General features: G+C 41.4%; 1 protein-coding gene and 1 pseudogene across 1 annotated transcript; one reads left to right on the plus strand and one right to left on the minus strand.

Annotated features, from left to right (window-relative positions):
- Window positions 1-28,554: 28,554 nt before the first annotated feature.
- On the plus strand, window positions 28,555-52,998 carry LOC113835852. The gene is given in 5 exon segments (XM_035445845.1): window positions 28,555-28,751; window positions 45,071-45,218; window positions 51,305-51,411; window positions 51,727-52,586; window positions 52,589-52,998. Coding segments are annotated over 5 exon segments (1,722 nt in total).
- An 8,092-nt stretch (window positions 52,999-61,090) lies between these two features.
- The window catches only part of LOC100765915, a 61,451-nt pseudogene continuing 50,452 nt past the window's right edge, over window positions 61,091-72,089 (minus strand).

Raw genomic sequence — 72,089 nt, forward strand, 5'->3', positions numbered from 1 at the left:
TAAAAAAGGCTATCAACTAGAGTGTGGAGGGGACATGAAATAGGTTCATGGGATCTGAGAGGCACTGCAAAGAAGGTAAGGGGAGATGTGATATAATTCTATTTTAATTAAAAAATTTTTTAAAACTAAAAAAAAAAAATCAACTAAGAAAACGTAAACCCAATAGTGAGGGCCACTATTGAAAATGCAAGGGAGAATTTACAGATTAAAAACAAAACTTGAGCCGGGCATTGGTGGCACACGCCTTTAATCCCAGCACTCGGGAGGCAGAGGCAGGCGGATCTCTGTGAGTTCCAGGCCAGCCTGGTCTCCAGAGAGAGTGTCAGGATAGGCTTCAAAGCTACACAGAGAAACCCTGTCTCAAAAAAACAAAACAAACAAACAAACAAACAAAAAACTTGAGCATCAACAGCTACATTCAAGAAAAGTCATAAGTCAAAATGTCAAAGATGTTTCTATTGTAGGTTAACTATGCAACTGTATTGACATATCAACAAATCCAATACTGGAATTTTGAACATATTTCCAATGCATGGCTTCACAGTCACTCAAAAAAAAGAATTCTCAATAACTGAAATGTATCAGTTTCATATACTGCATTTTGTTCTTAATAGTCTAATATCTAAACCTGTCTTAGTATTTCTATGTAAATCTTCTATGATTATTTTCCTCTGATATTTTCTGAAATGAGCACTGATAAACTAATTTCCTTCACAATCTTGGATATTTAGTAGCAAAAAGCACATGTGCATGTATAGGTTATATAACTTTAAAATACTCACATATTATTTGTATTTTTCTATAATCAGTACTGTAAAGGTGAATAACAAATGAGCTTTTACTGTACCGTTGTGGAAGTGACTTACTTCAGAATCAGTTTTCAGAGGAGTTTACATTTTTATCAGTAGGCTTTGACAACATCAACTCATTCCTAGAAGTTCTCTAGAATGGTATTTATAAGGTACAATGAAGCATATATCTAACACAAGTGTGAACATTTCCATACCTTCTCTCTAATATCAATTTTCTGAAGTATAGCAATTTGGGAAGAATTATTAATGAGATCCACTCATAATTTATGATAGGCCTTTCCTGCAAAGATGTGGAATGTATACACATCTACTCATCAAAATGCAGATTGAAAACTGAACCAAGAATGGATACCACTGAAGACCATCTTGCTAAATCAATAAACTCTATTTGGATTACCTTAAGGAATAAAGAAACAAATTGGTTACAGGAGCAAAACAGACTGAAAAAGTCATCATCAAATTCCAACCATTCATAAGAACTTATGCACACCCAGAATGCACTGCATGTGTGGAGGTAAATCTGTAGGTTGTAGGACATCCATTCTTGGAGACTTAGTTCATCAGTACCTCCTATAAGCAGCATGGCTGGTCTCCATTTCTTCAGGTTTTGAACTTCCTGATATTTCATTTTCTTATTAGTCACCTTCAGTTCAGGATGGAAGGTTTCAGTCTTCAGGGAACTTATCTAACACAGCACTGTGTGGAGGCTTCTTCATTTTTCATTCTTATGCAAATTTGAGGTTGAAAAAGTAAAATGTTTGAATGAAAATTGTCCTACATTGTCACATTTTTAGAATTTTGCCTCAGTACAATTTATAAATTATTAAAGTCTTTCACAAATACCTCATGGTCTAATGTTTATCTTGTATGCAAATACAGTGGTCTCTAAGAACAGAGATCTGAAAAAATCATATGCCACACTATTTATATGGTAACTTTTCTCTCCAGTATGAAGTTTTTCAAGTATTCTTGAAGTGAGAGGCAGATGCAGACTTTTCCACATTCACTGCACTCACAATTTTCTCTGTGGTATGAGTTCTCTGATGTTGTATAAGACTTGAAGCCTGTGTAAAGGATTCCTCACATTGACTACATTTGTGAGGTTTCTGGCGTGTATGAATGATCTGATGTTTTCTAAGAGCGTTCATCCATTTATAGGATTTCTCACAAATGCTACATTTGAAGGGTCGAAGGTCTGAGTGAATTAACTGATGATATTTAAGATATGAGGAAAATGGAAAAGACTTCTCACATACACTACATCTGTAAGGTTTTCCTCCTGTATGAGCTCGCTCATGGTCTCTAAAAGTTTGACGACATGTAAAAGATTCTTCACAGTGACTACATTTGTAAGATTTGCGTCCTGTATGAATGACCTGATGCTTTTTAAGACTGCAAATTTGTTTAAAGGATTTCTCACAATCACTACATTTGAAAGCTCGATGGTCTGTGTGAACTGACTGATGTTTTCTAAGAACTGAGAAAAATGGAAAAGACTTCTCACATACATTACATCTGTAACGTTTTCCAACTGTATGAACACTTTCATGACTTTTAAGTGATGGTAAATATAAAAAAGTTTGCTCACATCGACTACATTTGAAAGGCGTCTGTCCTCTATGAGTCATCTCATGTATTCTAAGCTCCTTAATGAGTTTAAAGGATTGCTCACAGTCGCTACATTTGAAAGGTCGATGGTCTGTGTGAACTAACTTATGAGCACTAAGAGCTGAGCTATATGAAAAAGATTTCTCACATACACTACATCTGTAAGGTCTCTCTCCTGTATGTACGGGGCGATGCTTTACAAGAGATGAAAACTTTGCAAAGGTTTTCTCACATTGACTACATTTGTAAGGCCTCTCTCCTGTATGAACTCTCTCATGGCTTCTAAGATAAAAGGCACGTGTGAAGGATTTCTCACAAACATTACATTTGAATGGTTTCTCTGCTTTATGAATTCTCTGATGGACTCTGAGACCTGAGACACTCATGTAGGATTTCCCACACTCAGTGCATTTGAAAGGCTTCTCTCCTGTATGAACTCTCTGATGTTCTGTAAGTTGACTGGGACATTCAAAGCATTTCTCACAATGATTACATTTGAAAGGTTTTTTTCTTAGATGGATTTTCTGATGTGTTACAAGTTGGTCATTATTGGTAAAGCATTTCTCACATTGACTACATTTGTAAGGTGCCTCTACGCTATGGGTCTTATTACAATTTTTAGCCTTATATATCAGATAAAAGCACTTTCCATTGGCCATTTTGCCAATCTTATTAAATTTGTAAGACTTCTCTTGGATAGTCACAGGGTGGTAGATGCTGTGCTTTGATCCTTGATTCAAGATGTTCATATATTTCCCCGTTATATGATATTTCTCTGGAAAATGAGCAGAAATATGACTTTTAATGATAGATCCATGTTTACAGATTCCAAAACTGATGTCTCCTTAACTTCTATAAGACAAGTTACCTAGGACTTCTTAAAAACAGAACTCTCAGCAAAGGCCATTTGTGTTTCAATATAATTGCATGCATTCCCAAAACTAATTGTCATCTAATTTTAAGGACTGATAGTAGCCTACTCATTCTCATATAAACTGCATCCTGTCTGGATGCCAACATGTTTCCTGCCATGATCATTATGTCTTAAAACTTTGAAATTGTAAGCTATCTTTAATGAAGAGTTGTTTGTTTGTTTGTTTGTTTTTATAACAGTTGTTGGGGTCATGGTGTGTCTTCACAGCACTTGAAACCCTTACCAAGGTAGCAGAGACTTGGGTATTGCTGTGATAAGCCTGACAGTGTTTTTGTGCAGAGGAACTCAAGACTTTTTTCTCTGGGTTCGAAAAGCAATGAAATACATTAAGCATTTGTTAATGGGCCATAAAAGAAGAAGCATGAAAGATAGTGGTGTGGAGGGTGAATTGAACTGTGGGAGCCTGGTTCAAAAGGTTTCAGAGACAAAGACATTTAGTAGGTTGCCTACAAATTATTATTGTGGTATTTTGAAGAATGTGGCTGCTTTTTGCCATTGTCCAAAAGGTCTGCCTGTGAAAAATTTGTCATTAATTAATTGTACTATCTAAGGAAATCTCAAAACAGCCTTGTGTAAACTTGTTACTGTAGGGTAACTAGTGCTATACCTAAAGAAATTTTACTGAAAAGTGGCAATCTGAGGAAGGATAAATACAAAATGTATAATTTAAAGATTAAACGAACACCAGGAAGTGGAATAGTGAAAAATGCTGTGTTCAAGGAGACACATACTCTGAAATGGAATACAGGTGTATTCCATACCTTGGGACAAGATCTCACCAAGCTGTTTCCAACTTGTGAAATTTAGAAAAAGACATGGTGATACATGCCTTTAATCCCAGTACTCTGGAGACAGAGGTAAGCAGATCTGTATTTTTGAGGCCAGTGTGGTCTATAGATGAAGTTCCAGGACAGACAAGCTAAGATAGAGAAGGAAAAGACAGAAAGCTGGGGAAGGTGTGAATGAACAAGGGGGCCATGTTCCAGCCCCAGCGAGCAGCACAAGATGGCAGTTTGGGCCACATGGTTATGGCTTTAGACTCATGGACAAAAAGGGGATATAGAATTTTCCTCCACAATTAAGGAATGTGGGTGTGGTCAAGCATGTGTCAGTAGAATCCCTGCATCAAGACCCAAGGGGCCACTGTTTGAAGCTGTGCAAGTGATGCTTGGAAGGCCTAAAAAAAAAAAAAAAAAAAAACCAAGATGTTGGAGCTGCTGGAATCATGGAAGACCAACCTGCCAAGGAGACCTGGCCAAGGGTTTCCAAGAATGGGACCTGGCCAAGAGAGAAGTGTGTTTCAGTCAACCAAGCTGAAAAGGATTTGAGATCTGAGGAGCTTTGATATCAGATGTAGAGATGCAGAGTTTGGAGTTTGCCCAGCTCTTCTTCAGTTTTTGTTAGTCCAATTTTTCCTCACTATGCTCCCTTCCCTAAATATTTGGATGGCAATGTGTATTCTGTGGCATTCTATGTTAGAAGTATGCGATCAGTATTTTACATGGAATTACATGGGATTAAGGGATTGCTTGGGTCTCAGAAGAGAATCTGAACTTTAGTTTTTTTAAATTTAAGTTTGAGTCTCTTGTAAACCATGGGAACTTTTGAAATTGGACTGAATGCATTTTTTTGCATTATATGACTATAAGCCTTTGAGAGTGAGGAAGTGGAATGTGATTGTTTGAAAGAAAATAGTCCCCAATTGGAATGGCATTATTAGGAGATCTTCCTTCTTCAGGAATATATAAAGACATAAGTCCATCCTCTATAGGATCTGAGCATCAATATATCTCTTGGATAAGCATTTATAATGGAATGTCTTTGAGAATTGTAGCTTTTGCATCCATGAAAATATATCTTGATTATTAGGGAAGAAAAAGAGTAAAATAATAAGAAATAAATACTTTAGATGGTGTTACCAGATGCAGAAATAAAAGCTTGAATGATGTAAATGTAAAAATAATTTTCGAAGTAATGTTGACAGTACACTGACCTGGGGCACATTCACTGAAGATACAGCCATTATCTCTGATAACTCTAAGTTTCTGGTGCAGGAACAAAAATCAGAATTCTTGTTGATATTTCACATCAAGGTGAATAAACCACAAGCCTAAAATTAATAAAGAGTTATGGACAATACCAAACCACATAATAGGACATAACCACCAGAATATCAGAGGACTTACCAAAAAATTGTCCAGAAAAAAAAAGAGCATGGGAGAATATATTTAGATTATTGAAAGAAAATAACAGTCAACCATATCATTATACCCTTATCATTGGCTATTATAATTCATGGAGAGGTACAATTAAGAAATATGAAATAACACAGGTCATTCAGCCAAGCAGCACTGCAGAACATAATTGGTAGCAAAGTATACATAGAAATCTCAGAGTGAAATTATTCACAGAACACAGGAAATAGGACATTTTACATGTGGAATAATTGAATAGAGGGGAGCTAGAGAGTAATCCACCATATCCAAAACACTAAACAAAAAACCCACTATTTCCAAGGAGAGGGAAGAATAATACTATTAATAATTTATCCAACCAGAATATATGTTTTTAAAAATGAAAAGCAAAATGCAGTACTCATGCCATATAGAGCCCAATGATGAGAAAGTATCAGTAGGAAATACAAACATATGAGAAATAGTTTGGTGAAAAACTCCTAAAGGATCTAGGAAGAAATTGAACACAGCTCAATGAGTAAAAAGGGCATGGGTGTTACATCTAGTGCAACAGTACAGAACACAGACAGACAAAAATGCAGTATTCGTAGGAACACATTGAGGAATGAAAGATGTATATTGCTCAGGTTTTATTTATTCTGGAGTAATAAAAAGTGACCTAGAGAAATTTGAATAAGAAATAGAATATAAAGAAGATACCGGTAAAACTGGAAGACATGAAACTCCCCTGTAATTATGTGACCACAGAAAGAATTTGCAACAGTCACCATAGGAATCTCTCAGAATCCAGAAGGGATTGAAGCAATATTGGAAACTACAAAAGACACAAAATCACTAGTTTTCCTGGATATTAATAATGACAATTTCAAAAAATAAATTAGTAAATTAACTCATTCAGGTTGCTTCAAAAATATCTAGGAATAAGCCTAAGTAATGAGGCAAATGTCATCAGCAAAAGCAACCTAATGCCTGAAAAGCATTTCTACAACCACTCAAACATGCTTTTTTTCTAAAACAATCATCCTTAAATTAAATTATAATGTCAAAACCAAAGTTTAGTGATTCTCAGCCTCATAAGAATGGTGAATATTAAGTTGTTGGGAAGCTGGCAATAGTAACAGTAGAAATACCTTCAATCCTACCACCCCAGAGGCAGAGCACACAGATTTCATTGATTCTGTGACAGTCATGACTATCCAGTCAGTTCCTGCACAGCTGGATCTACATCATGAGGTCCTGTGTCAATATTACAACGAACAATAAAATGAATGGTAACACATGCAGGCACGGGAGTGGAAATGCGGTATCCTTACTCACTCATGGCAGGAATGTCAACTGGTGCAAAAGAGTGAATTCATTTGGGAGGCTTCGAACCACAATGTTTGCTACCTACCATAGTAAACAGAGTTTTAACTCATAGCTCCTAAAGTCTCTCACCCACAGACTTGCACACTGCTTATAGCTTAGTCAGTAACTACTTTAAAGAGTTCCCTTTCCAGCTGATCAAAACAAATAACCAAGATACAAAGTTGACTGCAGGTACTATAATAAAGATACAAGAGTGCAAAGCCCACTGTCTCATAGTCATTCTAAAGAGTGTTCTACCTTGCTTTCTCATCCCTCTCATTCTTTTTTTTTTTTTTTTAACATTTATTTACTATGTATACAATGTTCTGTCTGCAAGTATCTCTGCAGGCCAGAAGAGGGCACCAGATGCCATTACAGATGGTTGTGAGCCATCATGTGGTTACTGGGAACTGAACTCAGTACCTCTGGAAGACTAGTTAGTGTTCTTAACCACTGAGCCATCTCTCCAGCATTCCCCTTCATTCTCTTTGCTGTATACACCTTTATATTACTTTTTTTTTTTCTGACCTGAGACTGGGCCTTCTCCAGGGTTCCATACTTTGAGTGCCCACTGGTCCCCTGTGTGTGTGTGTGTGGGGTGTGTGTGTGTGGTGTGTGTGTGTGTGTGTGTGTGTGTGTGTATGTGTGTGTGTGTGTGTGTGTTGGTCTTTTGTCCACAGCCATCCATAAATCACTATGGAACAAATTAATCTCTCCCCAATTTCTGTAGATCTCTATCCTGGCCCTTTCCCTCCCTTCAATTTCTGATGGAGTCCTAGTTAGGGTTAGGGTTACTATTACTGTGAGGAAACACCACAACTAAAAGCAACCCGGGGAGTAAAGTGCTTATTTCTTCTTTTAGTGCTTATACTTCATATCGCTGCTCATCAATGAAGGAAGTCAGGCCAGAAACTCAACTCAAACAGGGCAGGGATCTATCTAGAATCAGAAACTGGTCCTGAGGCCATAGAGTTGTGGTCCACACCCTGTGAGTCACGAACACTTTAGGGTGCTCTTGAGCTACCCTTTCATTGGGCCCACATGTCAGACATCATGCATCAGATATTTACATTATAATCCATATCTGTAGCAAAATTACAGTTATAACATAGTGAAAGAAGTAAATTTTTGGTTGGGGGTCACCACAACATGAGGAACTGTATTATTGGGTCCCAGTATTAGGAAAATTGAAAACCATTTCCATGAAGGAGTGCTGCTGACTGGCGTGGTCCCCATGGCTTGCTCAAACTGCTTTCTTATAGAACCCAGCACCTCCTCCCAGGGATAGTGCCACCCACAATGAACTGGGCCCTCGCACATAAATCGCTAATTTGGAAAATACCCTACAGGCTTGCCTACAACCCAGTCTTATGGAGGCATTTTCTTAACTGAAGTTATGCCTTCTTAGATGACTGTAGCTTGTGTCACATAAAAATATCCAGCATAGAGCTGGAGAGATGGCTCAGAGGTTAAGAGTACAGGCTGCTCTTCCATAGGTTCAATCCTGAGTTCAATTCCCAGCAACCATGTGGTGGCTCACAACCATCTTCAATGAGATCTGGTGCCCTCCTCTGGCCTGCAGGCGTACATGCAGGCAGAATACAGTATACATAATAAATAAATCTTTAAAAATAAAAAATAACTGGATGCGGACATGTAGAAGACTACAGATAGACCTAAGCCTATGGCCATGCACAAAACTTAAGTCAAAATGAATCAAAGACCTCAACATAAACCCAGCCACACTAACCCTATTAGAAGACAATGTGGGAAATACCCTTGAATTAATTGGTACAGGAGACCGATTCCTGAACATTACACCAGTAGCACAGACACTGAGATCAACAATTGATAAATGGGACCTCCTGAAACTAAGAAGCTTCTGTAAGGCAAAGGACACAGTCAGCAAGACAAAACGACAGCCCACAGACTGGGAAAAGATATTCACCAACCCAACATCTGACAGAGGACTGATCTCCAAAATATACAAAGAACTCAAGAATCTAGCCTCCAAAACACCAAACAATCCAATTAGAAAGTGGGGTATAGAACTAAATAGACAATTCTCAATAGAGGAATCTAAAATGGCTGAGACACATAAGAAAGTGCTCAACATCCTTAGCCATCAGGGAAATGCAAATTAAAACATCTCTAAGATACCATCTTACTCCTGTCAGAAAGGCCAAAATCAAAAACACCAATGGCAGTTTATGCTGGAGAGGATGTGGAGAAAGGGGAACACTTCCCCACTGCAGGTGGGAGTGCCAACTTGTACAGCCACTTTGGAAATCAGTATGGCGACTCCTCAAGAAAATGGGAATCAGTCTACCACAAGATCCAGCAATTCCACTCTTAGGCATATACCCAAAAGAAGCACATTCCATACTGTTCAACTATATTCATAGCAGCATTATTTGTAATAGCCAGAAACTGGAAGCAGCCTAGATGCCCCTCAACTGAAGAATGGATAGAGAAAATGTGGTACATTTACACAATGGAGTACTAATCAACAGAAAAAAAAACCAATGTAATCTTGAAATTTGCAGGGAAATGGATGGAACTCGAAGAAACCATTCTGAGTGAGGTAACCCAATCATAAAAGACAAACATGGTATGTACTCACTCATATGTGGATTTTTAGACAGAGTAAAGGATTACCAGCCTACAATCCACACTGCCAGAGAAACTAGTAAACTAGGACTCTTAGACATACTTGGTCCCCTGGAGAAGGGGAAAGGGACAAGATCCCCTGAGCAAATTGAGAGCATGGGAAGAGGAGGGAAGGAACTACGAGAATGAGAAGGGGAGAAGAGGAAGGATGCAGAGGTCATGAGGGAGCAGAAAGTTTGAGTCAGGGGAAGAATAGAAGAAAGGATATGTAATAGGTAGGGTTTTAGTTGGGGGAGGCAGTGGTAGGGGAGGACGGGAGGGAGAAGGGAACCGGGATTGTCACGTAAAACAATCCTGTTTCTAATTCAAATAAAAAAAATCTGAAAAAAATAAAAATTAAACAAAAAAACAAAATATCCAGCATAGTCACTATTACCTTGGTGCCTGCTGTAAAGGTTGAAAATGAATAGGGCATTGCAGGTACCAGTGCCTAGAATAAGGCTGCCACAGCTTCCAAGGATGGGTTCAGACAGACTCTAGAGTGGGAACAAGGGTGGAGTGTGGGGAACATAGGGAACCTTCTGCCCAGCTGGATCTTCATGGAAGTTCTCACCCTGCCTTTAGATGGAAACATATCTTCACAGTGGAGCAGCTAAGACCCAGAGAGAGCCTGCCTGGTGTTAAGGCTAAGTCTCTCTTCTCTCTTGCAGGAAGCTAAGTCATTCCTATGTCTTGGGCTAGGACTGAGCCTCACAGTGGTTTTCATATGGAATAAGTAGAGGATAGAGTACAGACCTGTGGGAACAATGACATCTAAGAGGAACACCAAGAAATGTGGCTGTGGTAGAGGGCTTGTCTAACATGTATGACCTCTGCTATTTATAGCAGGGCAAGAAACAGAACAACAAACAAACAAATGAACTAACACACCAACCAACAAAAAATACCAAAGTACTAAGGAAATTATGCTTTTCAAATGTAGATATACCTTATGTGTAACTTTGCATACAAATTTTTTAGACTTAGAAATTATTATTTTGGGGCTGGAGAGATGGCTCAGAGGTTAAGAGCACTGGCTGCTCCTCTAGAGGTCCTGAGTTCAATTCCTAGCAGCCACACAGTGACTCACATGGGATCTGATTCCCTTTTCTGATGTAAAAGGTGTGAACACAGACGGAGCACTTTTATGCACAAAATAAATAAATCTTTAAAAAATATTGCTTTGTTGCTTTTGTTTTATTGAGACAGGGTCTCTTGATAAAGCTTTGGCTGTATTTTTTAATTCACTGTGTACAACAGGCTGGCTTCGAATACACTCAGATACACCTGTCTCTGCCTAGCAAGTGCTCGAACCACCATGTCCACCTTTTAACGATTATTTTTAAATTGTGTGCATGTGTGGGTGTGTGCATGTGAGTGCAAGTGTCCACAGATGGCACTAATGTCCACAGGACACCAGATCCCCTGGAGCTTGAGCTACAGGAAGTTGTGAGGGACTTTCTGTGGTTGTGGGGAATTAAGTGTGGGTATGCAACTCACTCCAGCTCACTGAGACATCTCTCCAGAACACGTGTACAGTTCTTATTTGTGTAACCAAGCAGGAGTGTGTGTGGGTGTACATGCATGCATACATATCTACACAAAAGAAAAGTGCTTACCCAATATTTAGGAGTTGGAGCGTGGCTCAGTTGCTAAAACTGCTTGCCCAGCATAGCTCATGAAACCCTGAGTTTGATCCCGGGAGACTCATAAGTCAAGTGTGGTAGCACACAGCTATAATCCCAGCACCTGGCAGTTAAAACAGGACGAACACAAGTTTAAAGTCATTCTTGGCTATATAGTGAGTTTGAGATCAGCCTGGGATAAAGGAAATTGGCCTCAAAAAAGAAATTAAAAAAAAAAGTATTATACAGGCACCATCACTGCACTCCTGGCTATCAGTATCCCCAAAGGTAAGTCATCCTAGAAATTCTTTCTAATTTCCAAAGGTCTCTGAGGACCAAGCTGGGCTGAGGGACTTCCTGTTCCTTCCAGCCTGATAAGGACAGCCACTGGCTGCCAAGTTACTTGCCGGCCTCTTTATGCTTCGGACCCAAGTGAGGAATTTCATGACACCAGGTAGCATTTAATTAAGAGAAGCAGGGGTATCCCTCAGTATAATGAGATGACAATATTGGAGCTCTTTAGTCCCCAAGCTGAAAGCTGCTGGCGGGGGCAGAACGCCTAGACTGGGTGTTTGAGCGGCAATGGAAGTAAGGGCTTCCAAGCGGTATCTGTCCACCTGCCTAAAATAATGATGGGATGGAAGGGAGCCTGAATGCTGTATCATGTGATCTGATGATGTTCACTCTGCGTCCTTTCTCCTATGCTTGGTATTCATGTCTCCTTCCTTGTCATTTTAATGCCTTTTTTTATCCCGACATAAACCAGGTGCCTTCAAATGCTCTCTGATTAAATAAACACTTCCCTCTCCACAGTTCCCTGTGTCTTTCCGTGGCCTAAATCATTGGACAGGACACAAGGCTGGCACCCTGGGTCTAGGCATTAAACACAACCCTACTGTGGACCACTAGCTAGTGTGGGCTAGCCACACTAGCCCACAGGACCATGTGGCCCTGGCAGTCTTGCCCTTCTCCCCTCCCCACTCTGCCTAGCTAAACACCATTAGATTATCCTCCTGAAGCTGGATCTATTCCCTTCCTTGTCACTTCGTCCTCCTGAGGCTGACTGCTGAGGTCCCCCAGTCAAAAGCCCCCGTTGGTTCACCTAATTAACACGCCCAGTTCAAATACACTACCACATCCTACCCCATTCTAACACAGACCTCCCAATTTTATTCTTAAAAATTCCACCTGCAACCGGGCAGTGGTGGCACAAGCCTTTAATCCCAGCACTCAGAAGGTAGAGGCCAGCCTGGTCTACAAAGCTACACAGAAACTCTGTCTCAAAAAAAAAAAAAAAAAATCACCTGCAAGGTGATTTGCTGCTGTTTTTCTGCCTCAGTCAGAAAGCAGACACTTTAACTTTTCTTCCCTGCTTAATAAAGGATCTCTTCCTGAAAACAGTGTTTGGGTGTGATTTGTGCCTAATCCAGGGTTAGGCACAAAGGAGGAAGTCCCCACTGTGCTGGGGGGAGGGAGTCTCCTTCAGTGGAATGGAGCCCTTTGTCCTGAGATGGGCTGCAGTACCCCGTACTGGGGCCACAGAAGAGGGACAGGCTGTAAGCCAAGACATCTAAACTGTGCCCCAGATCTATGAAAGGTATTTTTTTTTCCTTGAGCATTTTTTTTTTAATGAGACGAGATGCTTAAGTATTATCTTGAACTTTTCCTCCATCCTTCACCTTTTTTTTTTTTTTTTTTTTTTTTGGTTTTTCGAGACAGGGTTTCTCTGTGTAGCTTTGGAGTCTATCCTGGCACTCGCTCTGGAAGCCAGGCTGGCCTCAAACTCACAGAGATCCACCTGCCTCTGCCTCCCGAGTGCTGGGATTAAAGGCGTGCGCCACCAACGCCCAGCCATCCTTCACCTCTAAGTGCTGGTGTTGCAGGTATGAACCACCGTGTCCAAAATCCAGTGCTCTGTGCATGCTAGGCAATAGGCAAGCTAGGCCGACTGAGCTACATCCCAGCTTGATTTTCTTATTTCAAAAGAATAGAAATGCAAGAGATTTTTGAGTCTTAGAACTCACATCCCCCTTCCAAACGCTGTTTTCAGACCCTAGAATTAACTCTGCAAACCCGGCCAGCATCACCCCTTGCTCCTGGACATACTCCCACATCCCTGGCAGAAAAAGCCTTAGGTCCGGGTTCTCCTTTACCTTAGCACTAGGCACTGTCGTGACACTGTTGGAAGAAATGGCAGTAGTCCTTGTATGTGACTCCTTCCTCAGGTAACCACAGAAAAGTTTCCACCTCACACAGATCTCCGCGGCTCCCTGAATGTCCAGAGGCCACGCAGCTCCAGCTGGTCTGCTAGATGCCACTCCTTTAAGGCAGAGGAATCTGAGGGAGGGGACAGGGCGGTGACACCCAATCAAAATGGAGTTCCAGGGACGTGTGGGTGAGCTAACTAGTCACCCCCTGCCCCCATGCTGCTAGGTTTTTGTGTGAGCATTGATCCCCAACTCCCACTCTGTCCTATGGTCAAGGTAAAGCCTTGGCTGCCCAAACCAGCCCACTCTGGAGGCTCCTCCCCAAGAGTCTCCCCATGATATCATCCCTTGTGGTGAGGAGCCAGGAAGGTCTCCAGCTGCTCAAGGCTGTCTGCACTGCAAGCCTGCATGTGGCAAGGCTCCCTGGGGCAGCTAGATCTGCTGCTCTCAAGGTGGGGGGACTCGGGCTTTCCTGAACAGGTGGCTTCTCCCACTGGTTCGAGCCGCCTATAATCTACACAGCCATTTTTGCTGTCTCTCTGTAGGTGTAGAAAGTGTCTGACGTGTCTTCTCACGGGTGGTCTGCTCTATAGGTGATGCCCCACAGCCCGGATACCTTTCCAAAGATGCTTGGTTTGGGGGAGGGTTCCAGGAATCGGCAGGGACACTTGAACCCACTTAACTCTGCCTTTCTAGAGCTTTCCTGAGCTCCAAGGGCGGAGGAGGAGAAATGGGGGAAAGGCAGGAACAGGTTCCTCCTTTCCTAGGAGCTCAGACTGTTGTGGAAGCTTCTGGATGCCCCAGCATTGACTAGATGCTGGGTGGTGGAAAGATGCACTGTGGTACCTCCTCCCCTTGTGTATCCTTCCTAAGCGTGCTCTGCAGGGACTAGGCTGTCTCGACAGCTTCAGGAACTATTTTCCTTGTGTTGAGGCCTATGCAAGTCTCCACAGTGAGCAGTCATGATGAAGCTTTTGCCTCATTGGCTCTTTGTCCTGATTTAATTGCCCCCCAGAGAACTTCCACTCCTGTGATCTGGGGTTCTTTTTCCCTGCTGGGTGGTACTGAACAGCACAGAGAACCAGCTGCTGTTTCTCTTAGTTTTATCTTTGATCAAGGGATGGATGCAAAGGGTCTAGGTAGCAATCCCCTCACCTGTAAGTGCGTAGGTGTTGTGTGTAGTTCTTAATCTAGTTAAGTATGATTCTGGGTTGTTTTCAAAGATGTAGCAGCAGGTGTCGAGGTTCTCAGCCACTTGGCTGAGTTCTAACATACAGCCTAAAGAGTCTGACTTTCCATTGGTTGAAGAACCATTGTTTGAGTATTTTCCACTCTTGCAGTCCATTATAACACACGATCTCTTCATTCACAGAGGCCAGAGGAAGAGGTGGAGAACTTCGAATTTCAGGCAGAAATCACTCACTTCATGTCTCTATGATCAGCAATACTTTTCGTTCCAAGAAGGAGAGCTTTCTACAGGAGTTGATTTCTAATGCTTTGGATGGGAATATTCTGCTGTGTATTTAAAATGTTATAGACGTTAGAGAATTGATGTATATTAGGACACTCGGTGGGAGGAATTGACAATAATCTATCAACTGATCCCAAAAATCAGCCACAGGTTTGAAAGGGAATGGACACTGTGAACTAGTGGGGTATCGTGCTGCTATAGGCCTTATACAGGATTCGCTATGAGAGTCCAAGAGAACCTTCTAAGTTAGAGGACAGTGCGTGCTTAAACTTGGCATCACGTCCAGTCCACAGGAATAAAGCTGGTCTTGCTAAACACAGGCACTGGAATGACTGAGGTTGACTTGGAAACCGTTGCTAATTCTGCAACAAAAGTGCTATTGGAGGCTGTTCAGGTGTCAGGTGTGTGGCCTTTCATCCATAGCATTCTCAATTCATCACTGCTTTGGGGTTCTTAATTTTCCCAAATGTGTTTGAGGGGTGTATGTGGTGTATTTTTAGAGTGAGAACTTTTGTAGGTCAGGGGAGAACTCAGGAACAATTAGGTTCCTGAGACCTTTTCTTCTGCAGAGCCATCTTGCAGGCTGGCCCTTAACTGTAAATGATGGGCAGTGTGGGGCTGGAGTTTGCTCTCTGTGTCTGTTGTAAGAGACAGTGGTTGCGATCACGAAGCACCTGTATAACAAGCTGTATGACAACGAGTCCTCTGCTGGTGGCTCCTCCACAGTTCACACAGACCACAGTGAGCAGCGGCAGAGGCAGAGGCAGAGGCAGAGGCAGGTGGATCTCTGTGATTTTGAGACCAGCCAAGCCTAAGCAGCTGCTTCCAGGACAGCTAGAGCTACACAGAGAAACCCTGTCTGAAAAAACAAAGAAAAAGAAAGAAAGAAAAAAATCAGACAGAATACTTGGGGGGGCAGGGTCGGAGCGTGCAACCTAGCCAAATGGAATGTTTTTTTGTTTATGAAAAATTTCTTCTTCTTCTTCTTCTTCTTCTTCTTCTTCTTCTTCTTCTTCTTCTTCTTCTTCTTCTTCTTCTTCTTCTTCTTCGAAACTGGGTTTCTCTGTGTAGCTTTGGAGCCTATCTTGGCACTTGCTCTGTAGATCAGGCTGACCTTGAACTCACAGAGATCCGCCTGCCTCTGCCTCCCGAGTGCTGGGATTAAAGGAGTGCACCACCACTGCCTGACAGTTCCCCTTAGTAAAAACAAAACAAAACTTTATCCTCCCCGCCAAAATTGGAAGACCTGGGATTGGGAGGTATACATGTGTAGGTGCAGGCATTTGGTGACGTTTAATGCTTACATGTATGTACTGGGCATGACTGTTTGAGGTCTCATGGCCCTCGCCTCCCATCGTCTTCCATCTGGTAGCTTCAGTAATTCACTCCTGTTGGGAAGTCCTTGCTTGGGCTCCTGGGGTCTGACCTGCTAAATAAACTGGGGCAAATACCAATTCAAGGTGCCTCAGTTGGTAAGGAGCAGTCTGTTCTGTCCCAGCAATTTGAGGGGGGGTAGGGGTGTCAAGGTAGGATCTCAGGTAGCTTAGGCTGGTCTTTACCTTTCTGTATGGATGAAGATCTTCACTTTTTGAAACTTCTGCCTCTGTTTCCCAAGTTCTGGAATAATAGCTATATGCCATGATATGTGGTACTGGAGGAGTGATAAGCAAAGAGGCCAAGACCATGCTGGGGAAACCCACAGAAACAGTTGGCCTGAACAAAGTGTTTCATTTTCTCTCAGTTGTTGTTATGCATGTACATTAACTGCCAACTGAATTGATCTCCCATTACCGTTTCTTTTAGATGATAATTGTCCTCCACAAATATCCTTGTCGGTTTAGACTCTTTTAAAGTCTTCCATGTAGATCAAGGCACAGCTAGAGAGAAGGCTGGACAGCTTTCCTTTTAGAAACAAGTTCATAAAGTTGTGACCTAGAGTATAAAAAGCCTCAACAAAGGTTAACAGTTGTGGGAGTGGAGGTTTCCATGGGTAAATAGTTGTAAAAACAAGAAAAGTCTTTTTTATCTGTAACACCATTGCACTTACAAGATGATAGTAGGTAGAAACAGGGGAAACCATGAACTCTGGCCCAATTGTCTGAAGCAGCAAATGAGATCATTTCAAGTTTAATGGAGATGACTGACACCTGAAGTCATGGCCTCCACATGCACACAGGAGCAAGTACACATTTACATACATACAAGTTCTGTCAATTTTCTTTCAAACTTGTATTCTCATGCAATGTGCTAGTAAAGAACTATCATTGTTCCACTACTAAAATGTGGGCATACAAGATTATGGGCAAAGGTCTCAGTAGCAATGAGGTAGAAACATAGAGCATCTCAGAATTTTGTAAATTTGCATCTTGCCTTTTTAAACAAAATTCTATTACAGTGGTTGATAGTTGATACATGCCATGAGATGACACTGGTTATGAGCAGAGTGTTGGTGGCTCTGTTCTCACCATAAATGTCTTAATGCCTAAAACTGCAATTTAGCACTTTTTGCCAATCCAAGGACTTTAAGTTGAATGTCACTAGACAACATTTATGCTTGGTTCTAGAATTCTCTCCTTCAAAAGAAAAGCTGTACAAAAATTTTTGTTACAAAATCTAACACAATCCAAAATTTGCATAACAATAATCCCTCTACTTAAAACACATTGCCCAGAAACATTAAAATTCAGCAGTCTTCAGTAAATATCTGATTGTTCACTGCAGCTCCTGAGATACACCTGATTCTCTGTATAGAAATAAGAGGTACTACCAACTGCATTAGACTTAATATCTACTAGAGAATGTTCTACAAATACATACAGTTTATGAAAACATTTCAAAAATCATACTGATTTTGTTTTCTTTATTGTGAGCAAACTTAAGTTTCTCTTATTTGGTACTCCAATAAAACTATTTAAAGTCAAGACTTAATTTTCAGAAGGTTTTTAAATTACTTACATAAGGAGAAAACTAGATTAGAGAATTTCTATTTTAGGGCTGGAGAGATGGCTCGGAGGTTAAGAGCACTGGCTGCTCTTCCAAAGGTCCTGAGTTCAAATCCCAGCACTCACATTGTGGTTCATAGCCATCTGTAATGAGATCTGGTGCCCTCTTCTGTCCTGCAGGGATACATGCAGGAGGAACCATGTATGCATAATAAATAAATAAATCTTTAAAAAAGAGAGAGAATTTCAATTTCATGAGACAAATGAAATAATTTATATAAAGTAGCTTGATTAAACAGGTGCTTTAGAATTACTGCAAACAACTCTTTATTTACACTAAGAGAAAAGTGTAAGAGACTAAAACACTCTATGCTGAAGTGAACTTTAAAAGGCCATTATTTCTTTTTTTATTTTATGTATTTAAAAGTTGCTTTTTTTCATTTTTCATACCAACCTCAGTTCCCTCTACCTTCCCTCCTCCAGTTCCTCCCCCATCTCCCCACCCCCATCCACTCCTCAGTAAGGATAAGTCCTCCCTCAGGGAGCCAACAATGTCTGGCATATCAAGTTGAGGCAGGACCAAGCCCCTCTCCCCCTAGATCGAGGCTGAGCAAGGCATTCCTCCATAGAGGATAGGTTCCAAAAAGCCATTATTTTTTATCATGTGCAATATGATTTACTAAGGTATAACAGACCACTCTACTTACCACTGCACAAGGATTATGTCCTGTTTTGGGGATAATAGACGCCTAGTGTCTTTAGCAGTTCCCAACATGTGAGAAGCACTGAATAAATGCTGAATAGTTAAATTCTGGTTTTAAAAATTGAGATTTGTGACTGAAACTTTAAAGTGTTTTTCTTCATTAGGCCATATTTATTTTTTTAAAAATGGAATCTATCCCTTATCAGGATGGAACATACAGGAAGATTAATTGTTCCTTCTGCTGGATAGTGTTCTATTATAGACATGCCACCAGTGTACTGAGTGTTTGAAATCTCGAGTTCCAGGCCCCATTCCAGAACCCACCCTTAGCACTGGGAGTAGCAGTTCTCCTGGAGCTGTATTCTCCAAACCCCACCCTCAGTGCTCCAAACAGCAGCCCCTCCCATGGAGCTGTGCTCTTCAAACTGCATCCATGAGGAAGCCCACCGGAAGTCAGCCCCTGCTTGGGGCTGCTCAAGACCATGCCTACAGGATATATAAGACCTAGTGCCCATATTTGCCATGCGATACCTCTTCCGCCCTCGGGAGGATCACCCAGAAGTGCTTTGTTCTGTTCATTAAACTTGAATTTATTAATTTCATTTGATTGCCTTATTACCTCATCAGAGGTAAAATAATCAGGAATTCAAAATTGGGCTGCAAAGATGTATTAAATTACTGTACAGGCCACCTGAAAACAAACTATTCAAATTCATTCTAATTTCACTGTGGTATCGCTTAGATTATTTTAAGCTCTAGGAAAGGAAGTCTTAGGGCAGATTTAATGTATCTACATTAGCAGGCATCTGTCATGGAGTTGTGCATATCAGAAATAAAATTTGAAGTGTGAGTGGAATTCAAATATTAAAAGAAAATGACACAAGTCAGGCGCTGGTGGAGCATGCCTTTAATCCCAGCACTCGGGAGGCAGAGGCAGGTGGATCTCTGTGAGTTCTAGGCCAGCCTAGTCTCCAAAGCGAGTAACAGGATAGGCTCCAAAGCTACACAGAGAAACCTGTCTCCAAAGACCAAAAAGAAAAGAAAAGAAAAGAAAAGAAAAGAAAAGAAAAGAAAAGAAAAAGAAAACGACACTAAGTAAGTCAGGGTAATGTGGTAGACAATAAGGAAGTCAGTAAAATGTTGGAGTGGAGTTCTGAAATTGGACAATAGGTAGTGAAATACGAGCTTTGTCTCTTGCACAATTTTGACTAGGATTAGCAGTGAAGGTGATCATGTACCAATGTTACAGATAATTCTGAACTGACAACTAGGTGTATCAATGTGAAATGGACTATAAATTACACAGCTGTGAAGTTTTTGAGGTGACTTCATATTAAATAGATAGGGATCTGCCTAAATCTAAAGGAAAGATATCCAGTCCTTTTTGTCCAGTGGCAATTTAATCTCAATTCAAATATTTGAAGGGATGCTTCAAATATATTGAATGCATTGGTTTGTTGTTAACTTACCTATACTTAAAGGATTAGATAGATATATTTGAATATATATCAAATTTAGGAAGATGGATGCCCCAATGTTGCAGAGGACCCTTGGGTGACTGTCCAGGCAGCCAGCTGTTTTTGTCATTCCTCACATTTTTTGGAAGTTCCTTGTTTGCACTTCCTGCTTACTCAGGTAATATTATTTCATTCTCAGGTCACTGAGGGAGTTGAAAACTAGATAGTCATAATTTCCTTGTTTACCACACTCAGAAAAGAAATTCACTAAGGAAATGTAAAGTCTATCATGTTAAGGGACATTAAAAGATAATATGATAATGCAAATTAGAAAGAGAATTAAGTACAATCTTTTGGACTCACCAAAATAGGATAGATAATGGAGTATTTTCTCTGGATTTGTCAAATGCTAATGGACTAGACATTGTTGAAGTACTTATTGACTGAATATACAATATAGTTATTGTATTTACTGTATACAGTTTTTCTTATGTTAGTTGCTGCCTGCCTTTTTGTACTAGACAAAAAGTGGAATTGTGGCTATACATTGTTTATGACTTAATAGAGCTTGTCTGGGCATCAGAATGCAAAGCCAGCCACACAAGTTAGCCATAGACACTGGGCTGTGGTAGCACACATCTTTAATTCCAGGATTCAGGAGACAGAGGCAGATGGATCTCTGAGTTCAAGGTGCCCTAGGGCTACATGAAAGTGAATCAGTCTGAAATAGTAACAGAGCTCACACCTTTAATCCCAGCACTAGAGAGGTATATAAGGAAGAAGCAGAGTCTCACGTGAGAGAATGTGGAAAGCACAACTTATTTATGAAATAAAAGTCAGACAATTTTGGTAACAACAGTCCTTACATTCAAAGTACCAGATGGCAAATAAAATCAAATATTCTTTGGGATGTTATTAAAATCATGAGATACGCAGAAAAATCTGCTATGGACCACAGAATTATACAGTGAGAGTTCAGTGCATACTTCAGGGGTCTTCCCATCAGAGATGCATATCTCATGGAGATCTAGACCTCATTTAGCAAGGCTATGAGGAATAGTGTCTCCAGAGATGAACAATGATGGTGATACTTTATTTAGCAAGGCGAGAAGGAATACTGCCTTCTGAATGTTAAGCTGTCCTCAGTGCAGACTTCTTGTGGAAGAATTCTTTCCCTCACATTCCTGCTTGGGGATTCTTCCCACAGCACTACAGTGTGTTTGTTGTTTACTGGGCACATTGTCTGTGGAAGGTCTGGAAGATGACTTTTCATTTAGCCATATAATTTTGACATATAGAATATACACGGGGACATGCTTCATAACTGAATCTACTTGTCCCACAAGGACTGTGGACTCTTAACAGCCTGCCTTGTTCTCTTGCTCAGAATACCACACACGGTTCACTTTCACCTCAGAGCAAGTTCAAACTAGACTAAAGGCTTTACAGCTTGCACAAGGTTTCACCTCAGTCAGAACTTTTGGTTCTTCAAATTCAAAAGGAAAGAGGTCATTCACTCAAGCAGCAATGGGGAACATAATTAGAGGCAAAATATACATAGCAATCTCAGAGAGAATTTGTCCTTGAGAACACAATAAAGAGAACATATTCCTTAAGGGATTGGTGAACAGAGGAAAAGTGGGAAGTAATGGACCATGTCCAACACATCATACTAAAGACCTACTATTTCTAAGTAGAGGGAAGAGAAATACTGCCAGTAATTTTAACCAACTGGAATATATTTAATGATAAATACAAAAAAGGAAAAAAATACACATGCCAAATATAGCCCAGTGCTGATATAAATCTCAGTAGAAATGGAGAATAATGTCTTAAATGTCTTAAGATACAGGTCAGGAAGATTTTGGGATGAACCCCTAAAGGTTGGAGGAAGAAATGGAATACAACTCAACAGAGTAAAGGGTCCTCATGTCACACCTAGTCCAACAGTACAGACCAGAGACAAAAACTATTAAACTATTGAACACAGTGAGGAGAGGAAAATTCATGTGCTCTTAGGTCTTATGTCATCTATAGCAATAAAAGTTACCTAGAGAAATTTGAATAAGAAAAGGGATATAAAGAAGGTAGGACAGAAAGACATCAAACTCCTTTGTAATGATGATGTGGTAACACAAAGAACTTTAACAAGAATCCTCGTGCGAAGCTCCCCTCAATTGACAAGTGTCTTAAGTATGATTGAAACAACAAAACACACAAAATCACTACATTTCCTATATAGCAATAATGAGAATTTCTAAAATAAATTAGAATGTTAACACATTTGGGTTGCTTCAAAAAAATCTAGGAATATGCTTTAATAATGAGGTAAATAACTTTTATGAGGAGTCATCTAAGGCACACAGAAAAGTAATAAAATTGATAGTGCAAAAGTTCCACACACTCTGAAATAAAATGAAATGTTTGGTTTATGTTATTAACAACAGCTGATAGAATTGAATTGATCCGCTTTAGCCAAAACTGAAATTCTTCATAAAAGTAAGCATGGAAAGAGAAAAAAAACATAAGAATCAAAAATTGATCATAAGAATGTATATTCCTGGTGGCTTCATAGGACCTGACTTCAAATCATAATACAGAGCCCCAGAGACAGAGAGAACATGGTCTTTTGCATGAAGGAAAAGGTGGAAAAGGAGAATAGAGCAAGGAACCCAGCAATGAAAAACAAAATGAAAAAATACAAGTTAGGAAAATGAATCAAAGCTGAAACTTGGAAAAGAGAGAGACCTTTGAACATTTGGTACTGGTAAAATCATTGTTTGAGTGTAGAAGAAAAGCAATACTAAATGATTATTGGTTGAAAAATAAAGAACACTGTCTGCAAGAGATTTCACAAGAGCAGAAAATAGCCAAGGCAACTGACAAAGGGATTCCATGGAGTAAAATCTTCAAAGGTCAGAGAAGTATACACAGAAGGTATGGTAGCTAAGAGAGTCAGATAAACAATCAGCAGGTTTTCTTCCCAGAAGTGGTAAATATATTTATGTTATAAAATGTTGACTAATGATTAATGTAAACACATGAAATCCAACCCATTCATTAGAAAAATGGCATAATCCAAAAATTATAGAGAGATTTCATTCAGCAAAAAGTACAAGTAAACAAAACACACAAATATGTATAAATGTTTCAATTCTTAAAGGAATTACTTTTATTTTTTTGTGAATACATGTTTGGCTTTCATGCATGGATGTGTAACCCATGTGTTTCTGGTGACCACAGAAAAGAGAAAGGAGAATCCCTAGACAGAGTCATGGACAACTGTGAGATGTAATGTGGGATTTGAGAATCAACCTGTCTTCTGGAGAACAAGCAGTGCTCTTAAAGGCTATGCCTTTTTTTAAACTGTTTTTTATTAGTTCAAATTAGGAACAAGCTTGTTTCACATATCAATCCCTTCTCCCTCTCCCTCCCCTTACCCCCAAGGCTGTGCCTTTAATACAACCACCGCATACATGTACGTGTGTGTGCGCGTGTGCGTGTGCGTGTGCGTGTGTGTGTGTGTGTGTGTGTGTGTGTGTGTGTGTGTGTGTGTGTGTGTGTGTGTTTTAAAGGACATCCTTAGCCATGAAATTATAAAGTCAAAACCAAAGTTGAGAGCTTCTCAGGCAGATCAGAATGAATAACTTAAGGAAAGTTACAATGGAGCCGGGATTGAAGGCGTTCCCCTACCTCTAGAGGCAGAAGGATATGAATTTCATTGATCCTTTGCCAGCCTGCTCCATCTAGTCAGTTCTGGAACAGCTAAAGGACCTGTCTATAAAATACATTGAATAGTAAAATGAATGATCACACATGCTTGCAAGGCAAAGGAAAAATGGAAGCTTATTAACTCTTGGTGGGAATGTCAACTGGTACAAAAGAGTGAATTCATTTGGGAGGATGAAAACCACAGTGTTAGCCACCACAGTTACACTGAGTTCTCACTCACAGCTCCTAAAGTCCTGTCACATGCAATGCACACACAGTTAGTGCTCCATTATACGGAAGAGACAGAAAATGGAAACAGCCCAGATTCCAAAAACCACTTTCAAGGGTAAAAAAATGGAAATCATGAACTTAGTATTTAACTGAATAGGAGTGAAAAAGATATTGAGTGAATGACTAACGAGAAAGAAAACATCCTTCAGGTTTTCTTAATTGGAAAAGTCCCAGGACCTGGAGTAAGGCTGCCACAGCTTCCAAGGATGGATTCAGCCAGATTCTAGATTTGGAACAAAGAAGGAATGTGGAGCAAATGGGGAGACCTACTGCCCGGCTGAATCTGCATCGGCCTATTTACCCTGCCCCAGGCTGGAAACATTTCTTCTGTTTGAGGCACAGAGAGGGCCAGGTGCCAAGTCTAAGCCTCCCTTCTCTCTTGCAGAAAGCAACTTCATTCCTGTGTCTTTTTTTTTTTTTTTTTTTTTTTCTTGAATGTCAATGTCTTTGGCTAGGACTAAGCCTCGAAGTAGTTTTCATATGGAATAATAGAGAATAGGGTGCAGACCTGTTGGATTAAAAAGGTCTAAGAGAAACACCAAGAAAATATAACGGTGGGGCTGGGTAAGGAGAGGGCTGCAGTAGAGGGTGGCTCATGGGTTTTAACTACAGCACAGCAAGAAGAAAAAAGAAAGTACTAAGGAAACTATGTTTTTCAAACCAAGACATAAATTGTGTCTTGTATAAAATATTTTGTGTTTAGATTTAAAAATCATTACTTTGCTGCTTTTTCTTTTGTTGAGATGGGGATCTCACTATGCAACTCTGGCTGTCTAGGAACTCACTATGTAGAAGGTGCTGTCTTCAAATTCACAGAGATCCACCTACCTCAGTTCCTCAAGTGCATGTGCCACCATGTCCAGTTAAGATTTTAAAAATTATTCTTAAACTGTGTGTAACGTTTGTGGCGGTGTGTGAATGTGAGTGCATTGCCCAAAATGCCAGGTGAGGGAACCAGATCCACAGGAACTTGAGTCACCAAGTAGTTGTGAGCTGCTTGGTGTAGATACTGGGAACTGAACCTGGATGTTCTGGAAGAGAGTACTCACTGTACATCACGTCTCCACGCCATGTATACAATCCTTAGTTAAGTAACCAGACAAGGGTGTGAGTGTGTGAATGCACACCTATCTACACAGAACAAACGATCTAATCCAATATTTGGGACTTGGGATGTGACTCTGTTGTTAGGATTGGTTGCCTAGCATGCTTCAGGAAACCCTGCCTGTGATCCAGGGCACTTAATAAGTATGAAGTTCACAGCCTTGCCGTTCTCCTCTTTCGCCTCTGCCTAGCTAAAAACCATTAGATTACACTCCGGAAGCTAGCACCAAGATCTATTCCCTTATTTGCCACTTCCTCCTCCTGAGGCTGACTGCTGAGGTCCAGCTATCTAAAATCCAGCAGTCAAAAGCCCCCGTTGGTTCACCTAATTAACATGCCCAATTCAAATGCATCGCCACATCCTAGCCCATTCTAACACAAACCTCCCATTTTATTCTTATCAAAACTTTCCACCTGCAAGGTGATTTGCTGCTATTTTTCTGCCTCAGTCAGAAAGCAGCTACTTTAACTTTTCTTCCTTGCTTAATAAAGGATCTCTTCCTGAAAACAGTGTTTGGGTGTCGTTTTTGCCTAATCCAGGGTTTGGGAGGAAGCCCCCACTGTGCTGGAGGGAAGGGTCTCTTTCAGTGGATTGAGCCCTTTGTCCTGAGATGGGCTGCAGTACCCCCTACTAGGGCCACAGAAGAGGGACAGGCTGGAAGCCAAGACATCCAGACTACAAAGGGTATTTTCTTCCCATTTTTTTTTTTTAAATGAGACGAAAGGTACCTAAGTGTTATCTTGAACTGTTCTTCCAGGCTTCACCCCCCCTCCCCTTTTTTTTTTTTGTTTTTTCCGAGACAGGGTTTCTCTATGTAGCTTTGGAGCCTATCCTGGCACTCATTCTGCAGACCAGGCTTTCCTCGAACTCACAGAGATCCGCCTGCCTCTGCCTCCCCAGTGCTGGGATTAAAGGCCTGTGCCACCAAACGCCCGGCCAGCCTTCACCTCTTAAGTGCTGGGTATGAACCACCATGTCCTAGAATCCAGTGCTCTGTGCAAGCTAGGCAAGCACTCGGCTAACTGAGCTGCATCTCAGCCTGACTTAACTTATTTCAAAAGACCGGAAACTCAAGCGATTTTTGGGACTTTCTTTTGTATTCACTGTTTTTTCACCCCCTGGAATAAACTCTGGCAAACTGGCCAGCACCACACCCCTGGCGAAAAAGGCTAGGGTCCGGATTCTCCCTTAACTTTGCACCAGGCCCTGCCTGTTGGAAGAAATCATACTGGTGCCAGTGTGGCTCCTTCCTCCTCAGACAACAGCAGAAAAGCTTCCATATCTCTCTCTCTCTCTCTCTCTCTCTCTCTCTCTCTCTCTCTCACACACACACACACACACACACACACACACACAGGTTCCTACTGCTCCAGGGATGCAGGGATGTCAAGGGGGAAGGTGCAACTGCAGTTTGCCAGGTGCCACTGCGTTGATGCAGAGGAATCTAGGGGAGGCACCAGAGAAGTGACACCCAGTCAAAATGGAGTTCCTGGGGCATGTGGGAGAGCTCTTAACAATCGCCCTCCACCCCAATGCAGCTAGGTTTATGTGTTACAGTTGGTCCCCAACACCCCACTCTGTCCTATGCTCAAGGCAAAGCCTTGGCTGCCCAAACCTGCCCACTCTGGAGGCTCCTCCCCAAGAGTCTCCCCATGATATCATCCCTTGTGGTGAGGGGCCAGGAAGGTCTCCAGCTGCTCAAGGCTGTCTGCACTGCAAGCCTGCATGTGGCAAGGCTCCCTGGGGCAGCTAGATCTGCTGCTCTCAAGGTGGGGGGACTCGGGCTTTCCTGAACAGGTGGCTTCTCCCACTGGTTCGAGCCGCCTATAATCTACACCGCCATTTTTGCTGTCTCTTTGTAGGTGTAGAAAGTGTCTGACGTGTCTTCTCACGGGTGGTCTGCTCTATAGGTGATGCCCCCACGGCCTGGATACCTTTCCAAAGATGCTTGGTTTGGGGGAGGGTTCCAGGAATCGGCAGGGACACTTGAACCCACTTAACTCTGCCTTTCTAGATCTTTCCTGAGCTCCAAGGGGGGAGGAGGAGAAATGGGGGAAAGGCAGGAACAGGAGTATTCACAGGTTCCTCCTTTCCTAGGAGCTCAGAATGTTGTGGAAGCTTCTGGATGCCCCAGCATTGACTAGATGTTGGGTGGTGGAAAGGTGTACCTCCTCCCCTTGTGGTTTCCTCACGTGTGCTCTGCAGGGACTAGGCTGTCTCGACTGCTTGAGCTACTATTTTATTTCTGTTGAAGCCAATGCACGTCTTCAAAATAAGCAGTCAGGATGGAGGTTTTAACTCTTGGTCCTGATTTGATTTCTCCCTGCTCCACTCCTGTGCCTTGCGGGTCCCTTGCTGTGGTGGGAGGCGGGGCACCGTTCAAATGTTTCCTCACCTTGTGCATATGGAGAACAAACATGGAAACGGCTATTGCTTCTCTTATTGCTTGTTCTTCACCTGAATGATGAAAAAGGTCTAGTTAACATATTACCCATTTATTTGTGTGCAGGTTGTTAGGAACAATGCACATGGGTTGGGATCACAGGTGGTGGGTGATGAACAGAGGGCAGATGGGGAAACAGAGACCTGTAGAGGTGACTCCTAATGAACGTTTTATTGAGGGGGAGGTAAGAAAAAGAGGTAAAGACACACACACACACACACACACACACACACACACACACACACAGAGAGAGAGAGAGAGAGAGAGAGAGAGAGAGAGAAGAGAGAGAGAGAGAGAGGACAGAAGAGACGAGGGAGACAGGAAAAGTCCTGCCTGCCCTAGGGAAACAGCTGGAAAGAGAGAGCAGAAAGAGAGGTAAGTGGGCAGGGGTCTATCGGGCAGGGGTCTTTCCTTTAAAGGGGTCCTTTGCACCTGCCTGAAGACTACACAACCATGGAACCCTGGGCTGACCAGAATGCCTGAGTGCATTCTGCCAGGTGACAGGGACAGGCCAGCATAATGCCTGAATCCTTACACAGGTGTCATGTGCAGTTATTAATCTAGTCAGATATAACTCTGGATTTCTTTTTTACCAAGATATATCAACAGGTGTTGAGATTCTGAGCCACCTAGCTGAGCTCCAATATACAGTTCAGAAAGCCTCACATTCCATTGATTGAAGAACCATCCTTTGAATATTTTCAACTCAATGGCAGTTCACAGCTCTTGGGAGTTTAAAGCACTTTTAACTGTACCTCTGAGTAGTGACTTCACTGAAACAGGTGAACTTTTGGATTTGAAAACATGCGGCCATCATGGTCCATAGTAATATATAAAGCTTTCATTCTTACATGCCAGAGGAAGAGGTTGAGACCTTTTCCTTTCAGGCAGAAATGGGTCAGCTTATGTCCCTCATCACCAATACTTTCCATTCAAATAATGAAATTTCATTTTGGGAGTTGATCTCTAATACTTCAGAACTGAGTGTTCTGCTAAAGCTTCATAGAAGTGTGAGAATTGGAGTGTTCTGTCACATCTACTGGGGGTGATTGAGATGAATGATCCCTCAGTTGATGCCAAAATTATGGCACAAATTCGAAAGAGACAGTACAAAACGAATAATGTGACTGTGTATAGGTCTTTACAGTCCTTGGAAAACCTCCCCTATGTGAGCCTGAGAGACCCTCCTAAATTGGACAGCAGTAAAAATATGAAAACTGGAATCATGCCCAACCCTCGGAATTCAGGCAGGCCCTGCTGGACATAGGCATCGGCATGACCCAGGGTGACCTCATGTATACTCATTGCTAATTCTGGCACACATGTGTCGATAGAGGCTATCCAAGTGTGGCCTATTATCCATGACATTGTCAATTCATTACTGCTTTTGGCCTGTTAAATTTTCAAAACCTTGTTTCACTTCAGCATGTAGTGAATTTTCAAATTAGTTCATGTAAAGGTCACAAGAGAACTTTGACCATTAGTTTCCTGAGATTGAACCCTTGACTGTTACACTTGCTCAGCAAGAACTTTTACTGCATGATCAAACTAGCCTGTGTGAGTCAAGAGGCTTGTGAGTACAGGTAGCAAGTTATGGAACTGGCTGAACCCTTGGACAGACTTAGTGACATGTGGCTCAAATCTCTTGTCTCTATTTTTTAGACATTGATGAAGATAAGATGTCAGCATAGGAGCCCTGTGTGGCTGTTCCTGATGAGACCCGCCAGGTTCTTGAAGGTGATGATGGTGCTTTTCACATAGAAAAAGTGGATTGGACACATCCTGGGGAGCCATGCCTTTTGTTGAGTTTCTCTTTGGCTCCCCCTAAGGGCCTTGGCTGGCCTTAACCAATCAAGCTCTGTTTTTAAGTTCAATGAGTGTTTTCTATCCTCTCCTTGGACATTAAGGCAGGAAAATCTCCTCCTGCAGAATAGCAGAGTTGGGTATTGTGTATTGTGGAGTTTTTGTGTCTTTGTAGACTTTTTTGTTGTTGTTTTTTGTCGATATTTTTAATTTTCTTTTATGTGCACTGGTGTGAGGATGTCAGACCACTAGAGTAACAGGCAGTTGTTTCAGCAGCCACCTGGATCCTGGGAATTAAACATGAGTCCTCTAAAGATCAATCAGTGCAGCCGGACGTTGGTGGCACACGCCTTTAATTCCAGCACTCGGGAGGCAGAGGCAGGTGGATCTCTGTGAGTTCGAGGCCAGCCTGGTCTCCAGAGAGAGTGACAGGATAGGCTCCAAAGCTACACAGAGAAACCCTGTCTCGAAAAAAAAAAAAAAAAAAAAAAAAAAGAAAAAGAAAAAAGAAAGGAGGTATTGTATACCTGAATTAACTCTGTAACCACTCCCACAATCAATTGTAACTTACTTGCAGTAGCTTCCTGGTAAGGTAGGTGGCGCTCTAATAGCAAAAATCTGCCTCCAGGGCTCCAATGACCTGCTGTATTCTCTCATACTGGAAAAAAAATGATTTGCCCTTAGCCAGTATCTGGGAAACTATAGAAAAACCAGAGTGATAAAAACAGGATTAAAGTTGCCACTCTTCATACCCTCTGCCCTCTTGAGAGGACTGTACCAGGGAGGTGCCTAGTAGATTCCTTGTTCTCTCTGAAGCAGTCCAGCAAAATAGACAAATAGTATATTGTTCTCTGTCTCTCTCTCTCTCTCTCTCTCTCTCTCTCTCTCTCTCTCTCTCTCTCTCTCTCTCTCTGTCTCTCTCTTGTCACTCTGTCTCTCTGTCTCTGTGTGTCTCTCTCTGTCTCTGTCTCTGTCTCTCTCGTCACTCTGTCTGTCTCTCTTTCTTCTCTCTCTCTCTCTCTCTCTCTCTCTCTCTCTCTCTCTCTCTCTCTCTCTTTTTCTGGTCTTGACACACTGGAGAGAACCTCCTGGCTATGTCAGTACTATTCCCTCCAGTACAAAAGTTATTTAGGCCACAGGCTAACCTCCATTCTTCTCTGGAGAGCCACAGTCCCACATCCTGTCTGGACAGTGCTCTTGAAATTTCCCAATGAAGGATAGGCCCCAGGCCACATTTTTATCCACAATGGACACTGACATTTCCATTCAGGTTGACAACTTGGTAGCCCCATCCTGCTTTCTACGCCTCCAACTTTTCTCCATGGCTGAGCACGGATGGAGAGGGGAATGGAAAATGCATGTTCTTTCACCTCCCGTTGCTATAGAGTTCCAGTAGCCAGTGAGGAAATGGAAATGACAAAAACCTCCTGATTGTTCCTCCTCAGCCCCCACCCACAATGACTACTTTGCACCAGAGACCCTGTATGTTCTGGGCCTAGAAGGAGGCCAGGCACCATTCCCTTGGGGAGCCCCAGTACTGAAGCTTTCCCTATGTTTCAGCCCTTGGCATCCCAGACACAGTAATGATCATTGACACTAAGTGGACAGGCTTTTTGACTACCTGAGACTGTGGTGGTTTGGATAAGAATGTCCCCCACCTAGACTCAGAAATTTGAATGCTTGGCCATCAGGAGTGGCACCATTAGGAGTTATGGCCTTGTTGGAGAAGTTGTGGGTTTGTTGGAGGAGGTGTGTTACTAGGAGTGTGGGCTTTGAGGTATCAGGTGCTGAAGCCAAATCCAGTGTTGCTCGCTCTTTCTGATGCTTGCAGATCTAAATGTAGAACTCTTGGCTCCTCATCTACCATGATTTATCCCTGTGCAGAACCTTGCTTCCTGCCATGATGATGATGGACTAAGTCTCTGAACCTGCAAACCAGTCCCAATTCTATTTCAATGTTTTCCTTTAAAAGAAGTGCGTTGTTCGGCTGGCGTTGGTGGCGCACGCCTTTAATCCCAGCACTCGGGAGGCAGAGGCAGGTGGATCTCTGTGAGTTCGAGGCCAGCCTGGTCTCCAGAGCGAGTGCCAGGACAGGCTCCAAAGCTACACAGAGAAACCCTGTCTCAAAAAAAAAAAAAAAAAAAAAAAAAAAAAAGAAGAAGTGCCTTGTTCATGGTGTCTCTTCCACATTAGAAACCCTAAGACAGAGGACAAAGCACTTGCCTTTGGTTAGTTTTTGCATTTTCTTATATTTTTGGTTGTGAGCCTAGCCTTTAACAGTTGAACCATGTCCCCAGCCAAGTTTTTGCATTTTCTAACAATGATGTCTCTTCCTGCTTTGGCTGGGTCAATATCATTCCAATGGCACTCTTGAACTGTAAGGCTCTGTATGACCTGCTGTTTTGCATCAACACTCACCCAACCTGTAGACTGCTGCTGATTTGCTTTCTGTTCCTTCGGTGAAGTCTTTGTTCCTTTCTTTGCTCATCCCATATCTTAGTTTATAGGACAAGTAACTGAGTTTCCCTGGGTCACACACACACACAAAAAAAAATGATTTGCCACCCACTTATTACCTCCTGCTAGTTTTTCCCTTCCCAGAACACATTGCAACTTATAACCCTGTTTATGATTCTTTGGGGGAAGGGGTTTCGTGGCAGGGTTTCTCTGTGGCTTTGGAGGCTGTCCTGGAACTAGCTCTTGTAGACCAGGCCGGCCTCAAACTCCCAGAGATCCGCCTGCCTCTGCCTCCGGAGTGCTGGGATTAAAGGTGTGCGCCACCACCGCCGCTGCCGGGCTGTGTTTATGATTTTAATAGCCTACTTTCTTAGAGGAAGCACTTGCTTCAAGCTTACTTACAATCATCAGAACCTGTGGTAGTTTGTTGCTTCTTCTTCTTCTTGTAATTATGTGATTACACTAGTCCCAGGCTCTTCCGTCAGCATAGGCGCACGTTGCTTGAGCCTCCATTATATCAGCTGTGTCTCGGTTCCCAATCAGGAAGGAGTGGGGGCTCTGTCCAGTCTTTAGTCAGTACACTCCAGTGTCTTCCTGGTGGTTTTCGGGTCACCAAAAGGCAAAGAAGAAATGTGCTGAGACAGAGAATGGATTGAAACTGGGATAGTGTCCTGAGATAAAGCAGCAGGAACCTAGGAATGCTGTCAGGTAGCACTCTACCTACCAGAGCTGAAGACCTGCAGGGAGCTCAGTCACACCAGCTTCCCTGGTAGGGCCAGATCTGACTATGGCTGAGCCCCAAAACTTAAGATAAGTTTTCCTTAAAACCATGCAGCATAAAATGAGCTAGGAATGGCTAGAGGCGATCTAATCCTTTTGCCAAATTTTTGTTACTTCTTTGGGGTGTAGGAGGTAAGGATGAGATGATTTGCATATTTTTGTTTGATTCTTGAGTTGTCAGGGAATTCACTGGGTAGACCTGGTTTACCTCAGACTTACATAGTTCCGCTGGCATTTGCCTTCTGAGTGCTGGGATTAAAATCATGTGCAAATTGATCCACGTGAATATTATTTTATGTGTGGAAAATATGAGTTGTGGTTAGTACCAGAAACAAAACCAAAACCCTTTAATACCTGGAAATGTCAGGTATATATTTGTAGGTGCAGACATTTGATGAAGTTGAGTGCCCTGACTCATTGCTCTTTGGATTCTCACAGGCCTCACCATTTTATTGTCCATTTGTAGCTTCAATGATTCACTCCTGTTGGGGAATCCATGTTTGGGCTCCTTTAACCTGACCTGCTTGGTAAACTGGCTGACTGGGGCAAATGGCAGCTTAAGGTGCCGCATTTTGTAAGAAGCAGTTCTATCCTGTCCCAGCAAGTTTGGGAGGATAGAGGGGTTAAGGTAGTATCTCATGTTTCTTAGGCTGGCCTAGAATGTTCTGTAGTAATCATCTGTAGTAGCCCCACATTGTGGTGCCAATCTTTTTGGGATTCTTTATTATCCCTTTCTGTTTATTTAGCATATCCTCTAGAGTTTGATTTGATCTTTCTATAACTGCCTGCCCTGTAGGATTGTGTTATATGCCCATAATATGTTTTATAATATAGTAAGCTTCATTTTCCTAGAGACATATGCTGGAGCATTGTCTGCCTTTATTTACGCATGTATACCTATGTTGGCCGTAACTTCTAGCAAATGTGTAATTACTGAATCAGCCTAATCAGAACTCAAAGCAGTTGCCCATTTAAAACCTGAATAGAAATTAATGATATGATATACATATTTTAGTTTTCCAAACCCTACAAAATGGAACATTGTAAGGGGCCGTGGGCCCAAAACTATGTGGCTTAAAGCCCACCTTTGTAAGACTTTTAATGACCTTTAAGTTTGTGGCTTAAAGCCAGCTCTGTGAGCCTCCTGTAACCTGTAATTAGATACGGTTTGGCCAAGCGGAACTGCTAACTGCTTCTGTTCCGAGAAGGGGTCTGGAGCTTTTCTGTTCGCTGTTCCAAGAAAGACCACTAGATGTTCCGGCTGACAAGAAGAATGTTCCAGTCCCAGCAAATACCTGATGTTCCTTCTATTATTCCCCCCAATTCTATTGTTGCAGGGCTATTTAAGCCCACTCTAAGCCCCAGTAAATCGAGACCTTGACATTGCACAGACGGACTCTTGTCCTTTCTTGCGCCGCTTGGTCTCCTTTTCTCTCTCGCCCCTATTGACCCCCTTAGGTGACAACCCCCTCGAGACCCGCAAATAACCTGGCCTGCTGGACGGGTCAGAACATATCCATCTGCCAGATTTTATTCCTTTGAGTACCCTTTGGGTTACTTTCTGCAGGAGTTTGGTTGTATAAAGAACAAGTAGGGGGCTGGAGAGACAGTGCTCAGAGGTTAAGAGCACTGGCTGCTCTTCCAGAGGTCCTGAGTTCAATTCCCAGAAACCACATGATGGCTCACAACCATCCGTAATGAGATCTGGTGCCCTCTTCTGGCCTACAGGGACACATGCAGACAAGAACACTGTATACATAATAAATAAATAAATCTTTAAAAAAATTAAAAAAGAACAAGTAGGACATTGTCCTGCTTCCTCCATTCCCCAAGTGCTGGAATAACATGTATATTCCATTTTATGTGGTACTAGGAATTGAACTCAGACCCTCTTACATCCTAGGCCAGCACCCTGTCAACTGAGCCACACCTCCAAACTGACCACTATTAAGTGGTGTGTGTTCTTTCCCTGATGAAATTGCCCGTTATGGGTGAGATGCCCTGCCTGGCAGAGCATGTATTTCTTATATTCTCACCCTGGTCATAGGGTGCCCTTAACTTGCATCTTCCCTGCAGAGATTCATGACAAGTCTCATAAATGTGGATGAGATGCTGTTGAGACCCCAGCCAGCTGACAGGTGAGCATGTGTGCAACCTTTGAGTGTGTGATCATCTACCTGGGCACCAGCTTGGACCAGGAACTAAACCATATTTTGCTTCTGGGTTCCCAGAACCAGGTGGGGTGCAGTCTTTCCAGTGGTGGTATACTAAACAGCAATAGAAATATCAGCTATGAGGTTCAAGAAGCAGTATACTGAGCCTGTTCTCTTTAGACAGAGATCCAACACATTTAACACTGTCAATGAACATGTAGCTAGACAAGACGGAGTCAGGAGGTGAACCAGATGGCATCCTGGCTACATTCTTAATTCTAGCAGCAATTCTTTGGTTGGTAGGTTCTTCTGTAATCTGATGACTTGAAGACAGGCCAGGCCTTGGGTAGATTAGGGTAGCATTTTTTTTTTCTTTTTGCCATCTACTGCTCATTTTCTTCAAAGCCCACACTAACATACAGCCTCAAGGGACCCCTGCCAACTGTAGTTCAACTTTCTCATCAGATTATCTTTGGCTTGCCAGCCCTCCAATAATGATAGATAGACTTATTATTAATTATAAGAGCTTTGCCTGAGCTCAGACTTTTCCCACCAACTCTTATAACTTAAACTAACAAGTTTCTGTTAATCTACTTTTCCCCTAATGGTTCTTTACCTCGCCTCCATGCTGTATGTCCAAGTCACTGTTTGGATAGCTGGCATCTTCTGTGTGCCTAGATTTTAACTCTTTCTTGCCATAGACGTCATGCTGATGCTCTCCTGCCTAGCAATTGTCTATTGAGCCCTTTTTTAAACTAAGCAGAAAGTACCTTAGGCAGAGACACATCTTTACAGTGTGCAAAAGGTTTATCCTAGAATATCTAACCAATCTTTTTTTATCCCAAAACTATTTTTAAAAAAAGGAACATAAACTTTCCACTCTTCCATTATTGAAACTCTCATGTTTCAGGGGTCAGACTGCTGAGTGACAGTCCCAAGCACGTACACTCTTCCAATGCACACACACACCCTTGTCAACTGTCAACTGTATCTCCCTTTCAATCCCTACCAGGCTTCTTAGAGAAGCTGCTTGTGGATCCTCATGGCCCCAAGGGTCAGTACTTCCTATATGACCTATGTCTCTTGTTTTACTTTTGTTATCTCCCATCTGGTCTGGAATTTCCTCCTTTCTGTAGCCCTGCTTGTAATAGAGATTTAGGTTCTAACTTCATCCTTGTCTGCTTCTAGTCTCTGTTCAAATGTTTCTGACTCTGAGGCCTCACCTGACCAACCTATCAAAAAATCATCCCCACATCGTCAGAGTCCTCCTCCCTCAGCTATTCTGTCACAGTACTTCCTTCCTTTAAACACACATACAAGTCACTTTTTTCTTTTTCTTTAAGATTTATTTATTTATCATGTATACAGTGAATGCCAGAAGAGGGCACCAGAACCCACTACAGATGGCTGTGAGTCACCATGTGGTTGCTGGGAATTGAACTCAGGACCTCTGGAAGAACAGTCAGTGCTCTTAACCTCTGAGCCATCTCTCTAGCCCTATAATTCACTTTTTATATTGATTTTCTTTCTCACCCTTTCTTAGTTTTCTTCACAAGTGTAAGCTCTGCTCCTAGGAGAATGTGTGACACATAGAAGAGGAGGCCATTTAATTGCTACTGAATTTAATATCTTTAGGAGAAACTATATATTTGTGCACAACAAACTGCAGACAATAGGTAAATTCTGAAACTAATCATTTACTCAGTCATTTAGTAAGGATGTATTTAATACTCATTTGCATGCTAGGACACTTTCTTTCCTGGGACTTGGACCCCAGTCTTTGCTCCTCAGACAATAAAGCTACTCAGAACTTTCCAGTTCTTAAGTGTGAGACAGGGGTGGTGAGATGGCTGTCTGCATGGTACTGGCTGCTTTTCCAACAGGCAGCATGCACGGGACAGTTTCTGGTAATGGGCTACATGCAAAACTGTTTCAAAATCTCAGTTCTGTAGTATTCACCTGGCACCCTTCAGCACCAAAGCCTAAACTACATCAAGTTGGTCTATATGAATGCCAGATAGAGCAGTGTCTGTGGGCAGAGAGGGTCACAGACCCACTGTAGTAGACTTCTACCTCTGAGAACATGATGAGGGTGGCAGATACTACTATCTTTAATTCTCAGCAGCTTCTCTGAAAGCAACTATGAAGACCATAGGTTGTTCTTGTGGGAAACTACTCCTGGGTCCCTCCCCATATTCTTAGGTCCCCAATTCTGGAATCAGGGAAAGAGAAAAAGAGCTCTGCTCTTAGTCTTTCATCCACTGGAGAGATCTGTGTTATCCTCAAGGGTTGATCAGCAGGGTTGGGTAGGGGAGGAAGAACAGAGGAGACTGGGTAGTCCCCCTGAATACTCCTTCCTTTAAGGCTCAACTAAGATTCATCTCTTGTAGTAAGACTTCCCTGCCTGTTCCACAAAGACATTAAACCCACTTAAGCTGGTTTGGGTCTTGTTGCAGGAATTTAGCAGAGTAGATATAAGAATGAACAATGTTTATATACACGTTTGTGTGTATGTGTATGTATGTATGTATGTATGTATGTATTTTGACCTTGAAGAATCCTCATGGAAAACAGTGATTGTTTTACTGAAGGGACATCATAGCCATCCCATGACGTTGGTCACAAAATGTTTTAGGCACACCCAAGGCTCTTGTATTATTGTGTATTGCAAATGATACAGAAAGTTAGGGGGGCATGTGATACTCTCCTTTAATAAGATATGTAAATTAGATTATGGTTCTTGGTATGAGGAAGTACTTTGTATAATTTTTGTTTTGTTTTGTTTTGTTTTCGAGACAGGGTTTCTCTGTGGCTTTGGAGGCTTTCCTGGAACTAGCTCTTGTAGACCAGGCTGGTCTCCAACTCACAGAGATCTGCCTGCCTCCCAAGTGTTGGGATTAAAGGTAAAAGAGGCTGGACTTCCTGCTGCCACAGAAGCCTTAAGATTTCATTAACCAAACCTTGCCGCATGGTGCACTCTGACAGGGTCTTCCATACAATTTGTGTCATCGTGCTGTATAAGTATGTGCATCCCCTCACAGAAACATCCGTTTCATGACAAGATCAAGCCACACACTCCTTCCAAAATCTGAGCTCTGTTTGGTGCTGAAATATTATTTAGGATTCAAGTCAGGAAGTCTCTTCTAATTCTAGTTTTCCATAAAATTATTAGTAATAGCAGGAAAAGGTTACATTAATTTGCATAGTCACTTACAAAAACAAGTTTCTCAAAACCTAACCATCCCTGAAACATAACCCATTTAGGACATGAGGCCTTCCCTAGACAGTTTTGTACAAAGATACAAGTCCATGCTCTGTACCATCTAAGCATCAATGTATCTCTTGGGTCATCATTTACATTCTTGCAGAATAGGTTTTCAGTCCAAGAAAAATACATGTATTTATAAAGGAAGTAAAAGAAAGACAATCGTAAGAAATAAATACTTTAGATGGCATTGCACAAGCCTGAGAATTAAAAGCTTGCATGGTTTTAATATAAAAACAACTTTCAAAGTAATGTGGACAGGACACTGACCTGGGGCACACTGACTGCAGATACAGCTATTCTCTCTGATAACTCTTCTCTAAGTTTCTGTTGCAGGAACAAAGACCAGAACTCTTGTTGACATTTCACATCCAGGTATCAAAATACAAACCTAAAATTAATACAACTCTGTTATGGAAAAATGTTAAACCACACAAAATATCCAAACACCAAAATGATAACAGAGGTCTTTTCCACATTTCTCCATAAAAGACCATAGATAGATTAGAGTCCTGAGAGAAAACAATTGTCAACCATCTCATTTCACACAGAAATATTGTTTCTTCACAATTCATGGAGAAGGAAGTACACTTGAAGAATATTATGAAATAACACAGGTCATTCATGTAGTGATATATTGTTTATAATCTAATACAGCCACTGAGGATCAAAATGCAAAGCCAGCTACACTAGTTAGCTATAGAAGCTAGGCAGTGGTGGCACACACCTTTAATCCCAGGTCTCAAGGAAACAAGCAGATAGATCTCTGTTAGTTCAAGGCCACACTGAGTTACATGAAGTTCATCTAGTCATAAAGAGAAACAACTCGCACTTTTAATCCAGTCCTAGAGAGGTATATAAAAGTCACCCAGTGACTCAGGGTGAATTATGAAATTTAGTCTCCAGCCACCTTGAGGAGAACCAGCAGTCTGAGGCTTAGAGAAGCGCTCATAGAGACAGAATCAACCCTTTCAGTATGAGGTAGAGGTAAGAGCTAGTGGCTGCTCAAAGGTACAGAAAACATATTCAACAAAATCATAGAAGAAAACTTCCCCAACCTACAGAAGGATAGGCCTACGAAAGTACAAGAAGTTTACAAGACAACAAACAGACTGGACCACAAAAAGAAGTCCCCCCGACACATAATAATCAAAACACCGAATCTACAGAATAAAGAGAAAATATTAAGAGCAGCAAAGGAAAAAGGCCAAGTACCATATAAAGGCAAACCAATCAGAATCACACCCGACTTCTCAATGGAAACTCTGAAAGCCAGAAGGTCTTGGATAGACACCATACAAACACTAAGGGAGCATGGATATCAACCCAGACTACTGTACCCAGCAAAACTTTCAATCACTACAGATGGAGAAAACAAGATATTCTATGACAAAACCAGATTTAACAATACATATTCACAAATCCAGCACTACAGAAGGTTCTGGAAGGAAAACTCCAACCCAATGAACATAACTACACTCACAAAAACACAGACAATAGATAATCTAATTTTACCAAACACAAAAAGAAACAGGAGGGCAAAACCCACACACAATAACACCACCAACAATAAATCCAAAACAAACAAGAACCAAAGAACAATGGACATTAATATCCCTAAACGTCAATGGTCTTAACTTACCCATAAAAAGATATAGGCTAACAGAATGGATACGAAGACAGAATCCATCCTTCTGCTGTTTACAAGAAACACACCTCAATTTCAAAGACAGGCGATACCTCAGAGTAAAAGGATGGGAAAAGATTTTCCAATCAAATGGGCTCAAGAAACAAGCCGGTGTAGCAATCCTAATATCTAACAAATTAGACTTTAAACTAAAAGCAATCAAAAGAGATGAAGAAGGGCATTTCATACTCATCACAGGAAAAGTCCATCAAGATGAAGTCTCAATCCTGAACATCTATGCCCCAAATGCGAAGTCACCCACATTTGTAAAAGAAACATTACTAAAGCTCAAACCACACATAAAACCACACACAGTAATAGTAGGAGACTTCAACACCTCCCTTACGACACTAGACAGGACCACCAGACAGAAACTTAACAAAGAAACAAAGGATCTGAAAGAAGTTATGACCCAACTGGGGTTAACGGATATCTATAGAGCATTCCATCCAAACACAAAAGAATATACCTTCTTCTCAGCGCCACATGGCACCTTCTCTAAAATTGACCACATAGTAGGCAGCAAAGCAAATCTCCATAGTTACAAAAGAATTGAAATAACCCCCTGTATCTTATCAGATCACCATGCATTAAAGCTAGAATTCAACAGCAATACGAATGGCAGAAAACCTACATACTCTTGGAAAATGAATAACACCCAATTGCACCATTCCTGGGTTGAGGGAGAAATAAAAAAAGAAATTAAAGACTTCCTAGAATTTAATGAGAATGCAGACACAACATACCCAAACTTATGGGACACTCTGAAATCAGTGCTAAGAGGGAAGTTCATAGCACTAAGTGCCCACATGAAGAAACTGGAGAAAAGCCACATTTCACATTAGAGAATTGACAGAACAACTGAAAGCATTAGGGCCAAAAGAAGCAAACTCACCAAGGAGGAGTAGACGCCAGGAAATAATCAACCCGAGAGCTGAAATCAAGAAAGTAGAAACTAGGAAAACATTACATAGAATCAATGAAACAAAGAGTTGGTTCTTTGAGATGATCAGCAAGATAGACAAACCTCTAGCCAAACTAACCAAAAGGCAGAGAGAGAGCATGCTAATTAACAAAATCAGAAACGAAAAGGGGGATATAACAACGGACACTGAGGAAATCCAGAGAATCTTCAGGTCATACTTTGAAAACCTGTACTCCACAAAATTGGAAAACCTAAAGGAAATGGACAGTTTTCTGGATAAATATCACTTACCAAAATTAAACCAAGGTCAGATAAACAGTTTAAATCGACCCATAACCCCTAATGAAATAGAAGCAGTCATTAAAAGCCTCCCAACCAAAAAAATCCCAGGGCCAGATGGCTTCACTGCAGAATTCTACCAGAAATTCAAACAAGAGCTGATACCAGTACTCCTCAAACTGTTCTGCAAAATAGAAGCAGATGGGATATGCCAAACTCTTTCTACGAGGCTACAATCACTTTGATACCCAACCCACACAAAGATATCACTAAGAAAGAGAACTACAGACCGATATCCCTCATAAACATCGATGCTAAAATACTCAATAAAATATTGGAGAACCGAATCCAAGAACATATCAGAAAAATCATCCACCATGATCAAGTAGGCTTCATCCCAGGGATGCAAGGATGGTTCAACATATGAAAATCCATCAATGTAATCCACCATATAAACAAACTGAAAAAGAAAAACCACATGATCATCTCACTAGACGCTGAAAAAGCCTTTGACAAAATCCAACATCCCTTCATGATAAAGATCTTGGAGAGAACAGGAATAACAGGAACATATCTAAACATGATAAACGCAATATACACCAAACCAATAGCCAACATCAAACTAAATGGAGAGAAACTCAAGGCGTTTCCTCTAAAAATCAGGAACAAGACAAGGCTGTCCACTCTCTCCATACCTCTTCAATATTGTACTTGAAGTTCTAGCTAGAGACAAGAATAAGACAAGAAAAGGGGATCAAAGGGATACAAATTGGAAAGGAAGAAGTCAAACTTTCACTAATTGCAGATGACATGATAGTCTACATTAGTGATGCGGAAAAACTCTACCAGGAAACTCCTACAGCTGATAAACACCTTCAGCAAGGTAGCAAGGATACAAAATTAACTCAAAAAAATCTGTAGCCCTACTATATACAGATGATAAACCCAATAAGAAAGAAATCATAGAAATATCACCTTTCAAAATATCCACAAGCAACATAAAATATCTGGGGGTAACACTAACCAAAAAAGTGAAAGACCTGTACAATAAGAACTTTGAGACTTTAAAGAAAAAAATTAAAGAAGATACCAGAAAGTGGAAAGATCTCCCATGTTCTTGGATAGGAAGAATTAACATAGTAAAAATGGCAATCCTACCAAAAGCAATCTACAGATTCAATGCAATCCCCATCAAAATTCCAACACAGTTTTTTACAGGCATTGAAAGAACAATACTCAACTTTATATGAAAAAATAAAAAACCCAGGCTAGCCAAAACAACTCTTTACAATAAAATCTTCTGGAGGCATCACCATCCCTGACTTCAAGCTCTACTATAGAGCCATAGTTCTGAAAACAGCTTGGTATTGGCACAAGAATAGACAGACAGATAGACCATTGGAATCGAAATGAAGACCCAGATATTAACCCACACACCTATGAACACCATATTTTTGACAAAGGTGCTAAATGTATACAATGGAAGAAAGATAGAATCTTCAACAAATGGTGCTGGCACAATTGGGTTTGGACATGCAGAAGATTGCAGATAGATCCATACCTGTCACCATGCACAAAATTTAAGTGAAAATGGATTAAAGATGTCTCCATGAATCCAGCCACACTGAATCTTCTAGAAGAGAAAGTGGGAATTACCCTTGAACAAATTGGCACAGGAGACTGATTCCTGAACATCACACCAGTAGCTCAGACACTGATGTAGGGGAAGCTGTAGCCACGCCTTCTTAGGGGCTGGCTACAGGTGTGCCTGACCATGCTTGTGAGGGCGTGGTCAGAGTGACATAGTGTGACTGTGCACTTTCGGTTTCTCTTTGCTTCTTGCTGTACAGGCTGCTGCCACTCCAGCTGGCTAGGTTGCTCTGTAAGTAAGGCTTTTCCCTATTAAATACCCGTATATTTCTACCTGACTCCGTATTGGTAATTTCCCACTATACACTGAGGTCTGCAATTAATAAATGGGACCTCCTGAAACTGAGAAGCTTCTGCAAGGCAAAGGACACAGTCAGTAAGACAAAACAACTGCCCACAGAATGGGAAAAGATCTTCACCAATCCCACATCTGACAGAGGGTTTATTTCCAAAACATACAAGGAGCTCAAGAAGCTAGCCACCAAAACCCCAAACAATGAAATTAAAAAGTGGGTTGCAGAAGTAAACACAGAATTTTCAACAGAGGAATCTGAAATGGCTGAAAGACACTTAAGAAAGTGCTCAAAATCCTTGACCATCAGAGAAATGCAACTGAAAACAACTCTGAGATACCACCTCACACCTGTCAGAATGGCTAAAATCAAAAATACCAATGACAACCTATGCTGGAGAGGATGTGGAGAAAAAGGAACACTCCTCTATTGCTGGTGGGAGTGTGAACTTGTAAGACCACTCTGGAAATCAGTATGGCGGTTGCTCAGAAAAATGGGAATCAGTCTACCTCAAGATCTAGCCATTCCTCTCTTGGGTATATACCCAAATAGTGCATGTTCATACAACAAGGACATATGTTCAACCATGTTCATAGCAGCATTTTTTGTAGTAGCCAGATCCTGGAAGCAACGTAGATGCCCCTCAACTGAAGAATGGATTGAGAAAATGTGGTACATTTATACAATGGAGTACTACTCAGCAGAAAAAGCAATGGAATATTGAAATTTGCAGGGAAATGGATGGAACTAGAAGAAACCATCCTGAGTGAGGTAACCCAGTCACAAAAAGACAAACACTCATATATGAAATTTAGACATAGAGCAAAGGTTTACCAGCCTATAATCCTCTTCACCAAAGAAACTAGGAAACATGAAGGACTCTAAGGGATAAATAGACCCCAGGAATGGGAAGTGGCATGAACTCCTGAGCTAATTGGGAGCATGAGGGTAGAGGAGAGGGTGCTGCCACAATAAGAGCACAGAAGAGGAGTAGAGGAGAGGAAATGGAGGAACAGAGATATTGAGTAGGTGGAAGAATAGAGGAGAGAGAGCAGGATGAGAGATACTATATTAGAGGGAGCCACTATAGGTCCGAGAAGAGATCTGGAACTAGGGAGATCTCCAGAGACCTACAAGGATGAGGCTATCTGACAATCCAGGCAATGGAAGAGAGAATAACCTAAAAGCCCTTCCCCTAAAATGAGATTGATGACTACTCTTTCTGCCATCCTAGAGCCCTCACCCAGTGGCTGATGGAAGTGGAGACAGACATCCACAGAAATACACTGAGCTGAAATAGGGAATCTAGTTGAAGAGAGGGAGGAATGAAGATCGAAGGGGGTCTGTACCAGGTTGGTGAAACCCACAGAAACAGTTGGCCTGAACAAGGGAGAGCACATCGACCCCAGATGCTATCTGGGAGGCCAGTACAAGACTGATCCAGACCCCTGAACATGGATGTCAATAAGGAGGCTTCTGCACTCCAGGAAGCCTCTGGTGGTGGATTAGTATTTTTCCCTGGTGTAAGAAGGGACTTTGAGAGCCCATCCCACGTGAAGGGATACACTCTGGCCCTGGACACATGGGGAAGGGCCCAGGCCCAGCACAGGAAGATTTGGTGGACTTTGCAGAGCCCCTGTTGAGGGCCCTACCCTGCCTGGGGAGTGGTGGGTGGATGGGGTGGGGGGCAGGTTTGGTGTCGGGGGGAGGGAAGGATGTGAGGGGTGGGAGAGGGAAAAGGGACTTACATGTGACACAAGCCTGTTCCCTAACTTGAATTAATAATAAAAAAAAAAAGAGCTAGTGGCTGGCCCTTTGCTTATCTGACCCTCAGCTTGAACCCCAATATCTGTCTCTGAGTCTTTTATTTTTCATGTTACAATTGGCACCCAACTTAAAGGTACAAATTCACAAAAAAGCCAATTGAAGCCACTGGCCCAGGCCCAAGCCTGAGATGCAGGCAGGGCTCCAGCTTGAGTCCTTGTCTGGCTGGATAGGTTTTCTTCTGTTTCCTGTCTAACTTTTTGAGCGAGTTTGAGATTTTTCAGTTGTAGCCTCTCTGCAGCAAAAACTAAAGGCTTTTGGGCTCCAAACCCCACAGGTGTTAGCTGCTTTTGCATGTTCCCCCATGCAGGCAGCTGGCTCTTAAGCTCCTTTTCTCCCAGTGGGTTGTGAACTTTCCCTGAATCCCCTAGACCCCCTTGGGCTGCTTTCAAACTAGAAACCCATTCATGTTTCTACTGTTCTACTGTTTTTCTGTTTTGGCTTTTCTAAACAGTCTTCAGCTGCCACCCACACTCTGGTGGCTTTTGTGTTTTCTCTACAGCCCCTCTCCTCAGGTTGACACTCTCAGTTCATGGCCACAAGCTAGTTCTTGGATAAGACTTGTTACACCTCACAGTTTACTGACATTGTTGGCAGATTTGGTAAGTCAATTGGGAATTCTTAAAGGAGGGAACTTTGTTCCCTGCATAAAAATGGGAAACACAATTACAATGGACAGAATTAGGTCAGGACTTCTATTTGATAGAAACCACCTAGAATACAATATCTAAATCCGACAAAATTTCATTCTATGCTGGTTGGCAAATCCAGGGAATATATTTACTGTATCTGTCATGCTGTCTTGGGGAATAGAATGGCTCTGTCTAGGCAGGTGTTGGTGGCGCACACCTTTAATCCCAGCACTCAGGAGGCAGAGGCAGGCGGATCTCTGAGTTCGAGGCCAGCCTGGTCTCCAGAGTGAGTGCCAGGATAGGCTCCAAAGCTACAGAGAGAAACCCTGTCTCAAAAAAACAAAAACAAACAAACAAAAAAATGGCTCTGTCTATCTTGGAAATATCATTGTCTTATGTGGTCAATTTGTTGTCACTCTAGTTAAAGCCATTTCCATCACTATTGAAAGAGACCATACATTGTTCACTAAGGTAAAGTGTCCTTAAGGAGGACAGCCAAGCATAAGCACTACATTCATCAGCCCCCAACCCTGGACTGAGCTGAGCTGTTGTTTCCTTTCCAGACTGGATTAGAAGTAAGGAGGCTACCAGGTGCACATACAGACCAAGTATATATGGGTGGAATGTGAAGAATGGAACAAAATGAAATCACACATGATGGATCTCTGTACCCTAAACTGGTTTACACTCAAGGTAGATGTGTAGTGGGGAGAAGGGTAGATGGTGTGGTGCTTGTCCCAGTTTGGCAAAGTATTTGTAGCACATTGGGTACAGTGCTTGTGTCTGACATATTTTAGTATTTGCAGCTCAGGGGGTAAGAGATTTTGTCTCAGTGAGTAGAGTGTCTGTATCTCAGTGTGGAGAGGGCTCATAGCTCATACAATAGAGTGATATAGCTCATTGGGAATATTGCTTGTAGTTCACTGAGACCAGTGTTTGAAGCTCAGTTATTACACTGCTTGTGACTTTGTTGAAAATATTTTACTATAGTATAAAATATAAAATTATCTGCCATGAGTCCACCCCTTTTTTAGTCAACACCCAAACACATTAGCCTTTTAAATTACAACACTCTACTACAGGATCCTAAAATTGAAATAGTGCAAAATATCAGAGTGCAAAATTAACTCACCAGCTCTAGAAGTTCCCAAGTTCTTGCATATTTTCAAAACCCCCTAAATCTGATTCCCAATGTCTCTTTGAGATTCAAAACATCCTCTTAGTTAGGAAACCATGAAAAATTTAACAATTTTCTTTTATATCCAATATAGAATGACTATATAAAAACATTATAGACTGTGGTTGTACCTTAGTCATAGACCACACAACTAGCATGCACAAGGCTGTAGGCACAACCCCACTACTGTTTGCCAAAAAGAAATAAACATCCCATTCTAGAAGTAGCAAATAAGGCAACAGGAAAGAAATATAGGATTAAAGCAATATTGAAACCCAGCAGGAAAAACTATAATAATTTTAGTTCTGTGCTAGCTGAGGATTTGGGTGGAATTATCTGTGCTCCATTCCCTTCAGGTTTGCAGGGCGTGAAGCAGGCCTAATACATTCAGTTCATACAGTTTTTCCTCAGGGATTTCCCATGGTCTTTGTTTTTCCCATATGCCAGCCTTCCTTTTGTAACCAAAGCTTATTTTCATAACTTCAGACAGTGACTTCTCAGTGGCCCCTTGCATACACTTGTGACATATTGTCTGTCCCTAGAGCTCTCTGAAACCTTGGTACAAGCTTCGAACCCCACCAGAAACATTCTCTTGAGCTATTCTACCAGCTTGAAATGTAGCCTGGTCCCCTTGGAGAAATCTTTAGCAGGCTCTGTGTGAATTGTGGTCTGAATCCATGGAAACAAAACCTTCAAATTTAGATTATAGGAGGAAAGCTCTTGTCATCAGTTTCTCCAATTGGGAATAAATTTGCATTTTACAAATTTCTGCCACCCTTGGGTTACATGCTGCCTTTGGACCATCTTTGCTAACACACCAGTACAGAGTAAGAGGTTGCATTCATTTCTAGGCTGAGATTCTTAACAATTACAGATGCTATCACATCTCTCTTGTCTGTCTTTATAATGTAAAATGGCTTTAATCCCAGCACCACAGAAGTTTATAACTCTCGGCTTCATTTCTTGTTCTGTCTCATTATAGATCCAATTAGAGTGATTAACAACCGTGACACAGCCTGAACTACAGCCTGACATGAGGGTTCATCCACTAAACAAAGTGACCATTACCTTTGAATTAAACCTCACAGAAGTTCTCTGCACAGTACATAATGTGGTCAGTGACACTGACAGAATATAAAATGAATGGCCAACCACCCAATTTATGATTGAGCCCTTGCTATCCTCTGCAAGCTCAGGAGAGTGGTCTCCACTGTTCGCATTGCTTTTGGCATTCTCATATGCCAAACTATTTCAAAATTGACAGTCAATCTCTGCTGATCACATTTCAGGGCATCTGTATTTTCAACCCCTCAACACTCCTCTAAGAAATCAGTTCCAAAGTCCTAACAGACACTTAGCCACGTTTATTACAACCACATCCTCACTACTTACAGCCAGTGTTCTCTGTGAATTTCTACTGTGTTTCCTGTGCACAAACACCTGAGAAAATCAAGTTAAAGAAAAATATTTGGTATTGAATACACAATTGATGCGCTCCTTCCTGAAGAAGTCTGTTTCTCCCACTCTTAGCTTTCCTCAGTAGCCTGTAGTGAGTTGCACAGTGTCGAGACCCCCTGGACTTCCCTTCATCCTCTTTAGAATGACTATAATTGTGTTTTTTGTTCTGCTCTAGTTTAGGTGGCCATAATGGTGAGGCTATGAGACAATGTTAGAGCAAATTTTCCAATACACTGGCAGTATGAGTCTTTCCATACCCAATTCCACAATGTTCTCTGACTTGGCGCAGGAATATGTTGGAAATGTATCTGTTAGAACTGTGCTCCAGAACTCTGGGTTTTGACTTGTTGTATTTTTCTGAGATGGTAACATACACACAGGTAACATTAAACAGACTGAGCAGATTGTAGTTAGTTACTGAAGATGTATATTTATACACATGTACATACTTGTAAGTTACATTACATAATAAAAACTTGGGGCCAAGCATTATAAATAAAAACAATGATTGGGAAAATTGTAGTACTTTTCTGATTTTCAAAGTTTTTTATTTTTATTTTTATAATTGTAATTAGAACAATTTTAATTTAGAAACAAGCTTCTTTTACATGTCAAACCCAGTTCCCCCACCCTCTTCCCTCCTCCCCTGCCCCCCCATCCCAAGCCCTTTCTGCTCCCCAGGGAGTGTGGGGCCCTCAGTGGGGATCTTCAGAGTCTGTCATATCATTTGGAGCAGGGTCTAGACCCTCCCCCATCTGTCTAAGCTGAGAGAGCATCCCACTATGTGGAATGGGCTCCCAAAGTCCATTTGTGTACTAGGGATAAATACTGATACACTACCAGAGGCCCCATAGATTGTCCAGACCTCCAAACTGACAACCTTGCTCAAGAGGTCTGGAACAGTCCAATGCTGGTTTCCCAGCTGTCAGTCTGGGGTCCATGAGCAACCCCATGTTCAGGTCAGCTGTTTCTGTGGGTTTCTCCAGCCTGGTTTTTACCTGTTTGCTCATCACTCCTCCCTCTCTGCAACTGGATTCCAGAGTTCAGCTCAGTGTTTAGCTGTGGGTATCTGCTTCTGCTTCCATCAGCTACTGGATGAAGACTTCAGGATGGCATATAAGGTAGTCATTAATCTCATTGTCGGAGAAGGGCATTTATAAAAGGTAGCCTCTCAACCACTACTTAGATTGTTGGGGTCAAATTGTAGATCTTTGGACAATTCCCTAGTGCCAGATTTCTCTTTAAACCTGAAATGACTCCCTCTATTATGGTATCTCTTTCCTTGCTTAATCTATTCTTTCCCTGGCTAAATCTTCATGCTCTCTCAGGTCCTCCTCTCCCCTTCTCTTCTCCCCTTCTCTTTCTTCCAGCTCCCTCTCCCCTCCCTCCATGCTCCCAATTAGCTCAGTAGATCTTGTCCCTTTCCCCTTCTTGGGTGGACCATGTATGCCTCTCTTAGAGTCCTCCTTGTTTCCTAGCTTCTCTGGTGGTGTGGATTATAGGCTGGCAATCCTTTGTTCTATGTCTAAAATCCATATATGAGTGACTACATACCATATTTGTCTTTTTGTGACTGGGTTAACTCACTCAGGATGGTTTCTTCTAGTGTTTCCAGGTTCTGACTGTTACAAATAGTGCTTCTATGAACATGGTTGATCAGATGTCCTTGTTGTAGGAATGTGCTTCTTTTGGGTATATGCCTAAGAGTGGAATTGCTGGATCTTGTGGATCCCATTTTCTTGAGGAGTTGCCATACTGATTTCCAAAGTGGCTGTACAAGCTGGCACTCCCACCAGCAGTAGAGGAGTGTTCCCCTTTCTCCACATCCTCTCCAGCATAAACTGTCATTGGTGTTTTTGATTTTAGCCATTCTGACAGAAGTAAGATGGTATCTCAGAGTTGTTTTGATTTGCATTTCCTTGATGGCTAAGGATGTTGAGCACTTAAGTGTCTTTCAGCCATTTTAGATTCCTCTATTGATAATTGTCTATTTAGTTCTGTACCCCACTTTTTAATTCAATTATTTGGTGTTTTGGAGACTAGCTTCTTGAGTTCTTTGTAGATTTTGGAGATCACCCTCTGTCAAATGTGGGGTTGACTATCTTTTCCCATTCTGTAGGCTGCCGTTTTATCTTGTTGATTGTGTCCTTTGCCTTACAGAAGCTTCTTAGTTTCAGGAGGTATCATTTATTAATTGTCTCTCTTGGTGTCTGTACTAGTGGAATTATGTTCATGAAGTGATATCCTGTACCAATTCATTCAAGAGTACTTTCAACTTTCTCTTCTAAGAGGTTCAGTGTGGCTGGATTTATGTTGGGATCTTTGATCCATTTGGATTTTAGTTTTATGGATGGTGATAGATATGGATCTATTTGCAATTTTCTACATGCCAGTGTCCAGTTATGCAAGCGCCATTTGTTGAAGATGCTTTCTTTATTTCATTGTATAGCTTCTTTGTTTTAGCTTCTTTGTCAAAGATTAGGTATTCATAGGTGTGTGGCTTAATTCTGTTCAATTCTGTTCCATTGGTCTATTTGTCTACTTTTGTGCCAATACCAATCTGTTTACATTACAATAGCTCTATAGTATAGCTTGAAGTCAGGGATGGTGATGCCTCCAGAAGGTCCTTTATTCTGTACAAGGTTGATTTGGCTATTCTTGGTCTTTTGTTTTTCCATATAAAGTTGAGAATTGTCCTTTCAAGGTCTGTGAAGAATTGTGCTGGGATTTTGATAGGGTTTGTATTGAATCTGTAGATTGTTTTTGGTAAGATTGCATTTTTACTATGTTGAAACTACCTAGTGGCCGGGCATTGGTGGTGCACGCCTTTAATCCCAGTACTCGGGAGGCAGAGGAAGGCAGATCTCCATGAGTTCGAGGCTAACCTAGTCTACAGAGCAAGTGCCAGGATGGGCTCCAAAGCTACACAAAGAAACCCAATCTGTCTCAAAAAACCAAAAATAAGAAAGAAAGAAAGAAAGAAAGAGAGAGAGAAAGAAAGAAAGAAAGAAAGAAAGAAAGAAAACGAAAGAAAAAAAGGAAGAAACTACCTATTCAAGAGCATGGGAGATCTTTCTGTTTTCTGGTATCTTTTTAATTTCTGTTTTTAATGACTCAAAGTGTTAGGAGCCGTTACAAGCTGTGCGCATGCGCAATAGGTAACTTTGTAACTTTCCAGCCCTTAGTCTCCGCCCCTCCCATGACATCATATGGTCCGATCAGCTGATGCCATATGGTCCGATGAGCTTCAGCCAGTCAGAAAGTAACACTTCTGAGGCAGCGGTTGCCAGCCTATATAAGGAGGGGTTTTTGGGAGTTCAGAGTCTCCGCTCTGTAAGCTTATGCTCTCCCTCTCAAGACGCATTAAAGCTTTACTGCAGAAGGATCCTGATTGTGTCCCTGCGTCGTTTTTGCTGGTGAGACGGTTAGCGCGGGACATCTGGTGCCGAAACCCAGGAAATTGACCTCATCATCGTCAGCACCATCGGAGACCTCTTGGCAACAAGGAGGATTCAGAACTGCAGGGAGGTACGATTCGGAGAGTTATGTCTGGACTTTAGCTTGGGATTGTTGACCTTTTTCGCTGTTGTAGCAATCTTGAAGAAGTCCAGAATTACATGTCAGAAACCGAACGTAGTGAGAGGTGGGGCGCGAGGTCACAAAAAAGGAAAAAGGACCTCCCGGGGTGTCTAATGACAGGGGAGTGTATGTAAGAAAAGAAACGGCAACAAAAAAGGAAAAAGGACCTCCCAGGGTGTCTAATGACAAGGGAGTGTATTTGTTAGATGATCCTGTAAATGAGCTTGAAGCTTTAAATCTTGATAGCTCTGATGACTCTGAAAGCTCAGGAGATGAAGTCTTAGGTACTGAGGAAACAGCTCAGCTAGGTGAGAAAGAAAGATACTATCTGGATGACCATATACAAAGTAGCAAAAAACCTCGAAGACGGCAGCTTCAAACAGCCCTCTCACAGGTTGCTCCTTCAGCACCCCCTCCCTATGAGACTCGCCTGAAGGCTTATTCCTTTTTTCCAGAAAAGGTAAAAAGAAAGCTGCACCTTGCTTTTCCCATCTTTGAGGGCATTGAGGGAGAGCAGATGCATGCACCCGTGGAATATAATCAGATAAAAGAATTGGCAGAATCAGTCAGGAAATATGGAGTCACAGCCAATTTTACTCTTGCACAATTAGATAGACTTGCCCTAAATGCTTTGACACCATCTGACTGGCAGATGGTAGCAAAAGCTGCGCTTGTCAGCATGGGCCAATACATGGAATGGAAAGCACTCTGGCATGAGGCCATCCAAGAGCAGGCCAGAGCTAATGCGAAGGCCTTAACTCCTGAACAACAACTATGGACATTCGACCTGTTAACGGGCCAGGGTAGTTTTGCAGCTGATCAAACAAATTATCATTGGGGCGCTTATTCACAAACCGCTAACGCAGCCATTAGGGCCTGGAAGGCGCTCTCCAAGAAAGGAGGGGTTGAAAATCAGCTCACTAAAATTATTCAAGGGACCCAGGAGCCATTTTCTGACTTCATGGACAGAATGACCGAGGCTGCCGGTCGTATTTTTGGTGATTCAGAACAAGCCATGCCTCTAATTGAACAGCTAGTTTTTGAACAGGCCACCCAAGAATGTCATGCAGCTATAGCCCCGAGAAAAAACAAAGGATTACAAGATTGGCTTAGGGTCTGTAGAGAATTGGGGGACCCCTTACTAATGCAGGGTTAGCTGCTGCCATCCTACAGTCTCAGAAGTGCCCCCTTAAGGGGCTGGATAAAAGAACTTGCTTTAGATGTGGAAAGGCAGGACACCTGAGAAAAGATTGTAAAATGCTAGATAGGGAGAGAGGTCCACTGACTTTTTGCACTCGTTGCGGCAAAGGCTATCATAAGGCCTATCAGTGCCGCTCTGTGAGAGATATAAAAGGTAAGATTCTCCCTCCTATAGAGACAACAATAAATGAGATTCCAAAAAACGGAGCAGCGGGCCCTTGGTCTCAGGGCCCGCCAAAATATGGAGACAGATTCACCAGGGTGACGGACGGGACCACCCCCCCCCCGGAGTCGAAGCAAGAATGGACTTGCGTGCTGCCTCCGACTTCTTACTGATGCCTCAGATGGGCATGCAGCCCGTTCCTGTCCAAACCCCCAAGCCATTGCCAAGAGGGAGTATAGGTCTTACTCTCGGTAGAGGGTCGCTTACACTACGGGGACTAATTGTTCACCCGGGTGTCATTGACAGTCAACATTCCCTCAAGATCCAAGTTCTATGCTTCAGCCCAAATGGGATCTTTTCCATCAGTCAAGGAGACAGAATAGCTCAATTGCTACTTCTCCCAGGCGACCCCTATCAGGATGCAGGAAAGAGGCAGATGGGCTCTTCAGGACAGGACTCAGCCTACCTACTTGTTCAACTCCATAATTGACCAAAATTGACTCTATGGGTTAATGGCAAATAATCATTACCCTAGACATCCTTTGTTGCACTTTGCTGCATCTCATCCTATTGTGTTTCCCCGAATCACCTCTCCTACTCCATTAAAAGATGGGTTGGTGGTATACACAGATGGCTCCAAGACTGGCCTGGGAGCCTATGTTGTGGGTACCCCGGTGTTCTCACGGCAATATGCTGAGACTTCCCCTCAGGTGGTAGAATGCTTAGTGGTATTAGATGTTCTTCAAAAATTCCCAGGTCCTCTTAACATTGTTTCTGACTCCTCCTATGTGGTCAATGCTGTAAATTTACTGGAGACGGCTGGAGTCATTAGGTCCACTAGCACAGTGGCATCTCTATTCCAAAAATTACAAGATTGTTTGTTAACCAGACAGGCTCCCATGTATATTACACATATTAGGGCTCATTCAGGACTTCCTGGCCCAATGAGCCAAGGAAATGATTTGGCAGATAAAGCCACAAGGCTGACTGCGGCAGTTTTTGTCCCCCCTGCTGCAAGCTGCTAAGGCCTTCCATGACAACTTTCATGTTACTTCTGAGACCCTACGCAAGCGCTTCTCTCTTACTAGTAAAGAGGCACGTGATATCGTTACTCAATGTCACAATTGTTGTCAGTTTCTCCCTGTCCGTCATACTGGAGTAAATCCAAGAGGGATTTTACCATTACAAGTATGGCAGATGGATGTCACTCATGTTTCTTTCTTTGGGAAACTCCAGTACGTGCATGTATCAATAGACACCTGCTCCGGTGTTCTCCATGCCACACCACTCACTGGAGAAAAGACCTCCCATGTAATTCAACACTGTCTTGAGGCATGGAGTGCCTGGGGAAAGCCTAAATACTTAAAAACTGACAATGGACCTGCTTATATTTCTCAGAAATTTAAACAATTTTGTGCACAAATGCAAGTCACATGTATTACGGGCTTGCCATATAACCCTCAAGGGCAAGGCATCATTGAGCACGCACATCGCATGCTCAAATCATACTTAATTAAACAAAGAGGGGGTATAATAAAGGATTTGCCCCCCCCCGTGCCACGAGTTGCCATAGCAGTGGCACTCTTCACCATAAATTTTTAAAACTCAGATGAGCATGATCAGACCGCAGCAGAGCGACATTGCTTAGACCCATATCGACCTAAAGAATTGGTGAAATGGAAAGATGTGTTAACCAATGAATGGAAAGGCCCGGATCCTATTTTAATAAGATCCAGGGGAGCTGTTTGTGTTTTCCCACAGAATGAAGAAAATCCTTTCTGGGTCCCTGAAAGACTTACCAGGACAGTCATGGAGCAGAAGGATGCAGCAGACCAGACACATGAAAGGGGGGAGCAAGCTGCTCCTCCTGATGTTACTGATGATGATCAAGACCCCAGCTGTCCAGGGGGAACCACGTTGGGGAATCATGTCAATGTTCCCACTTCCAATGCTGGTGATGTATAATGCACAGGTTTTTCCCTGATTCTTTGCCACCAATAGAGAGCTGGGCTTAGCTTTTCTGCCTGAGGATGAACAGAGCTTTGTGAAAATAGGACTATTTCCCTTAAGGGAAGTCTCTGTTTCTCAGTAGCTGACCAAGGCCTATGTGTCAATAACAATTGGACATATTATGGCAGATGGCCCAACTAGGCTGTGGGCAGAAGCTCCCTGGCCTATGTGTTACCTCCATCCAATATGAGAATTTCACCAAAGCAGTTAATTTGTCTAAAAGCCTTTCACAGTTTATGTTGCAGAATTGGACCTTTGAATTTGAGCAGAGGCTGTGAGCAGAAGCTCCCTGGCCTATGTGTTACCTCCATCCAATATGAGAATTTCACCAAAGCAGCTAATTTGTCTAAAAGCCTTTCACAGTTTATGTTGCAGAATTGGACCTTTGGATTTGAGCAGACGCTGCGTGAATTGAGAGCCGCTATCGATCTGTCACTGATGGAGGGACTGTCATCATGGGTCACCTCAGCTGTTTCCTACTTCAAAGAATGGGTGGGGGTGGGAATGTTTGGCACAGCCGTTTGCTGCAGATTGGTGTTGCTTCTCTGGCTGGTCTGTAGGCTCAGGGCTCAAACTAAGATCGCCCAAACGCTTGTAGCCTTGGAACAAGGGGCTTCCACTGACATTTGGTTAACAATGTTTAAGCAATAGGCCGCCGGTCAGACTGCTCTTGCACACCCGGAGCCTAGGCTCATTGCACAGGGTAGAGTGTCTGGCTTGAGCAGCCCATGAGGGATGTCGAGCAAAGCATCACACAGAGAGTTGCCTAATATGCAGGCTTCTCTGGGAGGCATGTTGTCCTGCATAAGGGTTGCCTGCCCCAGTTTCCCTTTCCCAGAAAAACGGTGGAGGACAGGTCGAGAGCGCTTCAGGTCAAGCTAACAGCCTAGGGGCGACTCTCGTACACAGTCTTATTGTATGATTTGGGAGGTACAACCTCTGCCTCTATCCCTCAATGTATGGATGACCTACTTGCTTGTAAAAATATGAAGCCTTATCATTAATTAATAAAAAAGGGGGATATGTTAGGAGCCGTTACAAGCTGGTGCATATGTAAGGAGCCGTTACAAGCTGTGCGCATGCGCAATAGGTAACTTTGTAACTTTCCAGCCCTTAGTCTCCACCCCTCCCGTGACATCATATGGTCCAATCAGCTGACATCATATGGTCCGACGAGCTTCAGCCAGTCAGAAAGTAACACTTCTGAGGCGGCGGTTGCCAGCCTATATAAGGAGGGGTTTTTGGGAGTTCAGAGTCCCCGCTCTGTAAGCTTATGCTCTCCCTCTCAAGACGCATTAAAGCTTTACTGCAGAAGGATCCTGATTGTGTCCCTGCGTCGTTTTTGCTGGCGAGACGGTTAGCGCGGGACATCAAAGTTCTTGTTATACAGGTCTTTCACCTGTTTGGTTAGAGTTACCCTAAAATATTTTATGTTGTTTGTGTCTATTGTAAAGGGTGATGTTTCTCTGATTTCTTTCTCAGCCCCTTTATTGTCTATATGTAGTAGGACTACTGTTTTTTTTTTTTTTTTGAGTTAATCTTGTATCCTGCCAGTTTGCTGAATGTGTTTATCAGCTGTAGGAGTTCCCTGGTAGAATTCTTCAGATCACTTATGTAAACTATCATGACATCTGCAAACAGTGAGTTTGACTTCTTCCTTTCCAATTTGTATCCCCTTGATCTCCTTTTGTTGTTTCATTACTCTAGCAAAAACTTTAAGTACAATATTGAAGAGGTATGGAGAGAGTGGACAGCCTTGTCTTGTTCCTGGTTTTAAAGGAATCGCCTTGAGATTTTCTCCATTTAGTTTGATATTGGCTGTTGGTTTGCTGCATATTGCCTCTATTATGTTTATGTATGTTCCTGTTATGCCCGATCTCTACAAGACCTTTATCATGAAAGGTTGTTGAATTATGTCAAGGGCTTTTTCAGCATCTACTGCGATAATCATGTGGTTTTTCTTTTTCAGTTTGTTTAAATGGTGGATTACATTGATGGATTTTCATATGTTGAACCATCTTTGCATCCCTGTGATGAATTCTACTTGATCATGGTGGATGATTTTTCTGATATGTTCTTGGATTTGATTTGCCAGTATTTTATTGAGTATTTTTGCATCAATGTTCATGAGGGAGATTGGTCTGTAGTTCTGTATCTTAGTAGGGTCTTTGTGTGGTTTGGGCACCAAGGTAATTGTAGCCTCATAAAAAGAGTTTGTCATTGATCCTTCTGCTTCTATTGTGTGAAACATTTTGAAGGGTATTGATAGTAGCTCTTCTTTGAATTTCTGGTAGAATTCTGCACTGAGAATATCTGTCTCTGGGCTTTTTTTTTTTTTTTTTTTTGGTTGGGAGACTTGATGATTGCTTCCATTTCCTTAGAGATTATAGGCCTATTTAAATTGTTTATCTGTTCTTGATTTAATTTTGGTAAGTGATATCTATCTAGAAAATCATCCATGTCCTTTAATTTTTCCAATTTTGTGGAATACAGGTTTTCCAAGTATGACCTGATGATTCTCTGGATTTCCTCTGTGTCTGTTGTTATGTCCCCCTTTTCATTTCTGATTTTGTTATTTTGCATTTTCTCTCTCTGCCTTTTGGTTAGTTTGGATAAAGGTTTGTCTATCTTCTTGATTTTCTCAAAGAACCAACTCTTTGTTTCATTGATTCTTTGTATTGTTTTCTTTGTTTCTACTTTATTGATTTCAGCTCTCAATTTGATTATTTCCTGGCATCTACTCCTCCTGGTGAGTTTACTTCTTTTGTTCTAGAGCTTTCAGGTGTTCTGTTAATTTTTTAGTGTAGCTATTCTCCAGTTTCTTCATGTGGGCACTTAGTGCTATGAACTTCCTCTTAGCACTGCTTTCAGTGTGTCCCACAGATTTGGTTATATTGTGCCTTCATTTTCATTGAATTCTAGGAAGTCTTTGAGTTCTTTCTTATTTCTTTTCCCAGGAGTTATGCAATTGAGCATTGTTCAATTTCCATGAGTTTGTGGGGTTTCTGCAATTTGTGTTGTTGTTGAATTCTAATTTTAAGCCATGGTGGTCTGATAAGATACAGGGGATTATTCCATTTTTTTGTCTGTTGAGGTTTGCTTTATTGCCCAGTATGTGGTCAACTTTAAAGAAGTATCCAGGAGGTGCTGAGAAAAAGGTATATTCTTTTGTGTTTGGATGGAATGTCCTATAGATGTCTGCTAATCCCAATTGGGTTATAACTTCTGTTAGTTTCTTTATTTCGTTGTTATATTTCTGTCTGGTAATACTGTACAGTGGTGAGAGTGGGGTGTTGAAGTCTCCCACTATAAGTGTGTGGGGGTTAATGTGTGATTTGAGTCTTAGTAATGTTTCTTTTATGAATGTGGATGCCTTTTTATTTGGGGCATAGATGTTCAGAATTGAGACTCATCCTGATTGTTTTTTGCTGTGATGAATATGAAAAGACCTTCTTCATCACTTTAAACAATTTTAGTTTGAAGTCTAATTTGTTAGATATTAGGAAAGCTACACCCACTTGCTTCCTAGGTCCATTTGATTGGAAAATCTTTTCCCAACCCTTAACTCTGAGGCAAATCTGTCTTTGAAGGTGAGGTGTGTTTCTTGTATGCAACAGAAGGTTGGATTTTGTCTTCATATCCATTCTGTTTGCCTGTGTATTTTTATAGGTGAGTTAAGACCATTGATATTGAGGGATATTAATAAGCATTGATTGTTCATTCTTGTTTGTTTTATATTCATTTTTGTAGTTGTATTGTGTGTGAGGTTTTTCCCTATTTCTGGCTTTTGGTAAAGTGAGTTTATCTATTGCCTATGTTTTTGTGAGTGTATTTAACTTCCTTGGGTTGGAGTTTTCCTTCCAGAAGTTTCTGTAGGGCTGGATTTATGAATATGTATTATGTAAATCTGGTTTTATAATGGAATATCTTGTTTTCTCCATCTATAGTGATTGAGAGTTTTGCTGGGTCTAGTAGTCTGGGTTGGAATCTGTGGTCTCTTAGTGTTTGTAGAACATCTATCCAGGACCTTCTGGCTTTCAGATTTTCCATGTGGAAGTCAGGAGTAATTCTGAAAGGTCTGCCTTTATTTGTTACTTGGCCTTTTTTTCCCTTTGCTGCTCTTAATATTCTTTCTTTATCCTGTATGTTTGGTGTTTTGAATATTATGTGGGGAGGGGACTTTTTTTGGTCCAGTCTATATGGTGTTCAGTAAGCTTCTTGTACTTTCATAGGTGTGTCCTTCTTCAGGTTGGGAAAATTTTCTTCTATGATTTTGTTGAATATGTTTTCTGCACTTTTGAACTGGGCTTCTTCACCTTCTTCTATGCCTATTATCCTTAAGTTTGGTCTTTTCACAGTGTCCCATATTTCCTGGATGTTTTGTGTTAAGGATTTGTTGGACTTAAGATTTTCTTTGGTTGATGAATCTATTTCCTCTAGTTTATCTTCAGCACCTGAGATTCTGTCTATAGTGATTTAGAGTTTTGCTGGGTCTAGTAGTCTGGGTTGGAATCTGTGGTCTCTTAGTGTTTGTAGAACATCTATCCAGACCTTTTGGCTTTCAGATTTTCCTCAGAGAAATTAGGTGTAATTCTGATAGTTCTGGCTTTATATGTGTTACTTGGCCTTTTTCCTTCCCTGCTCTTAATATTCTTTCTTTATTCTGTATGTTTGTCATTTTGATTATTATGTGGCAAGGGGATTTTTTTTTTGGTCCATTCTGTTTGGTGTTTGGTAAGCTTCTTGTCCTGCACTTTGAGAGGCATGTTCTTCTTCAGGTTAGGAAAGTTTTCTTCTATGATTTTGTTGAGTACGTTTTCTGCACCTTTCAGCTGGGCTTCTTTTCCTTCTTCTATACCTGTTATTTTTAGGTTTGGTCTTTTACTGGTATCACTTATCTCCTGGATATTTGTGTTAAGAGTTTGTTGCATTTAAAATTCTCTTTGGTCAATGAATCTATCCTCTAGTTTATCTTGAGCGCCTGAGACTCTCTCTTCCATTTCCTGTATTCTGTTGGTTATGCTTGCATCTGTGGTTCCTGATTGTTTACTCAGCTTTGCTATTTCCAGAATTCCCTCAGTTGGTGTTTTCATTATTGTTTCTATTTCAGTTTTCAGGTCTTGAACTGTCTGGATTATTTCCTTCATTTGTTTGTTTATTTTTTTCTTGGCGTTCCTTTAGAGATTTGTTGATTTCTTGCATTTTTTGGTTTATCTTCCATTTCTTTAAAGGATTTTCTCATATCCTCTTTGAGGGCCTCTATCATTTTTATGAGGTTGTTTTTAAGGCCATTATCTTCTGCTTCATCTATGTTGGGATGTTCAGGTCTTGCTGGTGTAGAGTCCCTAGACTCTGGTGGTGTTATATAAGTCTATCTGTTGTTGGATGTGTTTTTATGCTGTTGTCTTCCCATGTCTTCTTCCAGTGGGTGTAGATGGGGTCTCTCTTTCTCCTCTGAACATGAGGGAGGAGGGGCATGACCAGAATGGCTGCCGATGAAACTGGCTGCTTTGTTCTGCCTCCAGGTCCCTCTGTGGGGGGCTGGAAGGGTCTGGGGATCACAGGTCAGGGAGCTTGGAGAGGTGGAAGTGGGATAGGATATCCCCTGGTACCCACTTCTCAACCAGAGGTTGGAGGGGCAAGACCAGATTGTATGATGATGTTTTTAAGTAGTATTTATAGTAACAAATCAAATTAATCCACAAATAAAGACACTTTCAAAATATCGTTATGAATAAGTCATGTCATAAATTACAGCAAATCTTGGAATTCTATGCTGTAATTAGTATTTGGTATTATCTTATAATATCTTAATATTGGTTTGCTGGAAGGTAAGATAATTTTGTACTTTTCAAAAATATTTATCTGGAAGCCACATATAGGCATAAATTATAGCAGGCTTATTGGAAGGCTAAGGCAACACAAGATAATTTGGTCCTGGATATGCAACATTCACTATTCTACAAACACAGAATTCTACAAACAATAAGTCAGACTTGAAGTATGTTTAATGCATGTGCAGCAGCAATTTAACCTGAGAACTTTTTGTTGAGGCAGGATTTCTCTGTGTAACAATCCTGGCTGTCTTGGAACTCACTTTGCAGACCAGAGTAGCTTAAAACTCACTGAGATCCACCTGTCTCTGCCTCCTGGGTGGTGGGATTAAAGGTGTGGGCCACCAATACCTAGCTTAGAACATCTATTAACAATGCTCAAAGTCCTAAAAATATAGCACTAGTTATCTGAAATACCTATTTATTTCCACTGAACTCTATCTCTCATGGCTTTCAATGAGTTCTTATCAGGTCTCATGAGAATAATGTAGCACTTAGGGATAAAGATACATCCTAGGAGTCCTGTACTAGAAGCCAAGATGGAGAAGACCTCCACAGCCACCATGACCTCCCCCTTAGCACTGTGGTAGACTGGGAGGAAGGTGACCCAGACACTGCAGAACACTAGCATGCTGAAGGTCAGATATTTGACTTCATTGAAGGTGTCAGGCAGGTTCCTGGCCAAAAATGATACTGTGAAGCTCCATATGGACAGGGCCCCTAGGTAACCCAAGACACAGTAGAAGGCTGTGATTGAATCTTTATTGCACACAATGATGATCTGACCATGTTCAGAGTGTGCATCTGAGTCTACAAATGGAGATGTTCCTAGTCATATTCCACAGATGATAATTTGTATAATTGTGCAGATGGGAATGATGAATTTTGGTGCCCCTGATTTAAGCAATGCCCTCATCCTTCTTCCTGGAGCAGTGATCTTGAAGGCCAAGACAACAGTAATGAATTTTGCCAAGACAGTAGACATAACCAAGGTGAACACAACTCCAAATGTGATCTGTTGCAGGATGCAGGTGGCTATGTTGGGCTGACCAATGAATAGCAAGGAGCAGAGAAAACAAAAGGGGAGGGAGATGAGCAGAATGTAGCTGAGAGTACTGTTATTAGACTTCACAATGGGAGTATTTTGATGTTTACAAAAACTCCAAGGACAAGCACAGTGAGTATAGAGGAGCTCAGGGCCAAGCCAGTGAGTGTCATCCCCAAGGGGTTTTCATATGCCAGAAATGTCACACCTTTTTGGAGGCAGCTGGTTCGCTCTTTGCTGGAATACTGATTATCTGGACACTTCACACACTGCTCCATATCTAGTAAGAAATGCAATGCAATATTAGTACAACTTCTGTGAGTTTTGCTCATTGTAACCCCAAAGAAACCTGAAAGTACTACACAGGGAAAATTAATCCAGTGAGTCTTCGTAGAACTGAAAACAATGAAATATAGGCTACTGCCTTGATGATTTTGCTCAGTTAATATTAGTAGCAAGTAAATAAATGGATATTCTTTTTATTTGTCTTGAAATGTCTTCTCTTATTTCCATATAAAGATAGCATACCAAGGCTGGAGAGATGGCTCAGGGATTAAGAGCAGTGACTACTCTTCCAGAGGTTCCGGGTTCAATGCCCAGAAACCATCTGTAGTGAGATCTGGTGACCTCTTCAGGCATACATGCACACAGAATACCATGTACATAATAAACAAAAAAGAACAGATAGAAAAAAAGATAGCATACCAAAACAACAAGAAAACAAAACACAACAAAACAAAAAAGATAAAGAAAACTAGCCAGAATTTTAAATCCCAGCAATCAGGAAGCAAGGGAATTGAATATGGAAGTTCCTTGCCAGTCTTGTCTACAAAGTGAGCTGAAGTATAGCCAGGTCTCTACAGAGAAACTCTTGAAAAACAACCAAAACAGACAACATATTATTCTAGTTGTATATTTGATATTGAATGGCAGTGTAGGGTTGGATTTCATGAAAGCAAACATTTATTACTCTTATTTCTATAACATTGAATATCCATAGTCTCTAAAACAAAGAGATGTTGTGTCTCTTGGACATTATTGTTCTTTCTCCACATGGCAGAGATGCACTAATGCCCCCAAATATGCTGAGAAAAAATTGAATTCCACTGATGAATGGAATGCACCATAAATTAACAGCCATCAAAGCTTATGTTTCAAAAATGTCTCTTGTGTTTTTTCAACATGTATTTCTTGTGTTCATTTTTCAACATAGCACAAATAAAATAATTTTAAAGAAGAATATAAAGTAAGAAATGGCTAAATGGACCAGTCTTGTGGGGCAATTTCTCAATGATTATTATAGGATGGTCTAGTTTTGGTGGGCAGTGCCAACCTTGGAAGTGAACCATAGATTGTATTAACAAAATAAGCTAAATAGAGATGGAGAGTAATACATAATGCAATTCCATGTACTCTGCTTTACTTCCTGCATTAAGTTTCCAGACTTGACTTCAATCGATGATTTTCCTTCATGATAGAGTGTAAACTTTATGATGAAGTGCACTCTTTCCTTCTGAAGGTGCTTAATTAATACACACACACACACACACACACACACACACACACACACACACAAATTCCTGCTTGTGTATCTATGGTTTGCTGTCACAGTTTCTATTGGACATGTTGCAATCAAGGATGTCATGGAGATTCAAAAACCAGCATGATTTTAACTTCATAATAGGGATTTGAAAAAGAAAAGAGAAAAAGCTAAGGGTTTCCACACTCCCCTTCCTGCATGTGCCCTACATGCACTACAATGGTTCACTAACACTTAATTATTTCCACCAACATCTAGAACCAAAGCTTGGATAGTAAGCATTGCAAAGGTGGCCTTTGGAGGGGAATCCACACACAGAACACAGCAAAACCTTAAATTCAGAGTATTATAAATGTGTCATCTTCCAAAGAGCAACTTCTGCATAACAAAGAATTCAGAATGTTACCATCAGAGAGATCCCTTTTGCTCAGTCACAGAGACTTTGGTTGGTTAGATCATTGTGAAAACAAATGCGTTTGAAACCCAATTCGTTAAGTACAAAGAACAATCTTCTTTAAGTTCAAAAATGAATTTCAAAAGTCATGCTATGTATAAACTAGTAAACATCCAGACACATATGTTACATTAATAAGGAAATTATATGAGTGTTCAAATGTCATTGCAATAATTCCCAAAGAGAAATAGAAGGAGGAAAGTGGTGAAAATTGTCTTAAATAAGGGGACATCCTCAGCACCAAAGTCTTGAATGTGAACGACTGGAGGAATATGATCCTGGAACTATACAACCTGGGTTAGAAAACAACTGAAGACAAAGTAAATCTGGACCAAGTCAAGCTGCCAGACTGTGGATGTAAGCTGCGGATGTTACTGACAGGGAACATGATGCACAGACAGACAGACAGACAAGACAGACAGACAGACAGACAGACACACACACACACACACACACACACACACACACACACACACACACACAGAGTGAGGACCTGAGTGTGTTGCCAGAATATGAAAATGAAAAACTCTTACCACATTGGAAGGAGATGCTGCTTAGAAGAAAAATGTGAAATAGATTAAGTGTACATCCTGGAGAAAGGGGCTGGGAAGAGCAGGCAGGAGACACTTGGATGAATTCTTGTGGCCTCTGACCCTTCTCTGTGCTGGGAGGTTTGAAAGGTATAAAGGGGTAAGAATGCACTGATCACCATGTCTCCATCCTGACATACATAGTCTGTCCAAGAGATACGACATCCTGGAGAGAACCAACTTGCACAGCAGCACAGGAAGCTTCAGGGTCAGGAGGAAATAAATCAACATGGACATTGTTGGTGTTTCTTTCAGTATAAAGGAAATCTGCAGTAATGCCAAGTTCACCCTTTCATCAGGTGAATTGTGAGCAGGCAACACTACCTAATCATTCCACATTTGCTTCTGACAGTTCCCTGGAGAAATCTTCAACATTTTCTACCCCCAGGCTTTATATCTGAGGTTTTCTGTTCAAGGGAAAAGAACATGCTGGGAAAAATATGTCTAAGAAGAGAAGAGCCACAGGGACAAACCCAAATGGGGAAGTGTATTTGTAAAACTTATGTCATAAGCTTATGGCACAAGGCCATTTGACATGATGCAATTGGATTGTGCCTCAGGATTTCAAGTTAGTTGGGCAGAAAAGGCCCTAATCTGGAAGGGTTCCTCTACAAATGTAGCAAACAGTGCCCCATAGTGTCCAAGATAGGGAGGGTCATCTCAGATCTAAGCATCCAGTGGAGCTACTTGGTATTCACCATAATGCCCATTAGTATCTGCAAATACCTCACAGGTGTAGATTCCCCTTGCCTGAGAAACAAAACAAAAAATGCATTATAGTGTCACTACTCCAATGAGCATAACTGACGACTCTTCAATTGAATAGGAAGCCCATCCTACAATAGATAGTATATGCCTGGGACTGTGTAACTAGTCAAAGCACTCTGACTAGGCAGGTCATGAGGCTTATTGGTTGGATTCATTACTGAATTTTGCTAAGTAGATACTGTACCTAATAATTTAAAGCCAACTTGACACAAGCAATAGTCATCTGAGAGGAGGAAACTTCAAATACAGACATGCCACCATGAGATTGGGTTGTAGGCAGACCTGTAAGGCATTTTCTTCATTAGAGATTGATAGGGAGTGCCCACCTGATACTGCCTGTTGCCAACCCTGGGCCCTAGGACATTGGTTTTATAAGAAAGAAGATCAAGAAAGTGAAAGTGATGGTGAGCAAGCCAGTAAGCAGCAACCCTCCACGACTTCTGTCTCAGATCCTGCCTCCAGTTTCGTATTCTGTTTGAGTTATTGTCCTGATATCCTTGATGATGAATGGTAATATGGAAGTATTAGTCAAATAAGTCCATTCCTTCCTAGCTTGATTTTTTTCATGGAGTTGCAGAGAGGGAGGAGTGATGAGCAAAGGGGTCAAGACCAGTCTAGTGAAACCCACAGAAACAGCTGACCTGACTAAGGGGGAACTCATGGACCCCAGGCTGATAGCTGGGACACCAGCATAGGACCAACCCAGACCCCTGAAATTGAGTGTCTGTTAAGAGTCCTGGGCAATCTATGGTGCCCCTTGCAATGGATTAGCATCTATCCCTAGTATATGAATGAAATTTGGAAGCCCATTCCACATCGAGGGATACTCCCTCAGGCTAGACACACAGGGGACGTACGGCCTAGGCCCTGCTCTAAATGATATGACAGATTTTTGAAGATTCCCCCGATGGAAGGCCTCACCCTCCCTGGGGAGCAGAAAGTGGATGAGATAGAGGGTTGTTGGGGGGTAGGGGATAAAGGAAGGGAGAAGGAACTGGGATTGACATTTATAACAAGCCTGTTTCTAATTTAAATAAAAAAGGAAAATAAGATTAAAAAAATTTTAAAAACCACATGAATTGTGGTTCAAGAAGAAATTTTGATCCCAGAATATTTGAGTTAAAAAAAGGCATTCTAATAATCAGATAACCTAAGAAAAAGAAAAAAATAAATGGAGAGAACTGCATAATTGAGGTTAAATTTAAGAAGAGATTCTTGGCCTGGCTGCCCTTGAGCCCCAACACAAACACACAAAGGTATATATTAATTATGAAACTGTTGGCCGGTGGCTTGTGCTTCTTATTGGCTAGCTCTGTCTTAATTATTAACCCCTTTCTATTAATCTAAGTATTTTCACATAGTCTTATTCATCTGGAGAATTCCTGGTGCAAGCCTGTCCTCCCAGTGGCTACATGGCAACTCCTGACTTCCTACCCCCCAGAATTCTCCTACTCTGGTAGTCCCATATATCCTCCCTGCCTGGCCACTAGCCACACAGTGTTTTATTCATCAACCAATAAGAGAATCACATACAGAGAAGGACAGTTAAATATTCTGTAAAGTGCTGATTGTAAGCACACAGAACTGGGTTTGGGATATGACCAATGGTGTAACTTATGCTCGAACCCAAATTTCTCACTGTAAACTTACACAATATGATGTTCATTTTGAAGGATTGATGTGGTCAGGGAGAGTACTCATGGATATTGGCACTGTATGTGAGGACTTGAGATTCGAAAGAGTGCCCAGGAGATAATATTGGCAAAATTACAGTCCAGATGCATCAAGTGGCCCCAGCAGTTTTGATGATACCAGTACCATGGGATGAACAATAAGATTAGCATTAGAAGTGGAGACAAGGCGTCTGGTGTCTAGATGACAAGTAGTGGTTGCTGCAGAGTACAGAACTTGATAAGTGACCCAAGTTTCTTGGAGGGGCCCAGAGTCATTAGTAAATCCCAGAGAATTGTATAGCGAGTTATTTAGTCTATTGGAGTATAGATTTGCTCTAGTCATATTTCTGCTGTGTCCTGGTTTTCCCTATTAAAGTAACAAAGTATCTTTTTAGTTTCCAGGAAATCACAGTTTAAGACTGAATTTCCATGCTTTGGCCCTTGCCTTGAGCCCAACTTCTGCCTGCCCAGTCTGGGAACTTCCATCCTGGGGTCTGCTGGCAGATCGACTTGGCCACTAAGGGCCAAACAACCATGAATCTGATGAGATTGCTGGGCTACTCTGCCCCCCACTCAGGGCAGGGGTGAGGGTCTTTGGCCCCTGTCTTGGGCCAACCTTCTGTCTAACCAATCTGGGAACTCCCATCCTGGGGTCTACAGGCAGGTCAACTCCGCCCCTGAGGACCAAGCAACCCTGAATCTGCTGACATCTCTGTGCTAGTCTCGCTCCCACCCAACTGGAGAATCAGTGCCTCACACCTGCCTGCACCCACCTTGAGACCCATCAGAGTATTGGACCCTCATGCACCCACTGTAAGAGAATCTTGGACCCATATACACCAGGAAAGGAAGAGACACCAACTGTACCCACTGGAAAAAAAGATGGAAGATGACAATATAAGAACACATCCAACAACAGAAAAACCAATATGATACCAGCAGAGTCTAGGGACTCTACACCAGCAAGACCTGAACATCCAAACACAGATGAAGCAGAAGAGAGCAACCTTAAAAACAACTTCATGCTGTTGATACAGGCTCTAAGAGAGGAAAGGAGAAAATCCTTCAGAGAAATGGAAGAAAAGACAAACCAAAAGATGCAACAAATCAAAGAAATACAGTTAAACAGCTGAAGAAAACAGTTCAAGACCTGAAAACTGAAACAGAGATAATAAAGAAAACACAAACTGAGGGAATGCTGGAAGTAGAAAAGCTGAGTAAACAATCAGGAACCATAGATGCAAGCATAACCAACAGAATACAAGAGATGGAAGACAGAATCTCAGACGATGAAGATAAACTCGAGGAAATAAATTCATCAAGCAAACAAAATCTTAAGTCCAACAAATCCTTAACACAAAATACCCAGGAAATATGGGACATGATGAAAAGACCAAACCTAAGGAAAATAGGTATAGAGGAAGGGGAAGAGACCCAACTCAAAGGTGCAGAAAACATATTCAACAATATCATAGAAGAAAACTTTCCCAACCTAAGACATGCCAATGAAAGTACAAGAAACCTGCAGAACACCAAATAGAGTAGACCACAAAAGATAGTCCCCTCCTCAAATGATAACTAAAACACCAAACATACAGAATAAAGAAAGAATATTAAGAGCAGCCAAGGAAAAAGGCCAAGTAACATATAAAGACAAACCTATCAAAATTATACAGGATTTCTCCATGGAAACTCTGAAAGCGAGAAGGACTTGGATACATATTCTACCAACTCTAAGAGAACACGGATGCCAGCCCAGACTACTATACCCAGCAAAGCTTTCAATCACTATAAATGGAGAAAATAAGATATTCCATGATGAAACCAGATTTAAACAATATGCAACCACTAATACAGTCCTACAGAAAGTACTGGAAGGAAAACTCCAACCTAAGAAAATTAGCTACACTCACAAAAACATAGGCAATAGATAATCCCACTTTACCAAAACCCAAAAGAAAGAGCAGGGTAAATCCACATACAATACCACTACCAATAACAAATCAAAAACAAACAAGAATAAACACTCAATGGTCCCTAATATCCCTCAATATTAGTGGTCTTAACTCACCTATAAAAAGACACAGGCTAACAGAGGGATACGAAGACAGAATCCATCCTTCTGCTGGATACAAGAAATACACCTCAAATTCAAAGACAGACATTACCTCAGAGTAAAGGGTTAGGATATTCCAATCAAATGGACCCAGAAACAAGCTGGGGTAGCAATTGTAGTATCTAACAAATTATACTTCAAACTAAAATCAACCAAAAGAGATGAATAAGGTCATTTCATACTCATCACAGGAAAAATCAATCAGAAGGAAGTCTCAATTCTAAAAATCTATGCCCCAAATACAAAGGCATCAATGTTTGTAAAAGAAACATTATTAAACTCAAATCACAAATAAGACCTCACACAGTTATAGTGGCTAGGAGACTTCAACACCCCACTCTCAAAGCTGGATAGGACCACCAGACAGAAACTTAACAAAGAGACAAAGGAACTAACAGGAAGTTATGACCCAATTGGGATTGACAGACATCTATAGAACTTCCCATCCAAACCCAAAAGAATATACCTTCTTTTCAGCATCACATGGAACCTTTTCTAAAATGGCCACATACTTGGCAACATAGCAAACCTCAATAGGTACAAAACAATTGGAATACCCTCCCCCTGTGTCTTATCAGACCACCATGCCTTAAAGTTAGAATTCAAAAACACCACAAATTGCAAGAAAAAGCTAACTCATGGAAATTGAACAACATGCAATTGCACCATTCCTGGGTCGAGGAAGAAATCAAGAAAGAAATTAAAGACTTCCTAGAATTCAATGAAAATGAAGACACAACATACCTAAACTTATGGGACACTTTGAAAGCAGTACTAAGAGGAAAGTTCAGAACTCTACATGCTCACATGAAGAAACTAGAGAATAGTCACACCAGAGAGTTGACATCACAACTGAAAGCACTAGAACAAATGGAAGCAAATTCACCCTGGAGGAGTAGACGCCAGGAAATAATCAAACTGAGGGCAGAAATCAATAAAGTCAAAACAAAGAAAGCAATTCAAAGAATCAATGTAACAAAGAGTTGGTTCTTCGAGAAAATCAACAAGATAGAAAAGCCTTTATCCAAACTAACCAAAAGGCAGAGAGAGAGAGAACATGCAAATTAACAAAATCAGAAATGAAAGGGGGGGGGACATAACAATGGACACTGAGGAAATCCAGAGAATCTTCAGGTCATACTTTGAAAAGCTGTACTCCACAAAATTTGAAAATTTAAAGAAAATGGACAATTTTCTGGACAGAAATCACTTACCAAAATTGAATCAAGAACAGATAAGCAACTTAAACAGACCTATAAACCCTAAGGAAATAGAAGCAATCATCAAAAAAAGCCCAGGGCCAGGAGGCTTCAGTACAGAATTCTAGCAGAAATTCGATTAAGAGATAATACCAATTCTGCTCAAGATATTTCACACAATAGAAGCAGAAGAGTCATTTACAAAGTCTTTTTATGAGGGTTCAATTATCTTGGTACCCAAGCCATACAAAGACAAACTAAGAAAGAGAACTACAGAATAATATCCCTCATGAACCGTGATGCAAAAATACTCAATAAAATACTGGCAAACCGACTCCAAAACATATCAGAAAAATCATCCACCATCATCAAGTAGGCTTTATCCTCAGGATGCAGGGTTGGTTCAACATATGAAAATCCATCAATGTAGCCCACCACATAAACAGACTGAGAAAGAAAAACCACATGATTATCTCACTAGATGCTGAAAAAAGCCTTTGACAAAATCCCAAATCCCTTCAAGATAAAGGTCCTGGAGAGATCAGGGATAACAGGAACATCCCTGAACATAATAAAAACAATATACAGTAAACCAACAGCCAGCATCAATCTAAATGGAGAGAAACTCAAAGCTATTCCTCTAAAAATCAGAAACAAGACAAGGCTGTCCACTCTCTCCATATCTCTTCAATATTGTCCTTGAAGTTCTAGCTAGAGCAATAAGACAACAAAAGGAGATAAAGGGAACACAGATTGGAAAAGAAGAGGTCAAGCTTTCACTGTTTGCAGATGATATGATAGTCTACATAAGTGAACCAAAAAACTCTACCAGGAAACTCCTACAGTTGATAGACACCTTCAGAGCAAAGTTACAGGATACAAAATTAACTAAAAAAAATCAGTAACCCTACTATATACAGATGATAAATGTGCTAAGAAGGAAGTCAGAGAAACATCACCCTTTACAACTGCCAAAAACAACCACAAACAACCTTGTGGTAATGCTAACCAAAAAAGTGAAAGACCTGTACCATAAGAACTTTGAGTCTCTAAAGGAAGAAATTAAAGAAGATACTAGAAAATGGAAGGATCTCTCATGTTCTTAGATAGGTAGGATCAACATAGTAAAAATGGCAATCTTGCCAAAAGCAATCTACAGATTCAACACAATCCCCATCAAAATCCCAGCACAATTCTTCACAGACCTGAAAAAACAGTTCTCAACATTATATGGAAAAACAAAAGACCCAGGATAGCCAAAACAACCCTGTACAATAAAAGAACTTCTGGAGGCATCACCATCCCTGATTTCAAGCTCTATTATAGAGCCATAGTCTTGAAAACAGCTTGGTATTGGCTCAAAAATAGGTAGACCAATGGAAGCAAGGTTTAAACCCTTATATTAACCCACACACCTATGAACCCCTGAATTTTGACAAAGAATCTAACACTATACAAGGGAATAAAGAAAGCATCTTCAACAAATGGTGCTGGCATATCTGGATGCTGGCACATAGATGACCGCAGATAGATCCATGTCTATCACCATGCACAAAACTTAAGTCCAAATGGATCAAAGAACTCAACATAAATCCATCCACACTGAACCTCCTAGAAGAGAAAGTGGTTGGTACCCTTGAACTAATTGGTACAGGAGACCACTTCCTGAACATAACACCAGTAGCACAGACATTGAAGTCTACTATTAATAAATGGGACCTCTTGAAACTGAGAAGCTTCTGTAAGGCAAAGGACAGAGTCAACAAGACAAAAAGGCAGCCCATAGACAGGGAAAAGATCTTCACCAACCCCACATATGACAGAGGGCTGATATCTAAAATATACAAATGAACTCAAGAAGCTCACCACCAAAACACCAATCAATGAAATTAAAAGTGGGGTATGGCTGGGCATTGGTGGCACACTCCTTTAATCACAGCACTTGGGAGGCAGAGGCAGATGCATCTGTGTGAGTTCAAGGCCAGCCTGGTCTCCAGAGCAAGTGCCAGGATAGGCTCCAAAGCTACACAGAGAA

The sequence above is a fragment of the Cricetulus griseus genome, chromosome 5 (genome assembly GCF_003668045.3).
Source record: "Cricetulus griseus strain 17A/GY chromosome 5, alternate assembly CriGri-PICRH-1.0, whole genome shotgun sequence".
NCBI lineage: Eukaryota > Metazoa > Chordata > Mammalia > Rodentia > Cricetidae > Cricetulus > Cricetulus griseus.